Here is a 71192-nt window from a genome sequence, read left to right as displayed (position 1 = left end):
CTGCGATGGAGCGTTTGAATTGACCATAAAGAGCTGGGGAGCTGGGACAGTTTAGAGAGCAGAGGATGGCATCCACTACTTATGCATAACAGGATCGAGGTTGTGACAGGGATGTTGGTGGTTAGTTGAGTGGGGGAAAGGGGGGCAGAGAGAAGGGAGGAAAAATAAATGAAGGTGGGGTGTAGAGAAACATAGAAATAGAAGATGAGAGCGAAACGGAGGAAGGGAGGGAAACAGACCGCATTAGATGAAAAGACAGAAGGAGGGAAGATGGAGAGAGGAGGAGAAAGGGGGACAGAGGCGGAAGAAAGAGAAAGAGGAAGTATATGGAGAAAGACGTAGAGGAAGAGAGCTAGAGACAGAAGGAGATAAGAAAGAAAAAGGAGGAGAGCGCGAAAAAAAGAGACATCAAGGGACAGAGAGTCTCACTGAACGTAATTAACATGACAGTGTCAGGATGGCAACAGGGCTAACTGCTGCTCCAGTAAAGAACAAATCAAACAAAACTCAGGTCTCGCTCACACACACACTGTCTCCATCAATGATGCAATTCTGTCTCTGTCTCCCACTCTCTTTATCTATTGACACATTCATGTAAAGATTCAAATATCATTTTCAAACTCTCCTCACTTAAAATTTCTCTCCTATGTCCATAGACACATTCCCACTCACCAGAAAACCATTCACAACACGTTTCTCCCTAAGAGAAGCCACTGTTTCACTTGCAATCCACACTCAGTCACATACATGCTTTCTCTCTCTCTCTCTCACGCTCCTCCTCTGTGTCACTCCCTTGTTGCGTAGGCCTAACTGTAGCTGTACAGAAAAGAAAATCAAATTCTCATTCCCTAAACAAATATCTCGCACACGCCATAAGGCATTTATACCTCTAGTTCTATCCAAACTATGCACAAGGGCATTATAGAACCTTCCAAATCAACTTTTACAGACGTTTAACACACATCTCTCTCCCTCTCTGCTTTACTTTAATTCAATGAGTTTCATTAGTGCTGACAAACTGTTTTATTTGTTGAGAAAGCATTTAATTTACTGCATGTTAAACAGGGACAATAGCAACTGCAATTTATTCGAAAGCATCTCTCGTACGCAAACAAATTTATTTTCTCTATCTTGTTTGGTATGACGCAGACATTTCTGTTTGTAATTAACGACGGGGCAGGGGGCAGCGTCTGGAGTTTTCAAAAAAAGATTGTAGTTGCTCCTCTCATCATCTGAGCAGCTTGACTTTGACTGTAAAACTTTACTGACTGCATATTTTGACTGGTTAAATTAGCGGAAAAGAAAGTATCCTAATGTGAATATACATCAGGACGCACACTGACGGCATTTGTTCACCACACACGTTCACACACTGAGACATAAGCATGCTGACGGAAAATGCAGCCACCTTGTATGCCATACACTGATAGATATGCATTCGCCTACATCATTTTAAGAGTGAAGAGGATCTTGCTTCTGTCACCCTCTTGACGTGAGCGCTTCTCTCCCTTATGTTCTATCAACAGACAATATAATCAGTATGTATCAGTATGAGGGTTTTGACGTGTATAATCTCTATTCTGTGAATATAAGACATACCACCCTCCGGTTACAGTAGAAAGCTCAGGGTCATGAATGGTCAACAGCAACACGGAGCAAATAAGCACCATGTTATACCATATCATCGTGTTTCTCAAATTATTTGCTGGCAATTAAAATAGGTCATGCTGTCTTTTCTCTGTAGTGTGGACAATTTAAGGAAGCAGCAATATTTTGGGAAGCTTCAGTTACTCAGGGAAGGTTTTTTGCTGAGTGGGCATGTGACAATTAGTCTCCATGTGCCTCTTGTTCCCAACTGGTTAGAGGTATTATTTTTTGCACCTGAGCCCCAAAGAACAACATGTTTCAGCATGATTTAAAAAGATTAAAGGTTTATTTTCAACATCCCTGATTGCTGCCTTGTTTCATGAATTATCTCAGTGCCACATAAGAGCTGTTTTTGGTGTTCGGATGAACATCACTAAGGCTAGGAGATACAGTCTCTGACTGCTGCAGCTAATTGCATTTTTCTCCAACAGTCTATCTAGCTAAACAAGTCTCAATAAATAAATATGGTATGATAGTAAATCACCTTATCAAACCACAAAGGGCATGAAGATGTCACACGTCAGAATCTCTCTGAAATTAATATACTAGTGACAAAGCCAATACCTACAAGTATGTCACTGTATACTTGCTGTTGAGCACTGTTACCTATAAGCTACCCCCCTATGGCAAAATTACAGGCTCAATAATGCATGTACAGTCATTGTTGTCAAGGAGTACCAGCACAGTAACGTCTTTTACCTGCTGCAGCGACATCAGACAAGGTGTGACAGCGGCGCCTGCAGAACTCCACCAAAGAAGCTCTGACCTTAAATCACTTCAACCTGCAATGTTTCAACAGGGACTTGCAGCCTACACCGGTAGTCTTCTCAATCGTCGATTTCCAGCGACCTCATGGTAACCTACTTTACATTTTTTATTGTTATTTTTTATGTATTATGGTATCGTTGATGTTCAGTATAGCGTCCCTATAAAAAAAAGGAATCCACTGACGGAGATATCACGTTAATATTGTGGTATTTTGAACATTCTTTATTAATCAACGACGTACACGTACAGCGTCTGGTCAAACTGCATCTCTCCAAGGAGAAATAAAATCCAGAGACAACAACAATGACTGGCTGGCGCAGCGCTGCATCCGCCAGCCGCAATGAGAGATCAGAGTCCATCATTTGCACCGACACACACACACACACACACACACACACACACACACACACAATTTTATTACGAGGGAATGGTGCAAAACATGAGAGAGACACCGTTTGAAATGAACGTGGCTACAGCGTGCACCGATGAAAACCGGGTTTCTTATCCTTCTCTGTCTTATTGGCATGACTGGATCTCCTAGAAATCTGGGCAACTGGCTGCTTTCTTTAACCAGGTAACACCGGTACGGGATATAACCTTCTACTACAATTCAAGGATAACAGGTCCAGATGCAACTGCAAGTTAGTCCCTTTAGGAGTATCGCAAGAACAGTAGGTAGCCTAATAACAAAGTGCGACAAAATCACCCTGAACAGAATACAGAGGAGGATAGACAGGATAAGTCTCCGTAGAAATACTGAATGAATCTCGGGGATCTTTCCGCACAATCTTATCAATAAGCCTTACCTTATGGGAACCTATATGTCTGCCCGACCTCACCGGCGCGGTCCCTGCTGGATAATGAGGTTGCGAGTTACTATCACAGAGAAGAGATACCTACTGCCGATAAAGCGTAGTCCAATGTCAAACACACCGGAGCTGCCTCCGATTGCTCTGCAGCTCCCGAGCTGCCTCCGTTTTCCAGTCACGAACACCTGAGCCTCTCTCCAAACACCTCTCCTCTTCATCCCACCCCTTTTCCTCTCGTCTGCTGCCCCCCCACACACACACACACACACACACACCATCCCACACTACCTCTCTCTCTGCTACCTTTAGCCCCTCTCCCACAATTTTAATCTTTCCAAATGTATCCTCCAGCACCCTACCCTCATCCTCTAAATTCCCCCCTCTCTCCAACTGTACTCATAACACTCCACTCTTCTCCTCTCTCTTCCCCGTGTGTTTGGCTGCCGTGTTAAGCTCTGAAGAGCGGGGTCATTCACTTTGTTTTTTGGGAACATGTCTTTCACCTCATCCATCCTGCATTATCCTCCTGTCCTTCCTCCTACCGACCTGACGTGGTGAGAAGGGAGGACAAACTAGAAAAACCCTGCTCGACGAGCAGACAAGCGGCTAGTCTGTTGACCACTGACGCTAACTACGGGAAAACAAGACCGTTTCCCACAACAAGAGTGTCGCGTTGTCTACCTTAGGCCGATGCTCTTGGCTTTAGCTTAGCATTAATCTTAGCTCGATATCCTAAACCCACGGAGCAGACGAGGTTTAAAGGTGAAAGGTGGTTCAACTACGCCGCTAAGTGACGCACGGCGATAAAAGTGTGTTCCCCCACTTATTTACTTGAGAGAAACAAACCCGACTTTTCTCCGCCTTAAACCCCTGCAAGTCTTCAGCGTCCAGTCCTACAGAGCCCACCCCGCTTGAACTGTGGCACAGGGCCGCGCTGCGCCGGGGTGGGTGGGGGGGGGGGGGTACGTTCGCGTGAACACCTGTTCAGGGTTCGAGCGTGATTCGGCCAATCAGAGACGAGGACCGGTGTCTCGCTCTCGGCGTGGCCAAAGGAACAGACGTGTATAAAGCGAAAAGACACACTGCTGGTTGATGTGTGTGTGACTACTGTCTTCTTCTCCCTGTCTCTCTCACCCCCCCCCCATTTCCCCTCGCGTCCGTCCATCCATCCCTCTCTCTCTCTCTCTCTTTCTCGCTCTCCCTCGGTCGCTATTCTCTGTTGCTACCTCAGCCTAATTAAATCCTGCACTCACAGACGCCTTTGATTTCCATTTCAAATACTGGTAGATCAGTAAAAAGGGACGCAGAGCCCATAAACTGCAAACATACTGTATCAATAGTTTCCCTCCACGAGTTATAACCTAATATGTCAAGGCTGAAGGCGGTCTGAGAGTATCTCCCTCTCCTCTCTGATCAAATAGACACCAGAGGTGACACCGTGGGCTTGGATAACGATGCAGTGGAGGGGATCGATAACATTTGAAGTTTCATGGCGGTCAGAGGAGTAAAGAGCCATTAACCTATACAGCTTCGCCTGGCGTCCACCTAAGAGACCCACAGCGATCAAATCATTAAGGATGAAAAATCGATACAAATCTAATGGAAACATTCTGGTCCCGTGCGACCGTCTCCAGCCATATAACACTGAAAGTGACTGCCGGCAGCGACGGGCTGTTATAGGTTTTGCACGAAAATAACTTAAGCTTTACATTTTTTTCCCCTTTTTTCGGTTTAATCAATAATTTCAAAAGATTTTATTCAATTTTATTATGTTATTTTATCAATATAGACGACTGTTGAGATATACAGTGCAACACAATGCAAAAAATACACTTTATGGGCATATGATGTAAACTTCTCTTTCCCATTCCTGTACTTTTCTCAGCTCTGGAGAATTTGTTTGGAAATGTGACTTACTGTTTCACAACAAATGGGCTAAATAATATGTCCTTGTAAAAAATAACGAGTTCGGTGATACAGTACCGTGGTACTAACGTTGGACCCACATAAATCTCGCATGAATTGTAGGAGATTAAATATACCATGTGTGCTATCCGGTCGCTTTCAGCTCCTCGTGAGCAGCCTACCAAAAACAGTTCCTCACTGGGTTATTAGAGAATTGTTTGTAATGTGTTTATTCCTAAATGAGCCTACAACACGTCAAGCGGCGTTATCCGAGGAAGCCCTCCCTCGTTGTGGTCACTTTGAGATGCATTCCCATGCATGAACTTGACTGGTTTTGGGAAAATAAATGCATGAGAAATTCACCTTACCGGGCCATGCCACTGCATCAGTCTCCCTCCACGAATGGAAAAAAAAAAAAAAAAACAAGAGCAGTAGGAGTCACATACCTTCGCTTGCAAGACAAGTGAAGGTTCCTGGAGAAGCGCAGCATCCCTCAAGCGTCCATCAGGGCATCATGCTCGCGGTGGTTAATCTACTTTTTCACTATGGCAACAAATGACACCCCCCCCCCTCTCTCTCTCTCTCTCTCCGCCGCGCCAAGCGCTCCAATGAGGAGGCTCCGTTCGTGTCACAGGTCATCCTCTCTCTCTCTCTCTCTCTCTCTCTCTCTCTCTCTCTCTCTCTCTCTCGATATCACACCTACCTCCAAGATACCATCTGGAGATAGATACTGATAGAGAGTAGCCCTAGAGGAAGAGCGAGAGATCGAGGGAGAGACAGGGCGAGGGGACTGTGTGTGATAGAAGGGGTTTTAGAAGCTTGGCCATGACAAGGTTTGGATTAATTTGCCAGCCAAATGCATTTGGGATTAGTAGACCATTAAAAGAGCAGACACACACACACACACACACACACACACACACACACACACACACACACAACTACACAAAATCACACACTAGTCTTCCTCACGCACACACATGCAGGCTGGAAGCGGCTTTAGCTGATGCAGTGATAGCCTTACTAACCCCGACCTCTATCTCTCTAACTCTCTCCGTTTCACTCTTCTGAGCTTGTTTTGACAGGAAGAAGTGGACTAATGGGCAAACATAAGAGTGCAAATGCACACACAAACAAAGTCTTGCTCTCACACAATTTTATAAGAGTTTGTGTGTGTTTGTGTGTGTGTGTGTGTGTGTGTGTGTGTGTGTGTGTGTGTGTGTGTGTGTGTGTGTGTGTGTGTGTGTGTGTGTGTGTGTGTGTGTGTGTGTGTGTGTGTGTGTGTGCGTTGCTTGTAGAAACTAAAAGACCAAGAATCCCCAAAGATGAATTACCAACCCAGCAAAGTAGACAACTGCCCCAGGGCCCCAAAGAGCCCAGGTTGACTGTAATAATGTTTTGCCATTTATTTAACTGGTCTGTACAAACTGAAATCGATTTCCTGGATTCTTACCTAATCTTGCAGCTGATAGAGGGACTAGGTGTCCGATGATTATTATGCTTACATGTTGTATACTCTTAAATACATTGCATTGAATCAATTTTTAGCCAAACTAGTTGGAGAACATGAGGTAGTCCTTTTGGCCCACCGTTCACTTTTTGGCACAGGGTCCACCAGTGGGTTCATCTGGTCCCGAAGATGCCAAAAGAAAAAAAAAGGCCAGATGCAGCATACATATGATATATGACATATGATTTTGTTATGATGAAAGTCAAGCTGGTTTTGTTTTAGAAGAGGATGGAGCGTCAGGGGACCTGATAGCCAGACCGTAGCTGCCTTTCCTCTTCAGACTGTGTAATCTCAAAGAGACATAACCGAGCGATGCCTTCCAGCAGTTGTCTTGAGATCATAAAGTCGAATATTTAGTCAAACAACCAAAAAAGAGGGAAATATCAGTTGAATCAGGCAAGTTACACAGCCAGACCAACAAGTCAGCCTACAGTATGACCTGTAATGTTTCAGTTTTCCACATAATGGAAAACTGGTAAGCAATGTACTATTTTTGTGAAATTCATCCCACTAATATTGGTGAATGTAGCCATATAAATAAATAAAGATATCCAAAGCCTCAGGGGAAGTTTCTGTCTGCTGTCATATCACATCTTGTCCTGGATTTTCGAAATAGAGGTGTTTAGGATGGATGAAAAGCCAGAATGATCAGGGGTCACATTTCCATGGCAACCCTTCACTGTTGTAGTAAAACAGCAAATCAACAAGCAGCCAATGGATCAGCTCAATATGTCTCATTTGAATCCAGTCAAACTCTCTCTCATACACACAAACACACACAGATTCAACTCATCATTCTCTAAGACGGACACCTGAACCTTTATTGATGCAAGTTTGGATCAATGGAGGAATTATTATTGATGAAACAAAGACAAATCAATGACGTGTGACACGGGCAGAGTGTGCTGAATCACCCAGAAATGGATTGAAAGGTGTGATAGAGGAAAATCATCCAGTTCACAAACTGCATGTGCGTAATCTGACACTGACACTGCTCGGCAGAGTGTGTGGGCTACAGTGGAGTGCCCCACATAGCGACGGCGACAGGTCCCCTGGTTAGAAGAAAATAGGATTACTGTGACACAACAATCGCTACAAGGAAACCCTATGTAAAATACCCGCACTCTGTATGTGGGTGTTTGTGTGTAACTACGTGCAAGTGTGCATCACACGCATATAAACATCTATAGGGTAAAAATCTCTTTTTACCACACTCCTCCGCAAATCACAAGCACAGGAGTCAGTGTCGCAGTCGGAAAATCCATTATTCAATGGTATTTCAAAATAACAGTGGATATCCATGGTTGCCATAGACACATAGCTGATTTACAGGGTTGTCACTTGTCTGTGATATTCCCAATCTAAATAGGACAAATAGAGAAAAAAAATTACAACGACATGGTGCCGACAGAGAAACAAGGACGTCAGTTATGAAACATTCCCTCTCATGTAATGGGATTCCTGCTTCATTGACCAAGTGAAGATTCGGTTTTAATGTCGCACATTTGTTTCAAGTGAACTAAAACAACAAGATTATGATGTGTGGTAAACATTCAATCCCTGGTTTTTCTACTCCTAATAAGCTTATTGTCTTAATCTGTTGAGATGTTGGTTGACACAATGTTGCTAGCTACCACAGAAACAACATTTTTCATGTGACATTTTGACACGAAAGGCAGATCTATCCACCTACTTGAAGATTACACAACTCAACGCCGCAGAAATGTTGAAATAAGTTGAAACTCACTGTACTCAAACACCTTAAAAGTCTTACTGCATTGGCAGATTTATACCTAATAATAAAATTATTGCGCGGAAAAAATGGAATGAATCTTCCTCAAAAGAGAAGCCCACTGGAACAGGAGTGAGTTTAGTGTGTAATGTAACATAATACTGTTTTTGTGTGTCATATTTCATGCAAAATCAATGCACATAAAGTTTTTACTCAGATCCACAGGCAGGCTGTCCCAGAGTCCGGGTGCAGACAAACTGAAAGCAGCCTCAGTCTAGATGTTAACTGTCAGCACAGGCTGACAAGCTGTCACAGTGTCTGACTACCTGGGCGCCCGGATAATAGGGACAGCTCACAAACTGGGGATGCTGCAGTAGTGTGTGAATTTTACCCCGCACATATGAAATAACAAAAATTTCAAAGTCCCAGTGCAAAAATAGTTATCTATCTTAGGGCTGCGAGGTATGTACCATCACACACCTAGCTTCTGTACCTCAGCACACACACACACACACACACACACACACACAAACAGTCGTGATCATCACTTGCACCGAGTTATACCAACACATTTCTCCCTCCATCGCTCCTGTTGTGTAAGCCACCCGTTCGAGTGCGACACCTGTTTTCAGTATTGGCCTGAAAGGCAATGTTCTGATTTTCAAGCAGATTCTCAGATTTCCGAGCTAAGAGACGAATGATCTCCTGGGGCCAACAAGGTGTAAATGATGTCGCAGGGCAGCAGGGTGGGTTTTAATACGAAGAAGCCTTATGAAATGAAAAAAAAAAAGGCAAACAACCCCAAGAGACACCAGCAACTGGTCATGTCAGCCACCTTCTCCCTCCTCTCCTGTCTCACTACAACTGATGAGGCGGGAACACTCTAGCTGCGCACGATGACCCTGCTGTGAAATACCGTCGCCGTGTGCTGAGCTTCTGTTTCGGGCAATAAGCGGGTCGTGCTGCCCCCTTGTGTCTGGTTGGGACAAACGAAGAGGGGGGGTTTTACGTGAAAGCCTCAATCCTGACACCGGTCAGGTCTGTACTTGATGTCACGCGGTTGTTTAAATAGTGAACCGCTGTAAATTGAGAGCTTTGCAGAAGGTGAAATTCTCAGCGAGTGCAAAGGAGACGCTCTCTCCCTCACACACACACACACACACACACACACACACACACACAGGCTGTCCGTCTGTCTCTGTCAGAGGAGCCCTGCGGACAGGTTTATCCTGTGATGGTCATTCCTGTGCGCTCCACTGCGTTCCTGTAGCGGGATAAGCTGCATCCCGTGCCTGGCCACGGCAGCATGTGACCGGCTTGTGATCTCGGCCTGTGCGCAGATGCAGAACCTGGGGAGGCAAAGAACAGGAGAAAATCCCTCTTAGTCCCCCCCCTCTCTCTCTCTTATTCGTAGTTTCCACATATTGTACATTCTTGCAATGTGTGGATGATTGTCACGCTGTACCATGTGGTAAAGATGACAACGACACAGTCAAAGACTTATTGTAGTAGTTGTTTATTATAATGAAACGTTTCTCAAAACATTTTTTTAACGTTGTGTTACATTTGTTACATTTCATTTTCACATATTATCATTAATTGACGCATGATTTTTACTATACAAACATTATTACCACCAAAATCACCCGTGGCGGACTGTAACTGAGTGCAGTTACCCAAGCACTGTGCTCAGGTACAATTTTTAAGGTACTTGTGCTTAACTTTGGTATTTTTTCATTTTATGACCTCTGCATCTGACAGCTACTGTACAGGCTCTGTCTATTTACACTGCAGATTCAGATTTTACATGCAAAACATATGATCCCTTTATAACATATGATGCACTGTTAAAGATTTAAGTATCAAACCGTATAGAAACTGTCTTCACCTCCACCATCATGAGAACGCTACTTAGAGAGTAATGCAGCAGTGAGAACAATCTAAGAATAGAAAATATAATAATCTCTCACTTACTGGGCATTCGCCTGCATAAGGAGCACTTTTACTTTTTGTACTTTAGATAAGTTTTGCTTTCAGTACGTCTGTGCTTGTAGCACAGAGTAAAAAAAAATTTTTCATTCTCATATTGCTACTTTTACATGAGTAAAACACCTAAATGCTTCTTCCACCACTGATATTCACTATGATATTTTAACTATAATGTGTTATGCTGGTGGAAATTCTCTTCTCATTTATACAAACCACTGGAGGCTCAAACTTGAGGAGCAGCAATACAAGCAAAAACATTTCATCAAGGAAAAAAATCAGAAAAATATGCCTAGTCACAATAAGGTTTAATGGTCTTCTTTTTCCTCTTACAGAGTAAAAATTTAAAGGTTCCATTCTTATCCTAACACCTTAAAACACCAGTGACACAAAATTTTTGCTCGAGGGAGCCGTCTGTGCAAAAAGCTGTTTTGATTCTCAATAATACACATATATCTTTCTGTAATGGGATAAGAGGAAACTTTCACTGCCTATTTTCATTTATGTGGGTTGAAATTTGACTGAAACTCACATCAGCATGCGCAACAGTTAAGGTCGTAAATCGAGTCTTTAACGTGGACCTGTTCTTAACCACAGTGGTCTTGTGTGAGGACGGGAAGAGGTGCCTTCTGCTCAAGTAAAAAGCAAGTACTGCACAGACCCCTTTTTTTTTTCATCAAAGAGGATTAAACTAAAACACTGTGTAATCATTTTTCAATAGATAGATGGTTCATATGTTTTCAAAGACATTATTACTTTGAATTTTCCTGTTCAGTCACTGTAAATGCTGCTGCAACGTGAATGGCTTCTTAACTCAGTTTCCAATTCTTTATATAAAGTACCAGAGAAAGCCCATAATGGAATGAGAGATACTGTATATTGACTGTTTATTCTCAAAGTGGTCTAATGTCTGTAAATCTCAGCTGTAAACAAGTTACAATGACGTTTTATTAAAGTTTTAAATGTTAGATTCTGTCAGAGGATCTAACATTTATGTGGTCCATTTTGGGGTTTTTTTTTGGCTCTGCTTAGACTGATATTACCTCTTTATAGATGCTTTGTTTTCACAGGCAGCCCTGAGGCCATAAAATAACTTTTATTGGGATTGTTTTTCCTTTCACGCTGCAGTTCTGCCTGTCACACCCTTGTAAGAATTTCTGTAGCCACCAGAAATGACATCTTTGATCTTTTTTACCCCTATCATCGCTCTTGCCCACTGTGAACCGCAATTTAGGAAGTATAAAACTTTACTCTGTGTTTTGTGCTATTTTTTTTAACATGCTGTTCCCAGAATTGTCATGCATGAACAAAACCGACTCATTACGACATGCGTCAAAAGTGAGTCAAAAGTGAACTTAAGAGAAGCCAGATGTACTCAGACACCTACTATAAGAGGCACAGTACTGGTTTGTGCACACTAAACCGGATTATTATTCTGAATTACCAATAGCCTGGCCAAAAATGGAGGCCGGTTTTAATCATCCCTTGTGTTGCACATGGCCTAACATGGCTGAGTCCAAATGGGAATGTTGTTTTCCTTTATCTAAGAGTTAATTGAAAGTTTTTCCTAAGTGATGGCTTAAGATACAAGATGGACAGTAATTTAATGTGTTTAACATGTTGTCACAATTAATATTTCCATTTTTTTCTGATGAACCTCGATAAAACTCATCCTCAACAAATAAAATTATGTAACGTAGATTTGGATACATTCTCATCTACCATTGTTTCATCATCAGCTAAAAGGGAGTCAACACAATGCCTGCTGTCAGCACACCAGTTCAGCAGTTTTCCCTGCCCTTCCTGCAACATACAGACTAGGCCAAATGGAGCGGACCCACTGAAGACACTGATCAGCAATCCTTCAACCAGAGGAGAAAGTAACCCAGACTTTGGCCATATCGAAATTTACAGACATTTAGGTCACAGTGGCACAAGACCCGATTCGGATTAATATACTGTGTAATATTAATTTTACACTCCTCCTTATCGTCTGTTTCTTTTCCCACTCTCACTTCTTCTGTTCTGAAAGCACGTACACACTTGATCATGCATAAATTCCTGGCCAGCCTTCGCCAAGGGGAGGGGTGGTGCCCCCCATACACACACACACACACACATACGCACATGTTTAGACTTCTGTCTTTGTGAGGACTGTCATTGACATAATGCATCCCTAGCCACTTGCCTAACTCCAACCCTAACTTTATCCTAACCCTAAACTAAACCTTAACCTACTTCTAACCTGAACCCTAAAACCAAGTCTTAACCCTCAAACAGCCCTTTGAAGTTGTGAGGACCTGCCAAAATGTCCTCACTTTCCAACAATGTCCTCACTCTACTTGGTTTAAAACTCAAACTGGTCCTCACAGTGTCTAGCCATACAAGCACACACAAACACACAAAGACACACACAAACACATTTCTGCCTGAGGTATAGTGGAACAGAGGTCAGCTGGTCTGAAGACAAAATGGAAGAGGAATATTATCCTGAGCATGTGATGGAGTTGGAGTACACATGCTTGTGTGTGTGTCAGAAAGAGTGCGTGAGATCACAATGAGATCACACACTTTGTGAGAGGACTGCCCCTGAAAACGGCTCAATGAGTAGGGAAGGAATAAGAGACTGCTAGCTGGGTGTAAGAGAGAGAGGGTGGAAGGAGCTTCGGTAGAGGGTTAGATAGTAGCATAGAGGGGTAGTGAGTTAAGAGAGCTTTAGCTACAATTTTTTAAAATAAGCTAGTAACTGGTTTTAGATAAATACAGGTACCTGAACAGCGTCTACTTTTTCATTAAAAGCCATCTCTAGATCAAATTTGGTTGCATGTGCAATCCTGTATTTCTCTGCTTGCAGCCCACAAACTAGAAGTACCTTTTCAGCACTGAATCTGTTCATCTTTTCTGCTTTTGCTGAGTCTACTCTTGTCAGCTGCATAGCTGCGAGGGCATCAGGTTCTCTTGTGTGCATCTTTTCAACAGGAGTTTACATTCCCTCTGTGGTTAAGACTGGAGTTGCTCTGACTTTTCACCATGAGAAGCCTGTGTGCATCTGTACTGCTGCTGCAGCTCCTTGGGACTAGTTTATGTCAGTTCCCTCGCCCGTGTGCCAACTCAGAGGGACTACGGACCAAAGAGTGCTGCCCGGTGTGGGATGGTGATGGCTCAGCCTGTGGTGCCCTCTCAGGCCGTGGCTTCTGCACTGAGGTGTTGGTCTCAGATGAGCCCCATGGGCCCCAGTACCCACACAGCGGGATTGATGACAGAGAGCGATGGCCTTTAGCGTTTTTTAACCGGACATGTCGTTGTGCCGGAAACTATGGAGGTTTTAACTGTGGAGAATGCAGGTTTGGTTACTGGGGTGCAAACTGTGCTGAGTACAGGGAATCGGTGCGCAGAAACATCCTGACCCTGTCATCTGCCGAGCAACAGAAGTTCGTCTCTTATCTGAACCTGGCTAAAAACACCATCAGCCGTGACTATGTTATCTCCACAGCAACAAGAGCAGAAATGGGCGAAAATGGTGAGAACCCCATGTTCTCTGACATCAACACCTATGACCTGTTTGTCTGGATTCACTACTACGTGTCCCGGGACGCCTTCTTGGGAGGGCCAGGGAATGTATGGAGAGACATCGACTTTGCCCATGAGTCTGCAGCCTTTCTGCCATGGCACCGAGTCTACCTGCTTCACTGGGAGAATGAGATAAGGAAAATAACGGGAGATTTTAACTTCACCATCCCATACTGGGACTGGAGGGGTGCCCAGTCCTGTGAGGTGTGCACCGATGCTCTGATGGGTGGACGCAGCTCCCTCAATCCGAACCTCATCAGCCCTGCCTCTGTCTTCTCCTCATGGAAGGTGAGATACTTTGACTGTCTCCCTCTGGCTCTGAGTGTGTGTGTCTGTTGTCTTCAATCTGGTTTAGCCAGTTAATCCAATGAAATGAGAGATCTGGTAGGAAACACATGAATCTTTTAAGAATTCATCCTCAAGTGATCCAGCCAACAGGAGAGATAAGAGTGAAAATCCTATTTTAGAGGCTATGTCTCCATATCCCAGAAAGCCTATCTAAAACAGCAACTTTATTCTGAGTTATTTAGAAAAAACAGTCAGAAATCTTGCAGTAGTTTGATGCACTTTGTATCTTACTTCAACGTGGTATTTAAGATCATTCCATTTGTCCTCACTAATATTTATCAATTTTCACACTCCAAAAATGGGTAAGGAATAAAAATCAGTTTGGGGTATTTGCTGCAATACATCACACAAACAGCAGGATAATATGTTCTTTACATTGTTAAACTCAAGTCCCATTTTATGTGCAGTCTATTTTCCTCCTCTGTTGATTTCAGTCCCTCATTAATTAATAAAAGTAAACATTCCTGTATGAGAGCCATTTCACTGAACTCATATTGGTGGACAGAACTTTATAGAGGTCTAAAGGCTCTAACCACAGTAGCCCAATCAATGTGTTTGTGTATGTATGTGTGTGTCTGTGCTTAGGTGATCTGCACCCAGCCAGAGGAGTACAACAGCCGAGAAGCACTGTGTAATGCTACCGGGGAGGGTCCACTGTTGCGTAACCCCGGCAACCATGATCTGAACCGCGTGCCTCGACTCCCCACAGCAGCTGATGTGGACTTCACTGTGAACCTCCCAGAGTACGAGACGGGACCCATGGACCGATTTGCCAACATGAGCTTTAGAAACGTCCTAGAGGGTAGGAGTAGTAGACACACACACACACACACACACCCCTACACACACACACACACACACACACACACGCACACACATATTTATATTACTGAATTTCCGTGTATTTATATGAGCATAATCCTAGGTCTAATCTGTCTAATCTAGCGAATGAGTTGGGTTCACCCATGGGTAGAAACAGAACTGCATGAGTGTGTCCGTCTGTGTTCTCACATTCAAGCTCAAACCCAGACATATACTCGCACCTAAACCTGAAAACACTGAGACACAAACTCAAAAGTAAGCAGGGAGAAATATATACGGCAAAAAACAGATACTTAAAATATACATCCAACTAAGACATGCCAAATTAATCCTTTCATGTGGAAATGAGTCATTCAATTTTCCTGGTTTGCTGCTGCCTTGAAGTGTCTTCCATGAATATCATTCAGAGATTGTCAATTCTATTGCAAATCCTTCAGCTAGTCTTAAACTCAACACATTATAGACGTCATCCATTGTAGTTATATGAAAAGCTTCTCAATGATTCGTGAGAGAGCACTTGAACACTAGAAGTGGATTCATCCAACCTATTCAGCTGTTAAAACTTCAAATGTAGCTAACATGACTTCCCAGTGTCTCAAAAGAACCTTTACAATTCTGCTGCAGAAGCCCTTTAGTTGAACAGAGGAGCTGTAAGAAACTTTTCTACACTTATCTTCATTTCCCTCCCTAACTCATTCACAAATATCTCTCAGTTCATTGTTCTTATCTCTCTACTCAGCTCACCTTTCTCTCCACACACTCTACTCAACACTGTCCCTCGTGCAAACCTCTTCGCTGTTTTCTGCTCTCCCTCTCCAGTGTGTTATCTTCCCATCCCGCTCTCTACACCTCGGTAACTCTCATTTGTTTTTACTTTCCCTCTCTCCTGCAGGCTTTGCCAGTCCATTGACAGGTATGGCAGTGCCAGGCCAGAGCACCATGCACAACGCCTTGCATGTCTTCATGAACGGCTCCATGTCCTCGGTGCAGGGTTCGGCCAATGACCCCATATTCCTGCTGCACCACGCTTTCATTGACAGGTATGATGATACACACAAACCTGTCTACTATTGACACAGGAAAAGAACATTCATTATGGTTATAAAATGCTGACAGTCACTTAATCATGTGGTCGATTACTTCTATTCACTGCAGTAAATAAACTACAACTAAACTAAAATAAATATCCATCTGACAGAAAAATTAAAGAGGGAAAAAAAAATGAAAAAAGTAACAAAAGGAAGCAGTTACAGAGGGAGTGTAAGAATACTGAGACGGGAGGAAAAGAGGATAAATAATACAGGTGTTTACCGGTAATGGTAATCTTTGGAAGTGTCATTAAATGTCTGAAATAAGCCTTTGATCATTAAGTAATTATTAGTGACTGCTTTTAATGTGCCTTAAATGATACCAGTGTAAGAACAAAAACATATTTAAACATCATTTTAAGTCACTTTTTGAATTTACATGTGAAACTTGTGTTTCTCTTAAGGTGGAAAGCAACTGTCCCCTTTGAGGATATTTAAACATTTCCACCTCACTTAATTAATATTTCTCCCTTCCTCCATATTCTTCCAATATGTCTTTGTCCACCTCCTGTTCTACCATTATATACATTCACCATGATCTATCTCACATCCATCTTTATCCACCCTTCCCTTTTTCCTCTTATATCTTCATTCCTCTTTACCTCTCTCTGTCATTTCTTCTCAAGCATCTTTGAGCGCTGGCTCAGGACCCACCAACCTCTCCGGACCCACTACCCACGTGCCAATGCCCCCATTGGCCACAATGATGGTTACTACATGGTGCCCTTCCTGCCTCTCTACAGAAACGGAGACTATTTCCTGTCCAACAAGGCTCTAGGATACGAGTATGCCTACTTGTTGGACCCTGGTCAGTACAGAACGACAATCACGTCCAGTGAATAAGTGTTTCTACAACTTTTCTCTTATGTAACACTGTGTCATCCTGTCTGTCTCACCACAGGCCAGAGGTTTTTGCAGGAGTTCCTGACGCCCTACCTCCAGCAGGCCCAGCAGATCTGGCAGTGGCTCCTGGGAGCCGGGATCCTCGGGGCTCTGATCGCTGCAGTCACTGCTGCTCTGATTGTTGTTGTAAGGAGGAAGTGGAAGCGCAATCAAAGGAGGAAGAGGGCATCGAGCTACGGAGAGAGACAGCCACTACTGCAGAGCAGCTCAGAGGAAGGTTCAGCCTCATATCAGACCACTCTGTAACTCACACAGATACTGTACTTACAGATCTATATGAATGTAAAAACTATTAGGGACACTTAGTATCTTCATGAAGCTAAGGAATGAGATGAATCCTAGTACAAGACTTCATTTGTTACTGATTTCCAGTAATAAATCTATTTAAATTTTACAATAATAGATGAAGGCACAGATGAGTAAGGGAAGCATCTTTAAAAAGTCAGTCCACCCAAACCTCAAAAAAACATACTCTGGTATCCAACAGATAGTTGTGTGTGTTGTCTCTGCTTTTGAGATATATACTGCTGACACATTTGCACCCCAATACGACAGAGGTGAAGTGAATTATATTTGTGATGATCATAGCACTGAGGACTGTCAGCAACGTGTCTTTACAGAAGCACTGTCACAGCTTTGATTATCAAGGTTTTTCAAATGTTTTCAAAGGTTTTCTGTCGCTTTTAAGTTTATCTAGGCAAGAAAACAAAAATCCATTCACTTCCAGTGTATTTACTTAGTCACAGAAGAAACAGTCGTAGATATCTCAGCAAATGAAACATGATCTATTTGAATGGCTATTAGGGGGGATTTAGGTGAACTGACCCTTTAAGGTTTGAGACATTATGGACAAGGAGTAGGAATCCAAATCATTAAGATGTCCCTCATATTTTACACATTCAGTAGATACATGTAAGAAATATTTCTGTGATGCACAAACCCAAACAAAAACTGACACTTTCAGAGCCATTAAGTGTTCATTATTACAATGCAACACATATCAATGTTCAAATGAAAACATAACGACTGATACACTACACAGGCTATTTTCTTGTGGGTATTTGAACTGTGACTTGTGTCAGGTTTAAGAGCTCATCTTGGAGTACGTTGACCGTCTATTTACAAAGGCCCCGCAGCAATCGGTGAAAAGCGGCTGTATTTAGATCGGCAAAAATGTGATTTTATTCCTTCCTTGGCAACTTTTTCTTGACTTTCCTCAATGACCTGAAGACAGTCACATTTTATGTAATTTATTGCTCATTGGTATGGTACTGTAAGTACGTGTAATTCTGTTTTCAGGACATATACTATATGTGAATACGACAAGTTTACTGAAGTAGTCAGAGTTAAATAAAATTCAACTGAACTGACTACAGCTCAAAGAAAAGTAAGAAGGAAATAAGTATTGTAGATAATTTAAAGTCAGGCCAGGTCTGCTGTAGCTGTAGTGATTGTCACAATAACAACAACAACAACAAAAAAAACTCAGTCTCAAATGACCTCTTTCTCACCCTTAAAGAAAAATCAATTATTTCAAACCTACTAGAGGAACTAAGGACCAAACTGCTTTTAAATGTGTAATTTCAACATCAGGATTCTTCTGAAAGAGCTTCCGTGAAAAAAACTAGCAAGTAGTATATGCACCTCTCTATTGAGTTTGCATGGGTCAGAATGGCCAAGCACGACCATCCACAGATTTCCCTCATTTTAATCAGTTTTTGTCTTTTTAGGGTAAAACTCTGCTCTGTTTTACAGAAGTGAAAAAACTGACCAAATCTCCGATACACTCTCTTTTGTGTTAGCACTGGTGCTAAAGGACCACACAGTGTGCTACAATGCCCGTGATCTTTCGCAGGCAAAGAAAATGGATCATGATAACAAAGGCGAATCATGAGTTTGTACATGCTGCATTAAAATCAGACTTGATCTAAGTTTTCCTTGTGATTTTTTTTTTCCGCCTGTTGAAGATGCAGGAATGTTGACTTGGGTGTTGTTTTGGCTTATCAAACATCAAAATCATGTTTTATGGCTGGTTTGAATAACAACCAGCTTTTCTCTTTCATTTAGTTTCAAAAGTTTAGTAATAGCTTAGTTAGCAGATTACATTACTAATATACAGTATGTTGGGCTAAAGCCACTGTAAATAGGCCATTGTTTCTTCAGTATATGCTTGTGTTGTGACTAAGAATTATATATTTGTAAAAATAATAGAAACAGTGCAAAGATCAGAAGTAGTAAATCATATCTGAGCTACAGGCAAATAAACAAGATAAAATAAATAGAAAATCTTTTATTTCGGATTTTGCCTTGTTCTTAAGAAAGAGGACAATCTTTAAAATAAACATACAATTTAACATTTAAATACATTAAAATTTAAATTGCTAAATAAATGGTAGCTAATTATAGTTTGAGAGGATTTTTTTTTTCCATCACAAAATCAGAAATATCAAGAGGTTGATTCTTTGCAGAAACCTGCTGTTTCAAGTTTTGGCATTTAAAAAAAAAAAAATGATAGCTGACTCTAAAATATAACAAACAACTAAAAATGTAGTGTCAAACTTACAAACTAATTGTTAGCAATTGGAAATAGAATCCTCATTTCTTTTTAACAATACTCTCTATTCTGCGGAAAAATTGCCAAGGCCCTGCAGAGGTTTTTCAAGTGACATAAAATAACTTTTGAAAAAATATAAATAAATTTAAAAAAAAACTAACTAGAAGTACTGGTTTGAGATGTAGTGGTGTAGGTTTGCTTTTGTACAGTGTAACGGCAAAGCCTGTGAAAAAACAGGATGAAATCAAAGATTGTATCAAGTGTCCATTGTACAGAATGTCCACTTTGGTTCCACTCCTTTCCTCTGCTGAAAGCAAATCATCTCTCAGAACCTGATGAGTGACAGTCTTATACACTAATCAGATACTTAGCTCTGTCTCCCAGCTCAGAAACTACAACACCTGCTTCCATGAGTGGGACATACAGACCCAGCTCTAACCCACTTAGTGGAGCAAAAGGTAACCTTAAAGTGGGGGCTGACTTGGCTGTCTGCAACCTGTACCCTTACTGGTCAGTAGAGGTGGTTGGGTGCCAGTGTGGTGTAAGGTGGAGGTTGAATGAGGTTGATTGTAAACCAGCAACTTGGCTAACACTAAAACTGGCACTTAGTAGAGTGCCTACCATATCTGATTTGTCCACATGGTTCCACTTCTCTGGTTATTTAAGGCAACTGTTTCTTAAACGGTCGGATAAAAAGCAGTTTGTCTGGTCCCTGCGTGATGTTTAAGCCCCGGTCCAATGAAAGACGAACTCCCTCTTTTGTAATTTCATTATTGTCTTGTTGTGTTTGTGGTAATGGAATTGCAGGTTTTCTCCCATTAGACTCCACTATGACAAAACAAATTTACTCCACAGTGGGGTGCATCAGGGAAAAGATTAAATCCAAGAGCAACTTGAGAAAACAGAGTAGAATCAGTGGAGCGAGCTGCTCTCTTCAGTTTTGCTCAGAGGTCGATCGGATCAGATGCTGAGGTTGAATCTTGTGGAGCTCTCAGTCTGGGGTCAGGTTGGTCTGTAGAGAGGAGCAGGCCTTATGCTACTTAAGTTCTTGTCCTGCTGGGTCATTTTGTGACCAAGGGCAGGGATGCATATAAAATATAAATGTAGTCTGTGAATATTTGGGGGGTTTTTTGGCCAGTTTTATAGATTTTAAATGATATATGACAGTTTGCCTACAGATTCTTATTTCAAATAACCAAGATTCGCCATAGATAGTCAGAAATGTACTTAAAAAAAAGGGGCATTTAACCCAAAATGTATGAAAATCCATTCTTCCCAAAGTTGCTGTTTTTTTTTCTCTGAGGAAGTCTAGAACCATTTCCCATGTTTGATCAGCTGAAAGACTCCTTGTTGAATTCAAAGGTTGTTGAAGAGGATCGGGTTGAGTTGCACAGTCTGTGGAGAGTCTTGGAGATACCCTTAGGTCCACAGCAGAAAACCCCAACTTGCTTACTGAAACCACAGAGAAAGACAGCAATATCGTGCGATGTTCACATACATGCAGCTTTAAATAGATTGAAATAATTATCCCCTGATGTTCTCACTCCACTCACTTCTTATTGGTCTTCCCAATCTCATCAAACAGTAACTTCCACCTTGGTCGACCAACTAGCAGCCTCGAGGTGAGTGGGCGGTACTTATCCTCAGACATGCTCTGAAAAAAGAAATTTGAATGAGACAAATAGAGAAAATATCCCTTTTTTTATTAAAAAAAAAAGAAAAAAGAAAGAAACCAAACAAATCAGGTCTCAATTAACATCTGCTTTAGTTACCACTGCTAGAGGAAAAACATTCACGTAATCACACCTTCAATCAGCAGTTTAAAGGTCAGCGTTGACATTTATATATTCTCTGCACAAGATACATTTCATGTCTCCTTTGCTAAAGACATCTGACCAACGCCGCAGCAGACTGATGACACATAAACCCTCCTGCTAACCTGCATGCTCTAGCAGCATGTGCGCTCTTAGCTTACGAGCCATTAAATGTTATCTCTAGTGCAAAAAGCTGTGGGAAGTGATCAGCAAAGCAAAGTAATTTAAGGGACTGACAAGGTGAGGATTAGTAAAAATAATCAGATGAATGTGTGTCAGCCAAGTAAGCTCCCGATAGACTGAACTTTATCACAGTTTAAAAAAATCAAGCTATTTCAAATTAGAAGAATTTCAGTTTGCCTTAAAGATCCATCAGTCAGCGTCTAATTTACCCTTAATTTAGCTCCTGCATTATAATCCCACAGACAACTCATATCATTTTAAAAATAAAGACACTTCTCCTACACCTTCAAATTAATTGATTTATGGTATTTTGTTTTAAACTACTATATTTAACCAATTTTGTGCCTTATTAATTAATAATTAAGCAGAAAATGTGCTCTAAATTATTATTTTATGTATTGTGTGTGCAGGAGTATGACATTATTCACCCAAAATGTGAAGAGGAGATTTTTACAGAAACAAGTGAAGCCAGCCTGCTGTTTCCGATCGTGTTATATTAGAGACTTTAAAGACATCGCTGTATAAGTCAAGCTGGAACCCCTCCCCCAATCAGGAACATTAAACATTAACATGGAGAAAAAGAAAGGCACTGTGCAACGTTCACTGGTAGTTGTTCTGTTCGCTCAAACCGGCCTCCTATTCATTACAGGCATGTGTTGTCACAGGTTCTCATAAACTTGGTGAATCAGTGAACCAGCAGCATTTTTTTTTTTTTTTTTAAAAAGGGTCGCCTCTCCCCGTCGGGGAATCGAACCCCGGTCTCCCGCGTGACAGGCGGGGATACTCACCACTATACTAACGAGGAGCTGTTCTGGTGAAGCCACATGACAAAAAAAAAAATTACTAAGTCATCCACACAAGTCTGCCCAGAGGAACAGTAAGTCAATTATGGAAGACTATATTAACACTTTGAAAGAAATAGAAAAAGAGCAGGGTTGATCTTCTATTTGATCCATATAAGGTCTGACATTTTAAATATATGGTCAAGAGTTTGGCCTGATCTCAAGGACATGGAGTATTGTATAAACACTGAAACAAATATTAGCAGCTATTTACAGTATGATCAAAAATATGGCCAAATAGTTAATAAAATCAATGATATTGTTATCATAGGTACTGTTTAATTGCTTTTGCCTTTCTTTTACAGAAACTGAGGGAAGTAAGCATTTCTATCAACAGGAGGTAAATAATCTTCATTCTTGATTCCTCCACTGTCCTGATTTTTTGTTGTCCTCGTACGGATCAAATGTTTGTCAGACAGCAGAAATAAAAAAACTAATGTAAATGGTTACATTTATGGTCTCTACTTGCTCTCTGTCACAGCAGGAAAAGGTGAAGCTAGTTTGAGTTCTAAACAAGCGGATTATTGCAGAAATGCACAGACTGAAACAACTGGGCACAATAAATACTGTGGGATTCAGACAGAGAACAGGCCGCATACAACATTTAACTCCAGGGCAGACTTTAGACCTCAGTGTGCTGTAGTCGCCCTCTAGTGGGCAAGTTTCTTAAAGACTGGCAAACAATGGCTCCATGATGCAGAGATGAAAGTGTGAACAGACAATGAAACACAATGAAATGAAAAGATGAATATAAAACGATTGACTGCATGTGTGTGCGTGTGTGTGTGTGTTTGTGTGTGTGGGTGGGTGGGTGGCTTGGGAGGGGGGCACACCTACCTGCAGACTGTCTGTCCGACTAACGTACAGTTTCAGATTAAAGTAGTCTGGTCTGTTTTCCTGCCAAAGCTAATAACAAACACAGAAATGGAAAGTTCAGTGTTTAGTGGTGCTGATTTTGCAAAAATACGTTGAGGATAAAATGCAACATTTATTCCATTTGGTTATTTGAAATATAAGGGGGAAAATTACTAAAAGCCACAAGATGGCATTAAATACAACAAGCCTGACACTGAAAATAGCCTTTACTCCACGTCCCTGACTTCTGTTTCTCATTTTACTCAAATTACAATAAATTTATATTGTTTTAAACATACATACATACATGCTAGGGCATGTATTCCCTGCTCTGCTGACTATTTCAATATGCCTGCAAAGATGTTCTTTTTAAAAGCACACACACACAAATCATTGACCGTAAACTCAGTTGAAGTTATGCAGAGTTTTATACCATGACCTCATGAGTGCTTTTATTTGATTAATCCATATTTCTACACAAACTTTGTTTAACTGTAATGAGACTTTACAAGCACAGGTGCCACAGTAACTACTCCCCTGCTCTTTAGCAGACCAAGCCCCTTAAAACCCACAAAAGCTTTCTTTGACCTGTCTGAGGTCAAACACACACAGGAATGGAAAGTCGCTAGGCCCAGTAGCCTGTGGCAAGTGAATTATCTTTTCTGGTAAACTGGCTTAATTTACATTTTCTGAATGAACGGTAACAGCAAAGGCAGGCACAGACATTTTGAGGTGCAGTGGTTCAATTCAAAAATGCCTTTAAGTTCTTTCAGAAAGTGACTCTTCTGACTCTCAAGCAATCAAAAATTCTAAATGCTTGTTAAAAAATTTCCAAACTTTAATTATGAGTCTGAGCTACAGTATGCAGACTTTGTCCTGACCTTGTGATGAAGGGCACACAGCAGCTCAGCAAACCAGTAGAAGGACTGGAGCTCCCTGCAGACCCAAACAAAGTACAACCTCTGCAACCTGAAACCCCTCCAACCATCACTGGGTGCACAGCAAGGAGAAACGCAGGGAGAAAAAGGAGGAAACATCAAATACTTGCTCAAAGTAGTCATCATTTTTCAGTATATGACATTTTTTTTATCACTCACAGCAGAGCTTGCAGCACGCAGGCAAATGGTGTGACTCCTATTCCGCCAGCAACACACAGACTGACGTCGTAGTTAAACACTTCCTCTGATGGACCTCCAAATGGACCGTCCACGTAAAGCCTGAAAATATAATGTGGAAAAAGAAAGAATCCCAGACGCAAATTAGCACACATATATTTATACTTTCCCCACAGGGTTAAAAAGACAGATAAACATCCTGCATTTGAGATCCCACAGTCTGTTTGAGTATGTGTTGGTATGTGTGTGTGTGTGTGTGTGTGTGTGTGTGTGTGTGTGTGTGTGTGTGTGTGTGTATCTGTGTGTGTGTGTGTGTGTGTGTGTCTGTGTGTGCGTGAGCATGTGTGTGGTGTGCACACAGACTACCATCATCTCTACAACAGCTGCTCAAACACTTGTGTCACAAAACACACACACACACACACACACACACACACACACACACACACACACACACACACACACACACTGATACACTATTTCTCATACATACATACATACGCTAAACGTACAGATTCAAAATCATAAAGCATAGTCAAACCCAAACATTTGTCTGCATTAAGAAAGTATTCCCAGATATGCTCAGACTATATTACACATGAAACTCAGAAAACGGTCGGTAATACTACAGCAGCCTTTACACACCCCAACACCCAACACATGTCCAAGTGAGGCTTGGCTCAGTCTTACTGTCACATAATCACAAACTCTGTGCTCGGTAACACTTCTGAGAAAATTTTAGTCATGAACATTGTGTAAAAAAGTAAAATACTGGTTTATTGGTGACAGTTGAAAAAAATCAAACATTACATTTCTTAAATAGTAATGGTTTTTATTGATTATTCTGTAACACTTTACTTTAAGTCTTCCTATTTACCATTTATAATAAGTATACAAACGTTAAATAAATGGTTTATGACACATAATGTAATTGTGCGCAACTACCATATTTTAAGTTTTTCTTAATGTACAGCAATTCTAACTTATACTGTTTACAACTTCATTATAGTGTGTTGTAAACCATTTATTAAACCTTAATACTGTATACTGCTCATAAATGCTAACTCGGGGGACTTTAAGTGTCACCCATGATCCTGTATAAAAAAATCTTATCTCGCAACTATCCGGAAAAAAATATCAGTAGCACTGCTGTACACTTCAGCCCACTTAGCAGAGGTAGGGGGGTTGGGGATTTTGTTGGTTTGTTTAGCTCCGGTTTACTGCCATAAAAAAACAAATTCTCGTTCTCTCCATCCCCACATCTCCCTCTATTTATCTCCGCCTATCTCTCTCTCTCTCTCTCAAACACAGAGCAGGAAGAGCACAGGGTCAGAGGTCAAGAGGTCAAAACCTCTGACCCCTCTGTGATTCTGAGCTTTCATGAGAAATCACATCAGCCACATCACTTACACAGTCACACACACACACACACACACACACAGACAGAAATGTACTTGGGGTATCTCCTCTGTTTCACCATGGGAAGGATCTCCAAGTCTATCTTTGGTTGAGGAAGTAACAGCTGCGTGAACCGCTCTGAGGAGAAGAGAGGACAGGGGAGGCATTGTTATTACACAGTAAGAACAGAGAGTGTGATAAATAATGCAAGAATTATGTCTCCACAAAAAACACTACCATACATAGTTACGGGTCGTCTCTATACATAACAATTCAGTGTTTTCTAACGTTTCCTCACAAAATGTCGTCATGTTAGATTAAAGGGCCAACACAAACACACTGACTGCCCCTTCCTGTCTTCTGAAAGATTGTGTGTATTTGTGTGTGTGTGTGTGTGTGTGTGTGTGTGTGTGTGTGTGTGTTTATGGGAATATGTAAACTAGCGGGTGGAAATGAGCTGACTTGTTCTTGAGTTTGTCACAACCTCCCAAGGGGAGGCTTCTTCTAGAACTGTGTTCCTTTTGAGTTGGCTGCACACGAATGAGGTAGTCAAGTCAAAAAGCGCAAAACTTCTTTTGGCCGCAGAACGATAACTTTTCCTTTTCTCTGACATACTGTATGTGCATGTAAAGTGTTTGTGCTTGTGTCTTTATTACTGATCTACTGATTCCAATTTTCCACCTCTTTAGTTTAATTGAAATCCTACAACCTCTGTAAATGTTGATAAATGTGTGTGTGTAATCATGGCAAATATAGTTTTCCAACCAGACAATAAAACTGTGGGAACCATGCTAGCCTCAAGGTAGAGAAGTAGTCGAACACACACACACACACACACACACACACACACACACACACACACACACACACACACACACACAGATAAACACACACACGCACAAAAATGCAGCTACACAGAAATGCATCCTCCCCAGAGAGGAAACGTCATGAAGATGAGGACAAAACAAAATGACTTCCATCTGTCAACTCTGATAGGGAACAGTGACAGAGTGTGACTGTTTGTCTGTCCTTTTATCTGTGTGTTTCTGCACATCTAAGCCTATGTAAGTTCCCCTCTCTGTGTATCTGCTGTGTGTGTGTGTGTGTGTGTGTGTGTTTGTGTGTGTTTGCCTGGTGTGCGTTTGTGTCAACCCACCAGTCCAGTCTCCCACGACTCGGAGATGGATGCCAAAAGTTTCCTTGTTCTCTGTGGGACACTGCGAGGAGTTGGAGAGCAGACATTGAGTCACAGAGAAACAACACACATACACATGCAACTAATACAAGAGACAAAGACATGCACACAAACGCACAATCCAGTGCACATATACAGTACATAGCTACAACTCCTTTCATTATATTTAACAATGCGCACACTCACTCATGGACACACACACATACACACAGCCTTCCTGTTGGCAGACAGCATTACTAGCCTCAGGGGTCTGTCTGCTCTCTGTCAGTGTGATTCTCTGCCCTCCTCCTCAAAGCTCCATAACACACCAGGCGCAGGCATGCACACAATATATGCGTGTGTGTATGTGTGTGTGTGTGTGTGTGTGTGTGTGTGTCTGTGTGTGTGTGTGTGTGTGTGTGTGTGTGTGTGTGTGTGTGTGTGTGTGTGTGTGTGTGTGTGTGTGTGCGCGTGTGTGTGTGTGTGTGTGTGTGTGTGTGAATGAGTGTGAGTCCATCCCTGTAAGCAAAAGGTCATTTCTTTATTTATCTTCTGATTTTGTCTCATACAATCTGGACTTAGTCTGAAAGCATCAATAACCCATGTGAAAATGGATACTACTGGACAACTCAGCTGTCAATCAAGTGCCAGCCGACAGTAGAGGGGGGAGGATGTTAAGACAGACAAAGAACTGCATTCTCCTTGCCAAGGGGAAAAGTTTAAGAAACTGTAAAAACATATGTGTGTGTATATAAGTGTGTGTGTGTGTGTGTTTGTGTATGTGTGTGTGTGTGTGTGTGTGTGTGTGCGCGTGTGTGCGTGTGTGTGTGTGTGTGTGTGTGTCTGTGCTCTCACGTGTGTGTGCGTGTGTGTGCTTGCGTTGTGTCATGAGGGAGGAATGTGTTGCAGCAAGTTGGAGGGTTACATGAGTCTTACCATTGTTAGTGTGAAGGGATGGTTCTCAAATGAAGAGACACCTGGACAGTTAAGAAGAATATACTGAGAAAAAGAGAAGGACGGGAAGAGATAGAAAAGACAACAAGATGACAGAGAGAGTGGGGGAAAGAGAGGAGAGGATTAGAGAGTGGGGAGAGAAAAAGAGGGAGGGAAACAAAGAAACAGTTAAGTACATCATAAAATACAACTGAGATGTAACAAAATCAAAATCTTTGGCCATGAATACATGTCATGTCCTATCACCTGTCCAGGACGAGCTTTGAAGTTCTTCTTTAGCATGCGCAACTCAATAACATCACAGGGATGCCTGATGACTGTCACTATGGTAACGGGGTCACTGCTCCTGATGTAGCGGTAGAGACGCTCTGCGCAGTAGAGACAGAGAGGACCAGACACCCAAAGCCATGTCTAAGCACACAGGGAGACACAATGCAGCACAAATTACAACAAAAACACACTTGTTATCACACTTGACGCTTTCTACATCTTTGTTTGGAAGAAGTAAACACTTCATGTTTACAGTTAATCACACAAAACAGTTGCCCCCTTGGGCCTGTTTCTAGCGATGTTCAGAGATCTTAGCAATCACCTTGGTGGATATATACACTGTCATAAACAATAGGACCAATGGCCAGAGATGCAAAAATAAAGCCCAAGTGGTAACAAATCATAGTTTTCCTTTAAGGCAGGAAAACCTCTATTTATTCACACTTGGAAGCGTTCACACTTTATTCCAAGATGGTTACCCCTGTTGCTTGCCTTGTAGTCACAGCAGGGAAATGTAAATTGCTTGTAAATTCACTGTTTTTATTGTGGTACATATTGGAAAATGGATACAAACAGGCAGTGTATAGCTCCTTTTTGAGTGTCTAAACCGACTGCATTAGTGTTAAATTTGGATTCGTTTTTAGATATAACTGCCTGCAATAGTGGCTTTGCAGCCACTTTTGGACCGGTTTACGCACACTTCTGTAGTTCTCTTCGCCCAGCGAACACATCCTCGCTGTCGGAAATTCGGCCTTGAAATTACAACTGGGAGGCTGACTTAAAAGCTCTTTCCCCCACTAGACTTCTCATAATTACCATCTGTTTGATATGACAAGAACGCAGCATTAGCCCTGATACAGGAAGCTCTGGGAATCTTAGGCTCTATCAATTGCGGTCTTTCAAGGCTTTCTAATTCTCCCAGTTTGTTCCCATTACAATAACACAAGGGGGCCCTGAATCAAACCCGGGCACAGAGAGACATTAATGAGAATATGTGCTAAATCTATCCACCTCTCTACCACAGTGTGTGGTATTTCTGTTTTTTTCTGCTGGCGGTTACCTTTGGCAGACTAATTGCTCACAGCTCCACTAAAGCCTGGGGAGCACAATTGGGTATAAGGGGGATTTTATGGAACTAGCTCGTTTCTTAACAACCATGTGCAAACACATAATCACACAGGCAGGAAGAAACACACACCAACACAGGCCTTAACGTAGAAAGAGGATGTCCGCTCCTCCCTAATAGCACTACACCTCTAATAAACTCCCTCCAACACTTCTCAAATACTCAGCACATGTGTACAACACTTACATGGCCACTACAGCACAGACAACACTTCTTTCAACCCAAACACACACACACACACACACACACACACACACACACACACAAACAAATAAATTAAAATGCCAGGATACACACACAGACCTGGGGGTAATGTGGCTGAAAGTGAGCTTCCTCTCTGCATCTCCCCTCTTCATCTTCACCTCGGTCCAGCTCCTTGCCCTGCTGCTCCGTGCTGCTCTGATTGGCTCTGAGGCAGCCAGGAGGGTGGGCCTCTATGTTGGTCTGGTACTTCAGAGCTCCACTGGTGGAAAATACAAGAATCAAGGTGACTTTAGTTTGGACACTTTTTAGTATTTTCTATGATTGCAGAAGTATGGTTATTGAAAAAAGACCATAAAGACACATTCAAGTTCATATAGACATTTACATTAACCGGTAGGAGTATAGTCACCCCCTTTTTTACTACATTTGGACCTCCTAATATAAAAAATATACAGAATGAAACTCATTTGTGACAGAGCAAATGCATGCAGTTTGAAGGCTTAGTTACCTAATATGCTAGCAGTAATATGCTGGCAGTATAGTGATATTTATATTATAATACACGTTTTTAATGACACTGAGCGTTCAGCCAATTAAAATGGCCAAATGTACAAAAGAATGCAGATCACGTGTATTGGAACCTGTCCTGTAAAGAAATTGCGTTTGCATGTCGTTGTCTGTTTGGCCTGTGGCCAAAAATGTCACCTATTTAAAAAAATGCCAACAAGAAAACCATTTGACATATGTTTAAAAACATAGCTACTGGCTGTTAGTTAATATAACTTAATCACCCTAAACACAACACGGCAAAACAGTCATGTACGAGCAAACCCTGGTACTATGGTTGACTGACCGTCAGCAAAGGTGAGTAAAAAAAATTCCTGCACCCTCTTTTCACACAAAGGACTTTCACTTTGTCAGAACAAGAAATTTGTTTTGAATAAGTGACATATTTCATACTGAATACATAAAGAACATAATATATTTTAATAAAGTGAGTCAGCAGAACATTGCATGATTTCATGAAATGAATACTGTGTGTATAGGAGGATGCATAACATAGACGTGGAAAACATCATGATATGTTCAGTGAGGTTTGAATTGCTGAAAGAAAGATAGAGGTGTCTCCAGCTTTCAGTGGGTGTCTCCGATATTTGCTGACTTTCATATGTGAAGCAAATTCGTAACTCGTCCTCTCAAGGTACTGGTTACCATGGGGACAAACTGTACCAACAGTGCAGAAAAAACTAAGCGACTGCTGCAGAAATAAACCCAAATACCCCCCCCACACACACACACACACACGTAAAACACACCCGACCTACCCGACCATATGCACCATAAGGATGATGTAGAAGACAATGAAGAGGTTGTGTGTGTACCAGAAGATCTCATAGTTGGACACCCTGAAAAAAATTAAAGACAAATGATAACATACATGATTGTTTTCAAAGAAGCTCTTACTTCTAAGTCAGACCACTCGATGTTTTAAAAGATAATGACCAAAAAATAGATGTAAACGAGGAATAATAACCTGGTAAACATGACACGAGGAAACAAGAGAATGAGAGAAACAAAACGAGCAGACAACAAAAGAAGAAAGCGAGGTCGGAGTTTGCTGAGGAGCACACGCACAGACTCCCAGAGCAGAACCTGAGTAAGCAGGACTCCAGGGGTAAATATCAAAGGGGTCATTACACATAACGATCCCCCTGTAAACACTGCAAACAAGGAACAACATCAAACCCTGTATTCTTCCTCTTTGACTGCAACTTCTTTCATGTTTGTTTTCTTTAAGCATATCCTGTTTCTGTGCAGGGACACCACAAAGACTGAGGAGCATAATTCATTTTAAATCATCTAAAAGATGTGTGTTTACTCCCTGTTAGGTGGTCATTTTCTCATAATCCAGTGACATAAACCCCAAAAAATGGATAGGGATTAGAACCAGAAGTTAACTGAAAGTGAATTTAAATGTGGTGGCATCTTGGTGTATGAGTGCAATATGTTTTTATATACTGGTGTAAATCTATACTCTCAGTTTACAAAATCCATGCACACAAAATTGCAGTCCGTGCCCACAGCTTTCAGTGCAAATCCGTGGGCAGGGATTATAGACCATGCCCACAGATTGGTAAACCAAGAGTACAGGTTTACACAGGGCTCTTTTTTTTTTTCCTCAGCTGACCCCAGGGGGGCTCTGTACAAAACAAAGCAATAGATTTAGCTGGAAATCATTTTCCAGAACACAGAGTTCAATTACTAACATATATATATAGTAAAATAATAATAATAATAACATACAGTACAAGATTCTACAATTTGTGAGGGGGAAAATGTGTACAACACTGCACACTTTGTATACGTTTAGAACTAAAAATTATTGTACAACTATATTTCCAATGAAAATAAATTGCTTCTATTCTCAATAATGTGCACCAATTTTTTTTTTTTCCAGTCATATGAAAGACTTTCATTATATATTATAGATCTATGTATTGCATAAGAAATGCCGATGAAAAACAGCCAAATCAGATAAATCCTCCTCATTATTTATAAGCTTGAGGTGGTTTTTGTTTTGTCTATAAAGAATTAACACACTTAACTGAAAGTGGAAAAACCATTTTATGACTTACATTCCTCAACACTGTGTCATTGGGAGTCACAATGTTTGCATTTTTCTTACATAATTTCCCGTGTCTGAGGACCGACAGGGGAGACGAATTTGTGGGGAAGTGAAGAGTAATTAGTGCTGAATAAAGAGGCTGAGCAAATTCAAGAAACTGGCATTCTTTGGTAAAACTTGCTAAGTAGAGAACTTAGAAATAATGACAACTGGTGAAACTCACTCAATTTGAATATCAACTCACCTGTTTCTTTTGTTAACAAAATTATGCTTGAAGAGAAGCATTATGAACGTTCAGAGGTTTACTGTAAAGTTACCACAGTTGAGGAAGTTTTAGGCAGACTCTGCATTATGTAAAGCACTTTGAATTTCCTTGCGTATGAAATGTGCTATATAGATAAACTTGCCTTGCCTTAATTGTGGATTATGAAAATGTTCACTTTATTTTAAAATTGTAGAATGCTTGGCTAATTGATTAGCTTTACTGATCCTGTGCCAATGATGTGTGGTTTTTTTGTGTTTTCTGCTTATACAGACAAACTGGACTGGAGTTTACTTTTACACTGTTTGCCTTCAGGTGACCTTACTAACTGCACCTTTCCTCCTCCATGTACACAAAAATGCTGATGCAAAGTACTGTAATTCACAAAATATATTAATAAGCTTGTGCGCATTAATGTGTGTTAATATCACTGGATCATTGTGACTCATAATGTAGGTATTCCTCTGCTGTGCTGCAGCCATCATCCCTCCTCTCCAGCCACTTACCCAAACCCTTATCTAAAGCCTTAAGTGGTCTGGAAAAGCCTCTTATCCTCTGTTCAATTACCGAAGAGGGCAAGGAGAGCACATGCACACAAATGTGTTTCAAGTCGCACACACCTGCACGAGTTAACACACACACACACACACACACGCGAAGTGGGCGACCCACTGTGACCTGAGTAATGACAGAGCTGAGAGTCGACCACTTAGTGGGGATTTGCGCTGTAACAGACCGCTGTTAGAATGTCTCCTTATGGTCTCCATCTTTATCCATTTCCCTCTTCATCTCACACACAGACACACACACACACACACAAACGAGGGAGTCATGAACACAGAGGCAGAGACACATGTATTTGAGCATAAAAGACATGGCTGTATTAAGAGAACTGGATGCTCCGTGGTTTAATAACTTTCTCTGCAGTTCAACGTGTCCTAACAACAGTTTTACAGGCCTGTCTCTCATAATGGTTGTCTGTGGTTGTCTACTGATGCATGCAGCATTTGCCAAACTGTATCCATAACCCTCCCTTAACAATTCTGTGACACAACACAAAGCAAACACACACAAACTATGATGATTATGATGGAGGATGGTGGTTTAGTGGACCTACCGTACACAGTAAGAAGAGGACGTGAACATCAGGAAGAGGATGAGAACCAACAGGACGCCCGTGACTCCTGGGACTAAAGAGAATCGGGCAATTTGAGAGCAGAGAAGTCAGTTTAGACGAGTTAACATCCCAGGACACATTCATGTACAAATCTTCAATGGGAGCTTTATGGTCACAAGTCACATAATTTCATTTTAAAAATCTAAATACGCAAACAATCCTGCTTTTTTTTCCCAACAAAGACTTATTTTACCCACAAAAAAAACAATAAATAAGAAATACAGGGAAGAAGATATTTGAAGAGAGAGAAAGAGAGAAAGGACTATACAGTATTGGCCTATACGCAATACTGTATAAGAAAGAGTAGTCCTTCTTACTTGTGGTCAAAATGATCAGCTTTGGGTCCTGGGAAGGAAAAGCAACAAAAGAAAGAGTTGTTTGTGCCTGTTATTTTCTACATCTATTTTTGTGAGGACTAATTTAGTCGTCACAGGGGCAGCCAACTATGTTCTATGGAGAGAAAACAGTCCGCAGGCTTCATTCCAACACATCTCTTTAGTAGGTGACTTCATTGCTAAATTTCTCCCCCCACTCTACTTGAAAGCTAATAAGCTGGTTGAGTCTTAGATTGGACTGAAAACCCACAGTTTTGAAGGCTCTCCGTTACACATTGTTGACTACCCCTGCTTAAGAGTGAGGACATGTTTGAAAGATGTGTACGTTTTCCTCACTCGCTCAAAGGGGCCGCTAAGGGTTACGACTTGAGCTAAAGTTAGAGTTAAATTTAGTTCTGTACAAAAATGTGCGTTTGTGTCTCACCTCCCCTCTGTAGCGAGCCAAATTGAGAGCAGGAAAGTCGTCTGAGTAGCTCACGCTAAAGTTCACGACATTCACCAGGTGGGCAGACACATGCAAAACTAGGGAAGGAGAGAGAGGGTTACACAATACTGATATAAAACACAATTTTTTGTGCATAGACACCAGCAGATATGCAGAACCTCTCCTCCGCCTTGAACAGTCCCACACTTAATTATAAAGATCAAAATAAACTGCGAGTGGACACTCATACAAGCATCTCTTTGTCTATTCAGCAGAAAGTCAGCAAAACATCCTCCTGACTCACTGACACACACACATGCACACACACACACACACATAAACACACACTTCCCTGACATCACAGTCTAATCACGCAGCCGTTTGACAGCTGATGGAAATAGAGGGCGTAATCATGAGACACAAGGGTCCTTTTTTTCTTACTCACATCCTTTCTCATTCCCACTGCTTCCCAGCCCTCTCTCCCCCTCTGCCTTCTCCCAGTCTATGTCTCTCCCCCATCCCTGCAGCCTCTCCGTCTTCATTGTCATTTGTAGTCTCAGAACCTTGGCACTCTGCTATTAGGACATGAGAACGTTGCCTCGAGGGAAGAGACGCGAGTCTGTGCGTGTGCTTGGTGTTGATGAGTTGAGAAGTGAATGGTAACGATGAAAGAGGGCTTAAGCTTTACAGATGATGTAACAGTGAGGAACAGATGCCAGCTCTTGCAGTTCTTTTATTTCTATTGTTCTATTGGCTCTATGGATGGCAGTGTCAGTCGGCCCATCCAGACTGAAATATCTCAACAACTATTGGGTGGATTGCCATGATTGTATTTTTTTTTTTGTTTGTTTGTTTGTTTTTACAGACGGTCATGGTGCCCAGACAATGTACCAGCATCTACGTGAGCTTGAAACTTTTGTTTTAAAGTGAAATGTCTCTGCAACTATGAGTTACCATGAAATCTGGCACATATATCCATGCTGCTGGAGGATGAGTCCTACAAACCTTGTGTGGATTGGCATATGATTTTCTGCTCCCACCAAAATCAGGTCACAATTTCAGGCTTGTGACCAAATACCTGAAAAACTTTGTATTATGTGCTAATTAGCAAATTTTGTCATACTAACACACTAAACTAAGACGTTCAACATGGTAAACATTATAACTGCTAAACATCAGCATGTTGGCATTGTCATTGTGAGCTCACCATGCTTGTTTTTTGTTTGTTAAAGGGGCACTCCACTGACTTCACATGTCCCATTTACTAGTCAAGGCAAATACTACTGAGCCTGTCAAAACAATTGTTTAATATCTTCTGTCAACTGTAAATAAATAACATAAAGCCCGTGTTACAGACTGGGCCCATGGAGTTTAAAGACATGGGCATTTACCATGCAGACAGCATCTAACAAAAGACACTACCCAGTTGCATTTTAGGAATTGTAGGATCTAGTGTTTTTGACACTTGATCCATACTAGAGCCTAAAAGTCTGGACATCTACGCCGCTGCTACACATATTGTGACCACTCTTTTATAATTTTTCTCCAATGAATCTCCCAATATTATGGAAGTGCAGTACTAAATCACTGAAGTAGCCCCTTGAAATCAATCACCTCCACATGGTATGTGGTGAAGCAGAAATGCTTTAAGTTAATGAGCATTTTAATGAGCATGCAAAAAATGTATTATGATGGATACAAAGCAAAGTATTTGTGTACGGGCTACAATGTGTATTACATCCAAAATCCCATCAGCCACCATCACAATGTGTTAATAGTAAAAAGATCTTTAGACCGGATCAGGACATCTGTACAATGCTCGGATCACACCCGAGGAAAAGTACACAGAATGTTGTTATATGTAAGAGGTTAGTGTTGACTTCAATTGCAGGTCATCTTTTTTCGTGAGACTGTTACTATAAAAACACCGATATGAGCCAGGCTTCTCAGACACTGATGAATAAAAGGAAGAAGCTTGTAAACTGGAGACCCAGCAGAAACACAGCTGCGAGGAGCTCCCATGAGAGGAAACTCTCAAGAACAACAAGAGCAAACACTTGACACACACACACACACATTCCCACACACAGCTTGACAGCAAAAACACACATGACCAGCTGGAAGGACATCACAGTTGCTACCCCAGGAATGCTGAGCCAGCCTGGGTTCATTTATCCACACTTTACACACAATTTATACATACATACACAAACACACACACGCACACACACACACACTTTACACAAAGTGAACCATGAAGACATTTGAGCTGTGGTGATAAGTGACAGTTTTTACCAGAGAAGATGCAGATGGTGACTCCACAGGCCACATGAAAGGTCTTGCTCTTGTCCAGCAGTCTGCGTGTCTTTCTGCTTGATACCTGCACGTGTGCATGTGCATGGGGTAACACAGACAACAGAATTATTTTCAAGCCATGGATTCATGGGAACCATGACACACATAACTAATTTTCAGCCTATCCTATTCCCTCCCTACATTCAGAATTCATCTTTACCAATAATGCACCAAACTTTCAACAGTTTTCTTGCATTTATACATCAAAGTCTCACTAATTAAGCTCATGGCGGCAGTTAATTTCTAATAAACATCACAGATTTTTGAATGAATGTCATACTCCATTGTCTCTCATAAACACTGCAACTTTACATCTTTCAAAGTGACATTTTTTACCTAAAATAGAAAAACGGCCTTGTGACAAGATTTCATTTATTTTGAAGGATATAAAATTAGTGACAGCTGTAGACTTTTTTAACTTATGATCATTTTGCTGTTTCAAATAAAAATGCAAAATCAAACCCTAATTTCATTATTATATTCCTCAGTGGTTGGTCACCAGTGAAACAGACCTGTCATCAAAATTGAAGTAACACTGGCAAATTCAACCCATTGATCACTCCTTCCTTCTTCCTATCCCTCTACCCTTCTTTCCTCCCTCCTTCCCCCCCATTCCCATCAGCCCCTTTACCCCTCGGTTTCTTTTCTTACCGTGTGTGTTCCTCGGACAAAGGTGAGCAGGGAGCGACACATGGGCAATAGCACCAAGCTGCAGTTCAGGTTCAGCACAGATGCGGACGCCCTGCTGATGCACAGACCGAGCTGGGAAAGACAAACACACACACACACACACACACACACACACACACACACACACACACACGCACACACACGCACACAAACACACACGCACGCACGCACACACACACACACAAACACACACACACATATTGTTTGGCAGGTTTCTGCAATGGGGCCTGATTCAGCAGATGTAAAGTGATAAGGGTGTGGTGGATTAAGACGCACACTTTTGAGCTGTTCCTATTCAGATTCGGACTATTCAGTGTGTGCACTGAGGGCTGGAGGCATGACTTCCCTGCCACATGGGGTTTATTTAAAACCATCTTTGTACTTCTCAGTATGGAGAGCTAAGAACCATTGTCCTTTAGGTGTCTCTCTGCTGAGGCTTTGCCTTTAAATAGAACATGTTTAATTTTGTCAGGATGATGACATAGACTTCACTGGTCAATAACTGTTTACAAGAAAATTTTAAATATCCTTTAAAAAAAACCTTAAATGACTGCGGTTGAATTATTTAAAAAAAAAAATCAAATAAGAAAAAAAAAAATATTAAAAGATAAGTTAAATTATTACGGCCTCCTACGCAAGCAACTCACTAGATGCACTGTTGTGAAACTGTTTGCAAAGACAGACACATGAATGTCTTACTCCAGTTAATCAAAAGTTTTGAAAGTCTGATACAACAGTATGGGCCTCCCCTTGAACGCAATCTATAATAGTTTTGCGTCTCTATTTTCTCAGGCTTTCAACAAAGGGGCAAATACAAGGCACTATTAAAAGTATGACAATTTAGCTAGTAGCAGTTCCTTTATTCAATGTAGCCATGGATATACAGAAAACTATCACTGGATTACTTTGATATGAAAGAATACTTAAAAACATGTTGATACTCAGACAAGTTCTGGACTTTCAAGGACCTTTTACTCTATGCGGATTTTTACGGACGTTCATTCGCAAGGGACATCAAAGTTAATGGGAAGTATAAGTCATGCAGAATCCGCAAATATGTGTATTATGTCTGTGTGTTCAGATTTGACCGAGTTATGACTCACCTCACAGATTATCTTTGCCTCACGTCTGTCCCTCCGCAGCCCCTCTACAACTCCGCCTCAAACTTTGATTAAACTAACTCCTGTGGATTCTACTCTCTGACGACACATCACTGTCTGGCCAAAGCACACAATTTGTAGTCGGGCCGTTACTGTTTAGGTTAGGTGCGGGCTGTGAAAGAAAAGTGCGCTTATACATTACCACTACATCTCAGAACATCCTGTCTGACTGAAACAGCACCTAAGACCAGGATGAAAAGTGGGCATGGGAGAGATGTCAGCCGTGTAATCTGGCTTTACAAATCTCAAGCAACAGCTAAATAATCAAAGCCGTTTTCATGCGGAAACACTGGATGTACTTCGGCGTCTGCTAAACTCAGCACATTTAAACACTTTCTTGGCAGCCTCTGTGTGCACTGCTGGTGCCGTCTCTTCTGATTATCCCTAAGAAAATGAAACATGTAGTGTGAGATGACGGTGTGGGAGTGTGTAGATCAGAGGAAATAAGGGAGGCGAGACAGAAAGCTCATGTCTGAAACTGTAGTCCAATCTTCTAGGGGTACTCCACCCAAAATCAGCGGATTCAAATGGTGGTATGGTTTCATAGTGGCTGTAATAGACATAATCGGGGAAGTTAGCTAAAAAAATATGACGGATCATACGCACTGCCACCGCTGACTTTACAAACTCGCAACTGAACAAGCACCAGTTTTAAGTGATCAGACGAGCAAAATGGCAATCCAGCTCCAGTCCATAAGGACGTTAGGGAGCACAATTTATAGTACAACTAACTGGAAAAGATGGAAGTGCAGGACATGCTGCAGGGTTTCTGAAATTTAAGAATGGAGCCTGCAAACAGGTCAAAGTTAGACTCTACATATAGCAAGTCGAGGTTAACACCCGTCCACATAAAAAGTCTGATACCTTTACCCTTTAAAAACTTCCCACACACAATCACTCAACACAGCTTCTCAAAGAAAAGCAGCTGACGGCAAAACCACAAGCAGGAGATCCAGTATCCTGCTTTCTGTACATCCCCAACACCCCGAGCAACCAAAACACACGTACACACACTCACACACACTCATTCACACTGAACCATACAGGTGAATGAGATAAGATGCTTTTTGAAGTTAAATCTAAATCCCCCTCAGAAGCATTAAAGCTTTGAAATACATCTACATCTTGCATGTGCACACACACAGACACAAGTGCAGATATACACACTTATCCACACACACACACACACACACCCACATAAATTTAAGCCCTCAGGCAAGGCATTCAGTTAAAGCCAGAGGCGTGCCCACACTTGCCCCTCTCTCTGCTGTGCCTCCCAATGTACAGCCAGTGCTTGAATAGCTCACACATGCTGTTTGCTGCCACTTCTTATTTTACCACTCATTTCATATTGCACAAACATTTTCCTCTGTTCAGTTTTCATACTGTCTTCTTTATGTTTTACAGCTGTTATTTGCCAATACTCAAACTCTAAATACTGCAACCTACTCTGATGAAATGGGTGGTTTGGCCATGATTTTGATATTTTCCCCACCTTTTCCCCTTCACCTGCAGAGTGGCATCGCATTTTATATTGCACATACATTTTTTAAGGAGTTATTTTAAAGAAGATAACCACACTCACAACACAAATGCTAAGGTGCAGGAAGGCTGAAAACAACAACGTGCAACAATGCAAGTACCTAATAATGAAGCCCTCAATAGGTCTAATGATTGAAAGCATGGCTTCGATATGAAATACTTGCACTGGACCTAAGTAGTTTTCCTTTTTCCATTTTAAGCATAAAATAACTGTGATTTGGGTATTGGCAAGAACTTAAATTGCTAACACATAAGAATAAAAGTTAAGTGATGCTAACTTTGTCCTTGCTTCGACATAATTGGCGACTAATCTTGGCTCCAACAAGTTGCAACTAATACTGATGCAACGGGAGCAAACTACATGTTTGAGCAATCAGCTTTTAGCAAGCAACGCGATACAGACATTGGTCTTTGACATGACAGAGTTCCAGCTGGTGGAAAGCAAATGAAGCAAAGCTGTCTGAGCTTAGCAGGTCTCAGGTGATTGGACTGTAATGTCAGTGGTATTTCAATGATTTTCTCCAAAGACAAGAACGTTTTCTCTGGCACAAAAACACACACAGACACACCAACATGAACTTGTGACAACAATTACACCAACGCTCACGTGGGTGAGCAAGCATCAAATTCCTGATTCCGTATGTGTGTGTGTGTGTGTGTGTGTGTGTGTGTGTGTGTGTGTGTGTGTGTGTGTGTGTGTGTGCGCGTGTGTGTGCGTGTGTGTATGTGCCACGGCTCACAAATGGCTGACCCTAGAGTCAGCACCAACTGGCCAACTGGAGAACACACATACACACAAATGTTGTGACTCGGACTCATTAAACCTGCGTGTGATGATGAAAACTTACAGCCTCACTGTTGTCATCTGGGCAGCCACTAAAAAAGCCTCAAATAACCCATTGATTTCTGTACATCTGAACTGCTACTTTTTAATATTTCTGTCAGCAATTAAAGTCTAGATAAATCCATGTGGACACAATCAAAATCTACAAGCCTGGATATGCTAATGAGTCAGTGAAGATCTTAAAGGCTTTGCACACTCACAAAGGCGGTTTCAATTATTTATAATGTGTTGAATAATTTAGTTTTTGATACAGTAAAAGTTTTAGTGTTATGGCTGTGATTAAGTTTTACGAATGTGGTGCATGCGAGTGCAGGTAACAAGCAACACATGTCACAAAAAGCCTAACATGAAGTGTCCTCTGCAGCATCAGAGCTCAGATTAGCACAGCTAGACCTCCAAAGGAATGTCCACGCCTCACAACTCTGTGTCTCCGGTCTTAGCTTGATTAATTATCTAAACAAAACATATACACAGTTAGACTTAGTGCTCAGCTCTCTTTCAAGTCCAGCACCCACACACAGATATGCACTAAGTGTGTGGGCACTTTTCTTTTAGATTTATTCTGCCTCTCAGCCCAGAGTTTACAGATTTCTGCCACATATGAATACCTGTTAACCATAAGAGTAACAAAGTATTGTCTTCTTACAAAATCTCCTCTTGTGTTAAAATATACATTTATAAACATTTTATATAATATAAGATGATTATATAATCCCACAGTGTTTCATCAAGGTGTAGATCCCCTGCAACCCTCTCAAGGACTGCTGGCGTCTTTTCATGGTACTTTCATAAACTTTATTCTAAACAGTTTAAGCTCCATTAAAGAGCCTTTTTTTACTGTCACCTTTCACTGAAAGTCACCCATAAATAATAACTTCATAGATTTTTGTTCTGTATAACCTGCTCCAGACCAGGTAGTTTATGCATTCTGTATATGTATTTTTGTTTTTTTTCCCCCTGTATATAATCTATAATTGGGCTGTATATTCTTTATAATCAGTTTTCATTCATTCACTTAGCACTCATTGCTATTTGAAGCTGCAATCAGTGCTGTCTGAGCACTTCACATACATTAACAGTCCCTCCACTGTAAATAAAGTATTAAAACATTTAAGGGAAATGATAACTGTAGGATGGGCTGTGTGTTAGTGTGTCAGGTCTTACCCCGAGCATCTTGTAGAGGTAGTGATACTGCTGTCCAGTGGAATACAGGAGGAAGGTCTTTAGGAACAGCCAGGTGTTGGCTCCCAACCACAGCATCTACACACACACACACACACACACACACACACACATACACATCATCCACAAGCAGCACAGTGTGTACAGAACAGTCTAAGCAACAGCCTAGTGTTCACTATCACTATAATTTACATTTGGTCTTCAAACAAAATGTTAATCCTTGGCATATGACGGTTGTTGTAGGCTGTATGGATACAGAATATTAAGCACAATAAACCCCCTACTGAGCAGCAACAAATAGGCCAACAGTCAGTTCCTTTAGTGATTGTCCGAAGTTGTCTTGGAAACTCGTTGTAACAGCTCATTAACAGGTAAACCAGGCAAATCCTGGGACGGCATACGATTTGAGAGCAGCTGAATGGCTTGAAAGTCTCTGACAAAAAGTTCTGTTTGTTTTTTTTCCCCACCAGGACCAAATGCTTTCCTCCCTCGTTGGCGACCCAGCTCCGCAGCGACACAACCATGATGCCCTCACAGGTCCGGGCAGCTGCCCAGACTCCTCACCGAATGCCTCGGTGTGGCTGAGAGGTGAAGGCCCGTCCTCCCTGCAGCTCCGTCTCTCCCCGTCTGCCTTCCTGCCTGTGCGCAGCGTCCACAGACCGGCCGGTGTCTGCTCCGTCCTCCCTCCGTTATTACGCCGCTCCCGTCTGCTCCGAGCGCTCTTTGACTTTTCATCCCACACAAAAAAAAAAAAAAAAAAAAAAAAAACCCAAACGCGGTGTCAGCGGCGAGGAGCTCCACGCTGACACGACCGCATCTCTCCCTGTCCCCTCGCCCCCATTAGTCCGCTTCACATCGGGCCTGAACGCGCAGTGAGCAGCACCGCCGAGGCGTCCCGGCTAAAAACTTCGCTGGGCCAAATAAAGACAACCAGCGGGCAGGAGAACAATGAACATCGCTCCAGCGCCCCTCACTGCTCCTCTCGGTCACTAGAAGGAGCCACAGACCAACTCGTCCCGCCGAAGCGGGCTTATAAACCTACTGGATGTACTCTATCAGCTGGGACTGTTACAAAATGTTGAGCTGGGACTTCCTAAAACGGCGCCGGGTTACAAAGGGATTATAAATTGGTGGTTTGGTAAATAAATATACATCACTTCAACAAAGGCAACTTTTGCAACTAGATTTCATGATTAAAACTCTTTATTAATGGTTTATTAACATTTCTCACTGGATGTTTGATGCTTAAAATAAATGATTAACTACTTACACATTTTCTAACTGCAAATGTTTTACTAATACAATTCCATATTAACGACTTGTTAACATGTCAAACTGCAGACTGGATGGCGTATTAGACAGTGAGAGACCGATGAGGATTTCTTATTAAATTACCAAAATTTATAACAGCATCAACCTGGGCACTTAGTTCCACCTAAGGGAAATGTTAATGCTACAGCACTGTGTTATATTTTATGCGGTTATATAGTGAGTTTCAAATTTCATGCTTGTCCTTACATACAGCACCTGACAACAAAATCCCACTTAAAGGTCAATTTAGTAGCTGTTTTCGAGCTTTTGGTTACATCGTGTCATCTTCATCAGAAAATGAATGAATCGTTGGAAGAGCTAATAAATGGACCTTTCGGGGTGCAATTTCTTTGGCAATTACAGTGTGCTTCTAACTGTGTGGCGACAGTTGGGGAAGGCCGTTTTCCTGTTTCCATGCCATGGCCCCATGCATGATAAACTAAAGAGAAATGGTTTGAAATGGTTTGCTGAGTTGGGTGTGGAAGAACTTGGCTGGCCTGCACAGAGCCCTGAGCTCAAACCCATCCAGCACCTTCGGGATGAAGTGGAACGATGACTGTGGGCCAGGTCTCATGAAAAGTGGAAGCTGTCTTCTTCACTGGTAACACCACATCCACATCCACCAGAGACCAAATAACCTGATATGAGCTGCGGATCATTTTATTGTTTCTGACTAAGGGTTGTCTCAGCGCTGCTCTCCATGGTTTTTTGTGTTTCAGATATGTGATGCTCTATAGTACTTACCTACATATCATTAAAACAGTAAAGGTAGGTATAAATATAACACCACAAAGTACGAGCCTGTTGTTATATTTTATAATATAATCATTACAAGTCATAGTCATTTGATTGAAAAGTAGGACCTAGGTCCCCAAGTAGCACAGTTCCAATTAAATCCAAATCAACCTCCCACTACCAGTTTAAGACTGCTGGTTTAATTAAACAGCCCCCCCCCCCCTCCGAGATAAAGTGTGTTGGGGACGAGGCTGAGCTATGGTCTCTGTCCTCCCCACATTCCTGGGAGCAGAGAGTCTCCTCCCTGCTTCACGCTCCAGCCCACCGCATGAAAGAGCCATCCTCCACCCCACACAGCTGTTCACGAAAGTAGGAGGGGTCCAGCACAACTGAGGCCTGCATGTCTTGTAGTGTGGGAAAATGTCTGACTATGTTTTAGTAATATATGCCAGTGGTGTAGTGTGAATATAGGCTTGAACTAAAAGCTAAATGAACTAACTCATAGATACTAACAGGCCCTCTTCTGTATTATTCATAATTGAAACACTCTTTATTGTCTGTTTGGTTGGTTCATTAGAGGTTTAGGTGATTGACCTACTTTATGTGTCGACAACTTTTTGTAGATTGAAGCGTCAGTAAACAAGCATTGATGTATAAAGGAAGCAGATATATATGGAAGCCCAGTTCTGCCAGGAGAAGAAGAAAAAAGGAAAGTTATGCATGATGAATATAAGCAGCTTATTCACTTTTTATTCTAGCTTGTAACTGCAAAACATCATCTCCACATGAGCTGAGTAGATGTATCAGCTGATCCTGTATCACCCTCCCTTCTGCACTGAACTGTAAATCCAGCTCAAACCTGCTGTTGGTAAAACCTGTCCCATCAAGTGGATTCTTGGTCATTGACTCTCACATTTAGAAAAACTGAGTCAGCATTGGAGCGGCCGAGGGACACAATACAGTCCTTGTCCACAGTCCACTGACCAATCATAGCAGTAATGACTCGCTCCTCTTTGTAGTTCTCTGCAACTTTGCTCACTGGCTACCTTTTTCTTTGCTAGACACTCACCTACCCTCCTCCCTCTCTCTCTCTCTCTCTCTCTCTCTCTCTCCCTCTGTCTCGCTCTATCTCACTCTGCCCCCACTGTGCACTTCTTAAACAAATTGCTCTATCTCTGTCTCTGTGAGCGTGCTTCACAGAGCCAGTCGTGTCAGTGTGTGGAAGTCTCTGGGTATTACTGCTTTACAATGAGAAAGGAGAGCAGGTTCATTGGGTGGATCTGGTGGACTGTGGTTGTGGCAGCTCTGTTCTTCCTTGGCTTCGTCATAGGTAAGCCATGAGAACACGACGGAAACTTAAACTGGACAGAAATGTACGTCAACAATCCAAAAACGATATCTACCATCTGTTCTGTAAGTTTGTTTTTAATGAAAAGTCCATTATTTAACAGTATTATGACTTGGAAAATGATGGGAGAGTTCACCATGAGAAGTGTATAAAAGGAATTGAAGACAGTGTCTGAAATAACATAAATAGATTCACAACATAGTGAGATTAAATCATTGTTTTTCGAGTTAATTTGTTAAAAATTATCTCATAAACTGTCAAATCTACTTAGTGCTGTTTAAGCTGAATCTTGAAGGTGTGTTGTTGCTGTGTGTTTGAATTTTAGTTTGTCGACCACTCTGACACATTTCACTTCTTCTTCCTCACAGCAGGTTAATATTTGCTATCCATAACCACAACTCCTTTTAAAAGTTTAGTTTCTAACATGATGGGAAGCTTCTGGTAATATCTAACACAAATGTACAGTGAATGACCCAGTTTACAGTGCATTCAGAAAGTATTCAGACCCCTTCACTTTTTTCACATTTTGTTATGTTATGCTAAAATCATTTAAATTAATTTTTTCGCTCATCAATCTACACTCAATATCCCATAATTTGAAAGCGAAAACATAATTTTAGAAATATTTGCAAATTTATTGAAAAGGAAAAACTTAAATATAACACTGACATAAGTACTCGGACCCTTTGCTATGACACTTGAAATTTAGCCCAGGTGCCTCCCATTTCTCTTGATCATCTTTGAGATGTTTCTACACCTTGACTGGACTCCCCCTGTGGTTAATTCAATTGACTGGACATGATTTGGAAAGGCACAGACCTGTCTAAATAAGGTCGCATGGCTGGCAACTCATATCAGTTTTTGCTGAGCCTCGTGGCTCAGCAAAAACCAAGCCACGAGGTAGAAGGAACTGCCTGCAGAGCTCAGAGACAGGATTGTGTCGAGGCAAAGATCTGGGGAAGGCTACAAACAAATTTCTGTTTCATTGAAGGCTCCCAAAGAGCACAGTGGCCTTCATAATTCTTCAATGGAAGATGTCTGGAACAACCAGGACTCCTCCGAGAAGCTGCAGAGAGTCTGAATGGAGATGGGAGATACCTCCAGAAGGACAGCCATCACTGCAGCACTTCACCGATCTGGGCTTTATGGCAGAGCGGCCTGACGGAAGCCTCCCCTAAGTGAAAGACACATGAAAGCCACTTGGAGTTTGCAAAAAAGCACCTAAAGGACTCTTACACTGTGAGAAACAAAATCCTCTGGTCTGATGAAACCAAGATTGAACTGCATCATGCTGTTGGGGTGTTGTCCAGCAGCAGGGACTGGGAGACCGGCCAGGGTTGAGAGAATGCTGAACGGAGCCAAGTAGAGATATCCTTAATAAAAACCAGGTCCAGAGCGCGCAGGAACTCAAACTGGGCTGAAGGTTCACCCTCCAACAGGACAATGACCCTAAGCACACAGCCAAGACAATGCATGAGTGGCTTATGGACAACTCTGTGAATGTCCTTGATTGGCTCATCCAGAGAATTACTGGAACCCAATGAATCATCTCTGGAGAGACCTGATAATGGCTTTCCACGGTCCCCATTCAACCAACAGATCTTGAGAGGATCTGCAGAGAATAATAGCAGAAAATCCCCAAATCCAGGCATGCAAAGCTTGTCCCGTCATACCCAAGAAGACTGGAGGCTGCAATTGCTGCCAAAGGGGCTTCAACTAAGTAGTGTGTAAAGGGTCTGAGTACTTATCTCAATGTGATGTTTCATTTTTTCCTTTAATACTTTTTCACTTTGAAATTATGGGGTATTGAGTGTAGATTGATGAGGGAAAAGATGAATTTAAAATGATTTTAGCATGAGGCTGCAACACAACAAAATATTATAAACGTGAAGGGGTCTGAATTATTTCTGAATGCACTGTATATTCGGCATTCGACAACTGATTCTTGGAAAAAGTTTTTTTTTTTTATCACATCATAAAATTCATAGTGATGATTATTCTCTCAAGCTAACTTATACTGTTGTTGAACTGACTTGCTGTTTGTACGGTGTCTGCTCTAGGCTGGTTTGCAAAGCCCACACATCCATACACTGCAAGCAACAGTGCTTCCAGCAAGTATCTGAGGGAGTTTCTGGATGAAATGCAGCCAGATCAGATCAGAGAGCATCTAAGGTAAAAGTCACTACAGACACTCTAAACCTGCCCTGTCTATTACTACATGTAATCCAAAGCAAATGGCGCTATACTTCTTTCAAAGGGATTTCAGCGGGGAAGAAAAAACGACTTCAAATCTTATGGGGGAAGTCCTTGTATCCATATAAAAAGTTCATGGAAACAAGTTTCTTATTTTCCACCACTTTTGCGAAGACTAATGTCTTGAAACTATTAATGATGGTTGCCATGAAATTTGGTAAAGACATTCTTGCCACTGCTACGATAGATTCTAAACCAACACCAACAGGCCAAACCTTTCACTTGCACAGCAACTCAATTCTTGGAATGACATCTCTAAAACTACTGACACTAACTCCCCTCAGCCTTTGCCTCTCAGACCCCAGTGACCAGTGGAAAAGTCATTACAAAAACCCTGCTGTGCAGCCAAACATTCTTTTAATCCTGCTTGTCAGTCGCTCTGCGGTGAAAAAAGGTCTTTGAGACATGGATCATGCTGTGTTCAAGTGAAGTCGGACATCAAGAACAACAGCTTTGCGTGCATGCGATTTTATTATTATTCTTGATTGTTTGTTTATTTTGGATATACAGGTAAATGATTCGATTATTAGGAGTATTTCTAGTATTTTGAGTTTTCCAGTATTGCGTTTCCCCACCTTTCAGGCCACAAGGGCGCATGGCACACATGCTGTTAAGGAGTGGAAACTTAAAAAATATGCTTCATTATCCTCCCAAAAATATCAAGCAGCAGGCTACATTAAAGCCCGTAACTTATGAAATCAAGAAGTGTTTTTACCTAACGCGCTTGGATACATGTGTTGGTGCTACATGTAAATAACCAAAACTGTCTGAACAGTCAAGTCCGAAGGCGGCCGGAACCGGCCAACACGCAAGCGAGCGTCGAGTCGACTGTCCGACTCTGGTTCGCGAACAATTCGGCGAGCGCCGAAGCTTCCGATCAGCGTCTTTGGCATTCCTCGGTTCGCCGACTGCCGTTCGGCATTGAACGGAAAGTGTCGAGGGGGATGGTACCAGAACTGGTATCAGCGTTTGTTTGGCTGAGCGGAGTTGAGTTTGTAGGGGTTCATGGCGCTGAGTGGTGTCGGGCACAGAGCTACGATGACCACCTGCACTGCTTAAAGCGAGCTAAACCTTCGTCACACAGCACAGAGGGGACATTTTAACATTTATTTAGGGTTGAAATGCTCTCATTTGTATGGCTGACGGTTAGTTTGGTAAGACATGAGAGTGACTGGTGTAGGACACGGCTCTCTCCTGGAGGCAGTGTGCCCAAGTGTAAACTAAATTCGTATGGGGCCCCTCAAAAACACCGCTTCCTTTTGGGACCACGGTGCCCGAGGGCTCCCCGGCCGTGACGCTTTGATTCTGTGGGCGACTCTCACCTCCGTCACGGTCCGGTGACATCCTCTCCGCAGGAAATTTACACGACTCCCCCACCTGGCCGGTACGGAGCAGAACCTGCACTATGCAGAGCAGATCCAGAAGGAGTGGCTTGAGTTCGGCTTGGACTCGGTGGAGATGGTGCCCTACGACGTCCTGCTGTCCTATCCCAACAAGTCGCAGCCGAATTACATCTCCATAGTTGATCAGCTGGGCAATGAGGTACAGTGCGTGGCATGACCCAGTTTGTACAAAAAGCTCACACATAATACCGACTTTCCTATAAAACACATATCGTGCAAAAACCTCTGCACTTGTCTCTGGTGCAGAATTGTCATTATTGTCTGCTCCCATCTATTATAGCCTTAGGATGGCAGTCATACCCTGTGGAGAACCTGTTCATGTGTTGTGTCACAGTGTGAAACCAATAAGTACTGTATTCTTTAGTTTAATGATTGCCAACCTTTTTTTTTTTTTTTTTCTATATTTCCACTTCAAAGACTCTGGTGTAATGCTCCATTGGCCACACTTACCCCCTGGGGACTAAAATTTCAACAGGATTGTGATTTTCTCACACACACACATGAACAGTAACACAAATTCAGTCATAACAAAGTTGCAGAGTGCATGTGGAGATCACACAGATGCATTAAAAACACAGCCACATACAAATACTTCTCCAGGCCTCCTCTCCACCTCCCTGGTGTTCCTCTTCACCACAAAAGTGCAAGACAGCTCATTCAAGTCCATGGTCCTCTTATAGCCTTGTTGTGAGATAAATGTCTTATAAGTTGAGATAAATATATACAACACAGATGCAAACAAGGGAAAACAGATCAGGGTTTTCTACATGGCCATTTTACAGCATGCTGCCAGGATGCAATTGGGTACTTAAAGATCAGATCCTTTACTGAAGTAAAAATGCTAATACCACACTTTAAAAATACGACACGACAAACAAAAGTCCTTTTACGATGCTGATGTTCTTGGTTAAGCAATTGATTGATTTTCTGGTTTGTAAGACTTCAGAAAATAGTGAGAGAAATAGCCACTTCCATTTCCCAGATTCAACGTTGACACTCTCTCATTGCTTCCTTTTGTCCAACTATTAGACAAACTAAAAAAAGTAAAATAAAAAAACAGATTATTTTAAAAAAAATACAAGGGAAAGTAGCAAATCCTCGTACTTGAGAAGCAGGAACCATGAAATGTTTGGCACTTTTTGCATGAAAATTGTTTTCAACATCAACAAATAATTTCAGCTCTAATCGTCTATACTGTAGATTAAACTGTGTTTAATCTATGATAAAGCATCATGTTTTATAAGTCCTTCCTATGTTCTTAGATGTAAACTTTTAAGTTGTAAAGTTAGAAGTAGCCAACTGCCAAATAGATTGTAGTGGAGTAAGAAGTACAAAATTTCCATCTAAAATGTAAAGCAGCAGAAATATAAAGATGCCTGAAAAGATAACACACAAGTAAAGTACAAGTTTCAAAGCATTTACTATAGAGAATATAAGGCTTTCTCACCAAATTCCATCAAATTTTACCTCACCTCATTTCATCTTACTTTCTCAGGTTTTTAATACGTCCTTGGCGGAGCCAGTTCCCGAGGGTTATGAAGATGTTCCTAACATTGTGCCTCCATACAGTGCCTTCTCAGCCAAGGGACAACCTGAGGTACACACACACACACACACACACACACTCACACTCACAACCTTATCACGACATTGACAGGGATGTTTAAATAGTTTTTTACCGCAGCAGTAAAAATAGTTAACATGGATTTTAAATATTACCCATCCTCCCCCTCACCTATCTGATAAAACAAGCACTAAGATGTCCCTTTGTTCTGTCTCTCTCTCCAGGGCGACTTGGTTTATGTGAACTATGGTCGTACAGAAGACTTCTTCCAGTTGGAGAGGGAGATGGGCATCAATATAACTGGGAAGATTGCCATTGTCAGATATGGGAAAATATTCAGAGGCAATAAGGTAGGAAAAATCTTGGTCAGTACTCCACGTGAAATCCCAATTAATTCATTCACTGAGCTTTGCAACTAATAGGAATACACCCAGACGGTTAAAATGCTGATGAACCTCGATCTTCTCCAGCTCATTTAGGGATTTTCAGTTGTGGTCAAAGCTCTGTAGTAGTGGTGGTTGATTATTAATTCATCATGGTGGCATTACAAAATATTTTCACACACTCGCACATCTTTAAATAATGCATTTCATGAAAGTCAAATCAATCATCACTGAATTGTGTCAGTGTGTCATGACACAGCAGGTGTCCACACAGACTGCAATAAGTAAAATCTTGCACATCAGCAACATGACTCACTGCTCCGTCCCTCCACCAGGTGAAGAATGCCATGTTGGCCGGAGCAAAGGGGATCATTATGTTCTCAGACCCGGCAGATTACTGGGCTGCTGGAGTCCAGGTAAATTATACACACGACAACTGTAAATTCAAGATCCACCTTATAAACGAAGCAAATGACTGGAAACAGTAGCATTAAAATGCATTTACATGTGTTTGTGTGTGCACAGCCTTATCCTGATGGCTGGAATCTGCCTGGTGGAGGAGTACAGAGAGGAAATGTTCTCAACCTGAACGGAGCGGGAGACCCACTCACACCAGGGTACCCCGCTAAAGGTGCGTATGTCTGTGTAGATGCGCTAGAGCCTGTATGAATCTATACGTGTGTGTGTGTGTGTGTGTGTGTGGGTTTATCTAGCATAGTCCTGTCTCTCCTCCCTCACAGAATATACCTACAGATCCAGCATTGAGGATGGAGTGGGACTTCCCAAGATTCCTGTGCATCCAATTGGCTTCCATGATGCAGTTCACCTGCTCAAGTAAAAACTGTCTTTTCTTTTCCTGCACTTCATAATGTTTAGTTTCATGCAGCGCAGTGCTATTTTAACTTAACTTGAATTTGGAATTTAGGGCAAGAAACTAAAATTTTTATTGGGGTCCCTGAATGAAATAAGCAGCTGATTTGTATTATTTACCGAATATGTGAATTATTTACCATTCTACAGGAACATGGGAGGACAAATTCCACCTAATAACTGGAAAGGAGGTCTGAATGTCTCCTACAGGATTGGTCCAGGCTTTACAGATAACTTCAAGAGCCAGTAAGTGCTTTTGTAAAGCTTTCCTCCCGTCGAAATGACCACTTGCGTCTGCTTTACCCAGTGATGATGTGATTCTTCCATCCTCCATCTTTTTTCAAAATAAACCTCTTTCCTCTCCAGTCGATAGTCTATCCTCACCGCAGCTTCACTGCCGTCCACATTCTGTGTTCAGCGTGTGGATTGTCTCTCCGTTTTTGTCGCTCCTCTTCTCTTGTTCATCTTTAATGACCCAGTGGCAAGTAGCCAACTGAAGCACAATGAAGGCCCTTGTACCCTGTGTGTGTGTGTGTGTGAGGGACATACATACACATCCACACACATACACGCTGCACAAATTAGCATGTAGTTTGCACCCATATGCAACAGCATTAACGTAGCAGTTTGGGGGGTTTCAGGGGAAAACAACCCCCCTAACAACAAATAGAATCCACTGTGTTATTCTCTTAATGGGTCATTTATTTTTCTGCAGAACTGAATTTTAGGTTGGAAAACACTTCATAAAGGACTTGTATGCTGCAGCTTGAGAGCACTGGGTCTCTATTCCTTGCACCCCTCTTCTCTGTTGTTTGTTTATCTGTATCTGTATTTGTCTATCTTCCTGAGGCTGCCGGACATTGTAACAACAAATAGAAAAACACTAATCTTTAGCAAATGTTATAACCTTGCCCACTCTCTATCCCCAAGTCCTGCTCGCATCAGTCATCACTCTATTGATCTGTTTCCCCTGTCTCTTCATATGTCTTTGTATCTTTCTTTCCTCTACGTGTATCACTCATTCCTTGATAATCTGTCTTTCCCAGGAAGGTGCGTATGAACATCCACACTAACAACCAGGTAACCAGGATCTACAATGTCATTGGCAGGATTAGAGGAGCTCTGGAGCCAGGTAAAACAGTCCAACTTGTCCTAACCCTTCATTCAGGGTTTCTGCAACATCTGCAACACAACCAACACGTGCGAGTAACATTAATAATGCCAGTATGGACACAAATAACTTCAAAAACAAACAGTTTAGAATGGGAGGATAAAATCATTTAATTGCCTTCTAGCAGAAAATGTTGCTAAATTTTTTGCAAGGAACATTCAGAAAAACAATTTTAGTTGTGTCTGAAGGAAGAGCCTTTTTTTTTTTGGTCTAAAAGTTCTGTGATAGAAGCAGAATTTGGTAGCACTTGTATTTTTAAAAAAGAAGAACTGTGTGAAATTAGGAAAGAAACTCTCATAATTTTTTTTCTCTTATTCCTTTTTCAACATGTGGTGTTGGCTCTGGGTGTGTGTGTGTGTGTGTGTGTGTGTGTGTGTGTGTGTGTGTGTGTGTGTGTGTGTGTGTGTGTGTGTGTAGACAGGTACGTGATTTTGGGAGGGCACCGGGATGCCTGGGTGTTTGGAGGAATCGATCCCATGTCTGGGGCTGCAGTGGTCCATGAAATTGTCAGGAGTGCTGGCAGGCTGCTCAATAAAGGTATGTCTCTGCAGTTCAGTGAATACTGTGCTCAATAGTCAGTACTCAGTGTGTGTGTGTGTGTGTGTGTGTAGGCTGGAGGCCGAGGAGGACTATAATATTTGCCAGCTGGGATGCAGAGGAGTTTGGACTGCTGGGATCTACAGAATGGGCAGAGGTACCCCACACACCCACACACCCACACCCACACACCCACACCCACACACACACACACACACACACACACACACACACACACACACACACACACACAGACCACTCCTCACTTCATCCCTCTCAACAGGACAATGCCAAGCTGCTGCAGGAGAGAGCTGTGGCCTACATCAATGCAGACTCTGCCATAGAGGGTGAGTATGTTTTTTGTGTGCAGCTCAATATTCTCAATAAGCTGTGGCCTGTGTAGAGGCTGAATTAGTTTTGATACGACTTGTGTGTGTTTGATTTCGAAGGAATGTACACACTGAGGGTTGACTGCACTCCGTCTCTACACACTTTGGTGTATGACCTCACCAAGCAGGTGAGCCGATTTATGCACATGCAAAGTAACGATATATCTGAAATTGATATGAGTAAAAAACCTTCGTCTTTCATGCAATCTCTTTCTCTTCACTATGTCCCTGTGTCTTCCTTTCCATTTTTGCATTTAGATAGCCAGTCCGGAGGAAGGAAACGAGGGAGTTTCTCTGTACGAGAGCTGGCATAAGAGGGACAACTGGACTAACGACCGTGATGCACCCAGGTACAAAGAATCCCCATCAGTTGCTTGTTTGGGTCAGAGTCAGGGTGTACATAAACTAAATGGAAAACAAAAACAATGAAATACACAAGGTTAGAGCAACAAAAATCTTCAGCAGCCGAGAGTGCAGACCGGTGAAATCGGCACTGAGTAGAGAAGATTAAGAATAAGGGAGGAAGATAATGAAATTTAGACAAACCAGGTCACATCTGAGGAGTGCGTTGGGTTTAAAACGTGTTTCGAATGTAAAATTTGTTGGCCTGTCTTAACTAGCCAATTTAAAAAAACAAGACATTAATCCAATACACCAATTAATGAGTCTGATGTTCACTCTGTTGTACTGTAGGATCAGTAAACTTGGTTCAGGCAGTGATTTTGAGGCCTATTTTATCCGTCTGGGAATCGCTGCAGGCAGAGCCAGATACACAAAGAACAAGGTACATGATTTGTGCACAAGCATCATATGTTATCAGATTTACCATACCTGGTAGTGTGATTGTATATTTATTTAAGCTCCCTGTGAATCATAAATGTGTGTGTGTGTGTGTGTGTGCGCGCATTCAGAAAACAGAGCAATACAGCAGTTATCCAGTCTATCACAGCGTGTATGAAACCTTTGAGATTGTGGAGAAGTTTTACGACCCCTCCTTCAGAAGGCTTCGGGCCGTGGCCCAGGTGAGAGGAGGGATCATCTTCCTGTTGGCAGATTCCCAGCTGCTCCCTCTTGATGCCAACCAGTACGCCGACTCACTGAGGAAGTACGCACACAGCATCTCTAAGCTGGCGCAGAAGCACCCAGAGGAGATGGAGGTGTACGAGGTGTCGTTTGGTGAGTTGATTTTGGTCACTTTGTGCTCAGTCTATGGTAAGTTTTAAGTATAGCTCAAATGTTTAAACAAGTGATCCAACTTGCTGACCAAACATCTCTGCATTCAATTTTTTTCTCCATATATCCAGATGTACTGATTTCTGCAGTGGAAAACTTCACTGTTGCAGCCAGGGATTTCCATGAGCGCCTGCGGACGATCAACAGAGCAGAGTGTGTTTAACATTTCACACATTTTCGGTGTCGAACAAAAGCTTAAATGGGTTGGAGTTGGTGTTCTGGTGTCTGCCTGCAGTTGAATATTTGTTCAGTCTCTATACAGTTACGTGTGTGTCTAATGGCATTTGCTGTGTGTGTGTGTGTGTGTGTGTGTCCTTCAGTCCTCTGCAGGTACGTGTCGTGAACGATCAGCTCATGTATCTGGAGAGAGCCTTTCTAGACCCCCTGGGCTTACCTGGTAGACCCTTCTACAGGTAGGTCTCACACACTCTCTCACTCACACATATTTTCTCCCATTTGGTTTTAAAAGTACCAGGCAGGAGTCTCACCAACTTGTTGTATACTTCACTACTGCAACCCCTGGCCGGCAGTGTCGACTGTAGTTGACATGTAATGGTCAGTAAGATTAAACTCAGCATTTTTAATACACCCCTGTGCTTTTCTTACTGTAAAGCCTGATGTCAGACAGTGTTTATTTATCAAATGCTCATTATCTCTCTCTCCAACTTTGCACTTAAGAACGGGCTTGTTTACCATATGACAGCTGAAGATAAAAAACATTTTTCTCCAGCAAAACACTAACCTAAGAGGGAAGAGCATCATCTTTAAAACTGTACGCATATATGTGAATTCTTCCCCACTCAAGAGAGATGATTTCACTCTTCTCAAATCTCACCAAATTCCTTCTGTCATCTTCACCAGATGCACTTGAGGCAGCATTTGCAAACCATTGCTGGATATTTTTATGTTTTGTGATCTACGGATTCTTCTTACCCTGTCTCTTTATAAATATTTAGAATTATGTCTTAAATAGTGATTACTACCAGACTGCTGCAGTTTCTTTAATACCTCCTGTACATTCTTTAACACAACACCCTCTTCGCTCTTTGCAGGCATGTGATTTTTGCTCCCAGCAGCCATAATAAATATGCAGGGGAGTCTTTCCCTGGGATCTATGATGCATTGTTTGACATTGAAAACTCAGCTGACCCAGAGAAGGCCTGGGAGGAAGTCAAGCGTCAAATCAGCATTGCAGCATTCATTGTTCATGCTGCCGCTATGACCCTAACACCACCTGCATGAAGCAGGCACAAACAGTTTAAAGCCAAGTGAATGAACTATCAATTGACTACTACTTTATTGCACCAACATGTGACGAGAGAGAATACACTACCTGCGAACACACACAACAATGGGAAATCCCTGTCATGTTCCAGAAACGACCAGAGCTCTGTAATACAGTGACGCTCTGAGCACCACTCCCAGAATACAACTTACAAAACTGTATTTCAACTCTTGGTTTCCGATTTCTTAAGTGGCTACGGAGAGTAATCATTTATTCTTTTTCGTTTGTTTGTTTTGTTTTGTTTTGTAATAACTGTCTCTGGCTATGAGGGAGCCAAATAAAATCAACCTATCCTTGACATGTTGGCAGAGAACAACTGATATCTTGTCCCTGTATTGGTCTGAGAAAAAAAATGTGAGAGGTGACAGAAATGGCTGAGTTTTATTTATATCCATGACGATATCTTTACTAGTTTCCTTCATTTCTTTAAAGGCACACGGTACTTTTGCACACACCAAAATATAGAAGAAAATTTAACGATAAACCTGCATGAAACCAGATTTCTGTTGAAGGAAATGCATTTTACCATTTGGATAGGTGGTTAAAGTCCTGACACACCAGGACTGTCATAATGAAGCAAGAAAGCTAAACATAGACAACGAAAATGAGAATAATGTAAGATGAGGGATAAGAGAAAATATATGGCAACGTTATTTCAAAATAAGTGAAAAATATGTCCTGTATGATATTTCAGTGCCACAGTTGGACAGTAAATCAAGTGACAGAGCAGACGATCAGATGCTGATCCACTCCGGCTCACAGGATGGAAAAACTACTGTGTAAAAAATATAATTCTGTTAGCAAAAGTCTATATCTTCTAAAAATGAACACGTTAAGATGGTCTTCTGGTAACAACGCTACTGTGCCTGTAGGTTTGATTAGTTATAAATATCTATGATAAAGGTTTTTGAAATTTTTTGTGACTCCAAGGTCATGCTGAATAAAAAAAACAATTACTAATTTGGAGGTCCAACTGAATGCAAGCTTAAATATACAGTACATATCTTTCAGAGACACATATTTCACTGTTGAACAACAGTAACCAACTTAGGAGATGCAAAAATACACCAGCCAACATGCCCAAATTATGTAAACCTCATTAAAGCAACAGTAAGTTGCTAATATTACCATCTGTAACATAGTCACAAGTTGTCAAGTTGTAAGAGGCTCTCGTGTCCACTGAGTAGAAAGGACTGGGGATACACAGGTGATGCCGGAGGAGACAATGCTCAAATGACGAGAGGTGTGATTGGCTCAGGTGACACTTCTGACACAGGTAGGAAGTGAGGTTTGAGGCAGCTATGTCTGTTTGGTTTCCTCCTGCTCAGTCTTCTTCAGAGACACCTCCATCTTTGCAGCCATCAGAGCTCACCACGCTGCTCTTCACCTCCACAGCCTGATGGGAAGAAGATAAGAAGATCTCTCTGTCTAAAACACTTCTTTACTGTTGAACACACATTTAGGGTTAAGGTTTCTTTTGGAAGATGTTTGCTCTCTCGTGCTTCCACGCTTTTGTTTGTTTGTTTGCTTTCTTCATACTTTGTTTTTCAAAGACTTCAAGATTAAAACTTTGACTTTATTAACCCGTATATGAGGAGAGGCGGGGAAAGACCAGGAATGAGAGACTGGGGTATGACATGCACAAAGCTCACCAGTCATCCTTGTCTTTTCTGATAGTACCACAGGGGGTGCCAAAGTCATAACTTTTTTCTTTAAACCATATTTTTACCTTTTCCATTTCCTTTTTGTCATTGTTTTGGTTTTGTTATTTGTTGCCTTGAGCGAGCTCTACAAATGAGGTTCATATCATTACATGAATGGACTAAAACTGCAATCAGCCTTCTTTGACTATGGTCAAATCAATTCTATTATACAGCCCAACACCACAAAAAAGGGGCTTTACAATCTGTACAGCATATAACACCCTCTATCCTTAGACCCTCGATGAGCTACTGCATATACTGCAAGGTGTCAGGTGTTCACTTACCCCCCATAAACTGATTTTCTGCTCAAACTCTTTATCTCCCACAAACACCGCACACATGTTCACCTGGAACAATCAGAGACATAGGGCAGAGTTATGCTGACATATGAGGGAGTTAACGTGAGATCGGGAGGACATATGAGAGGGGCAGTGTGTGCTCATAATAACAACCATGTGCTGATATGTCTGCATGCCTTTGTGTGTTTTTACCGCGGTGCTGTTGGCCTCCACGTAGCTCAGCTCTGGTAGGGCGTTCTTGGCATAGACGGAGATGATTACCTGACTGCCTGGTGCCAGTCAAACCTACACGGCATCACCTTCATCCCCTAGAGACAGAGAGAGACAGAGAAGCTTGAGAAAGGAGAAGAAAAGACTTTTTATTTTCATCAAGTGCGTATTGCTTGAGCCTGATAAAAACATTTATGAAAATCGGATTTGAGAGAGGCATGCGAATAAGCCTCATACCCCCGGTTCAATGGGCAATAGTCTTGTGTTGAAAAAATAACACCATTTAAAAAAATAATAATGAGAAAATATAAGTGTATTTAATTCATGTCTTTCCTGTGGGAAAATTCAAAGAGCGAGCAAGCCACAAGACAATTCACAGACACTACTCTGCACATACAGTGAGCTGGAGTGAGCTTCTCTTGAAGGTTTCCTGGTGTGTGTGTGTGTGTGTGTGTGTGTGTGTGTGTGTGTGTGTGTGTGTGTGTGTGTGTGTGTGTGTGTGTGTGTAACCCATAACAATAATATCTCCTCTACATTCTTGGTATTTCCTTTCTGACCTGGTTATTTTTTCTCCAGAGGTGACTTCCTGTAGTGCAGCCTGCTGGGACAAAAAGGAGATGAAGTCTTATGTTTTCTTCCTGCAGCAGCTCCAGTACTTCATACTGCAGACAAACACACACACACACTTCATAAAGCATGTTGAACAAAAGCTCGACAACAGGTTAGACTAGTTTTAGAACAACTACACACTAAAGACTGATCAATAAACACTTGGACAGAGGGTCACGGGTGTTCGTGTGTGTGTGTGTGTGTGTGTTTTCGCCTCTCAAGGACAACAGGAACTCCAGGGTGGTGTTTGCGCACTTCCCCGTCACTTGTTGGTCCAGACTAACACTACTGAAGCACAAAGAGAATCAAAGACACAGTTTTTGTAACTACCCATTACACACACTGAACTTCCTTCTACCTGTTATCTGTGCATCAAAAACGGAAGAAAAAAAAATTGTCTAAATGAAGAGTTAACTCAGGAAGATTATTCTATCATCATCAAAACTATCATCTAAATGATGAAATTTCTGTCAGAGTCAGTATCATACCTTAGAACATCCTACATTCTTACAGGAAGTACCAAGCTTCACCTCATCCAGCTCTTCATCTGTGCAGAAACAGAACCACAGTTTACTCCTCGCATCGCCTCCACATGGGTCTGAATTTGTATCTGTGTTCATGTTCTCTGTAGTCCCGCCGAAATCCACGTGTTTACCTGTGTTGTCCATGTGTTTAATGCCATTTTGGTCAAAACTGTCAACCTCAGCCCATGAACCTGCTCCGGGGGTTTGGGAGCTTGAATAATGTAAGGATTTCCTCTGGGTTTCAGCTCCTGAAGTCTTCACCTCGGGACGCACCGCCTTCTGCTGGCTTCCCACTGTTGAGGGGACCCCTGCTACAGCCCTTTAATACCCATATAAACACCGACACAGGTGTAAAAAGCCCATTTGAATAATGCTACCTTTGAGCCAGCATGGAAAAGCAGAACTGGTTCAAATAAAACCCCTAAACCCCCCCACAACTACCAACTATCTGAAGGTAAAGTCTGAGAAGTCTGTAGTGCGTCTTTCGCAGCAGGACCAAGCCTACAGTGGGAAGACAGATGAAGTATTCAAAACCTGTCCCACTGGCCACTTTATTCAAGTAATACCGGAGAAGTGAACATGACTAAAATGTGAGATACTATACGGATGTAGACTATACGCTTGGTGACACATAAAACTAAGATGACCTCTCCATGTGCGCATCCAAATGACTTATCTGACTTGAACGTGTATTAACCATTTATTGGCAAGGGATGACCTAACTTGCCTCGAGCGCATCGTGAAACACAGGCACCCCGGGGTGGAAGGTGCAGGCATCTGTGTGTGGAGAAACGCACATCGTGAATATCACGTCCATACAGTTGGCTGCTTGTTCTCGCACAGTTTATACAACAGCTGCAAAGGTGTTTCAAATGCGGGCAAAGCGCTGAACATGTATGTTTCTAAATGCCCTTTAATGACTCTTCAAATTATTTTTCAAAACACTGAGCAGGAGGGGTCCCCGGTGTTACAGTGAAATCTGTGACCCGTCAGATTCTGTTGCATTGCTTAGAAAAATTTATTAATTACTAATCATTTATTAAGTATTACAAATCACATCCACTTAACATTACAGTTAACTATTTTGCAAACCGTGCTGTTGTCGTTTGGAATTTTTAATGTACTTTTACTACACCAAGACAGGAAGCCATTGGTTTCCATTCATTTATCTTACAAGATGAAAATCTATTAGCAGACCAGTCATAGGACATTAAACACTGATAAATGCCCATTATAATTTTCCAGAGTCCAAGGTGAGGTCTTAAAAACGTCTTATGTTTTTTACAACCAACAGTCCAAAATCCAAAGATAGTCAGTTTACCATCATGTGTCAAAGAAAAGCATCAAATCCTCAAATCTGAGAAGCAAGAAACAGCAAATATTTGACATTGTTGCTTTAAAAATGACTATTCGATTAGCAGAATAGTTACTGAGTCAAAAATGATGAGAAACAAACTTTTGTCATATACTATGTGAAAATTAAGCATTATTATGAATTAAAAGAATACTAAGTCAAAACATCTTAAGTCACTGTCTCATAATTTTGACTTACAATGAGATGTTTTAGTTTCATTATGCATTACTTGAGTATGTTCTTGTCATGCCACTTCATATTTTTACCCCTTCACATTCCACTGTACTTTTTACTCCTCTACAATCAATTTGGCAGCTATAGTACTTTATGAATTTAGATTTTCAATACAAAAAAATGTGATCATCAGTTGATTAATCAGTTTTACAAAACAAGACATTTGAAGGTTTCACTGTGGCTCTGGATCATTGTGAAGGACATTTCTCACTATTTTGTGAAGTTTTACAAACTAAACAATCAATTGATTAATCACGCAAATGATCAGGAGATTAATTCATAATGGAAATAATCAGCCTTATATTAAATTGCCCACGTTAAAAACTAGTTGTACCTCAACCAGTTGCAACAGCAAAATGCTGTTTACAAATTAGTTGCATGAGTTATAATAATCTAATGATATGATATATACTAGTATATCAATCACAGGGGACATTTTTCTGCTTTGAGTAATTTTACTTTTAATACTTTAAGTGCATTTCCCGAATATACTTACATAGTTTAACTTAAATGGGTTTTCAGTGTAGAAGTTTTACTTGTACTAAACATGTTACATACATATTTATTCTTCATGTATACAACCAAACACACACACACACACACACAGGATGGATAAACAAAAACTTATCAGAAATAATCAGTATAACTCTAAAATGCCCTCAAGGATGTAACCACAAAACACTTAATCTGAATGTGAAGGTAGAAAAAGGTGAGCACTTCAATCCTTATGACCAGCTCTGTTATCTCCACAATCAAATTACAACATAATTTAAGTTGAGAAGAAGACGAGTGCCGCTGTTTTCAGCTTCACATGATTAAAAAAAAATGTAACTTCCAAGTACCTTGTCTTTGTTAAATTAAGCTTAAGGGAGAGGAACAGGGTTAGTTTTGTTGTATTTACTGAAGCAATCATTTCACATTGCAAAAACTCTTTGTCTCCAGTGTGCCATCCATATGTCAGTGCATTTTCAGAACGTCTGTTGCGTAAACTCACTTAAATCCCGGCACAAAACCCAGCAAGGTGTGTGAACTTCCTACTGATATTACAGTTATGGGCACTCGTAACATACAGCGTTTGCAAGAGACGTAGATATGGAAGGTACACCTAAAGGAAAAGAACGAATGCCATTCTAACTATACTTTTCTGCATTCTTTTATTTTTTTTCATTTATCAGGTTGTAGGCCTATACAGTTATACTTGTATCTCTCTGGTGTTGACTTTTCACAAGGTCACCACCAGGAAAAATGTGCGAGTACTAAAACCAACTGCAGGGAACTCTGTACTGAAGATCAAAGCTGCCAATACTTCACATTTAATACAAAGTAAATATCTGTTGTGTGGACTAACTGTCATAGAAGACATATCGGGACAGCCTGTTTGCGGGAGCTAATTTAAGTTTACCCAAAATACACTATATGGAGCAATACATCACTGTCGCTACATCTTATTCCATAAAGATTTGGCTCAGCTGTACATTTTTACCCAACAGCAATAAAAAATGTTTCCCGATATCATCAAGAGACAAGCTGTTGATAAGCCTGATACTGCCACTATCTTAGGTTACCCTCTTAGGAAATACTGCGGTAACATAAATGGCAAGTGGTTTCGATTGATGTTTAAAATACAATATAATTCTTTTGCAGTACTTTTATTTACCCTATAATTATGCCCTCAAAACCACAAATAAATGGAAAACCCATATTATTTGAGCTGTGACAGAGAAAGAGGGAAAAGAAAAAATGAAACCTTACTCTTAAACCAGAGCTCGAGTAATTATCTATCTGAATAACCCAGGCTTTGGCCAAAAGTAGACACAACTTTCATCAAGCAAATACATTCTAAAAATTGTGAGTACTGGTTCATAATATTGATCTGATTGTTGTAGATCAATACATAATGTTACACAATGGCCTGACAGTCAAATGCATGCACTTCTAAATGTTTGAGGTAAACTGCAGCAATGCATGCGTGTGTGTGTGTGTGTGTGTGTTGTGAAATGCACAAACTTTCAGTGTCACCTTTTTTTTTTTTTTTTTTTTTGGCATGACAACACAGGTCTCCAGCTCTACCAAGAGGCCAAAAGCTGGATTGATGCCCTGGAGCACTGCCGCAGAGAGGCTTCCTCCTTGGTTCAAATCACCAATCAGACTGTGCCGAACGCAGCGAACAAGCGGGAGCGGTCCAATCTTTGGCTTCCACGTCCCCTGGCGGTGGACTTCAGGGAAATACGTGTATTACGTGCGATGGAACAACAGCTCTCGTGTCACCCGCTTAAACAACCACTGTGGAAAGATCACCTGTGATAGCAAGTTACAAGTACTCAAGTGGCTGGACGCCAGCTGCCAAAGTAAGCTGTTGTTTATTTTAAGGCCCCACCTGGCATGAGATTGTTATCAAATTTCTATTTTTCTATTTTGAAATACCTTGCCATAAATGTCACTACTGGAAACTAAGGTATATCAATCTGAATATAGTTTTTGCTTTCCAGGTGGACAGCAGAAATGTAATTTTCACTGTATGTTCTGTCTCTTTGATCTCGGCAGGTCCTTTATAAAGATGGTACCAATTTCTGGAAACTACATGAGTCATTCCACTATTCCTCAGTAGCCCAAAACATCGTTATTCATTTCCATTGAATATTGATGTTTTGGGCTACTGAATTTTGCACTTATTTGTTCTAATTACTGTATGATTTGTTTTCCATCCCTATAAAACCAATGTCTAAGTATTATAAGTAACATGATGCAGATGCTTGTCTATTATATTTCAACCAATAAAAACAATGTGGTTTGATCATGTTTGATAATAATGGTGTGTGAGAGACCTAATCCTCCAATAAAAGTCCAGGGTCGAGGATGACACGACTCGAAAAAACAAGAAATTACAAACACTGATGTTTGCAAGAGTGAAAAAGTTCAATCTAAAATAAACAAGTAATACGCTGAGAAAATTCAAGAACAAGTCCATTAGCAGGTGACGTTAAGTACTCAGACAAACTTCAACATATATCATCAATTTCAGACTCAGTAATGGTCGGTTTTTACCTGAAATTGTTGTGATATCATTTTTTACGATATAATAAAATAACTTCCTCATGCACACAGAGTATGATTTAAAGCCATTCATTCAACTATTCTATTAATCTTCATTTCCATTTTAAACTTTGAATACACATAAAAACACACCTGCCTATAAAAGCCACTGGTTGACACAATAATTATAGTGTGAGAGCTCCTCCTTGTGGCCTTGCCACTTGTTTCCTCTGAGAAGCAAAGTAGTAGAGCGTTGTGTTGGTACCATCAATGGCTTTTATGGTTTCACCTGCATGTATACACTTGGGCACATCTGTTTCAAACTGCAATATAACATGAGGTTTTCTATCAATCAACAAAGCCAGTTTCCTGTAAACCTTATCCCATCTTGTGATTCTTGCTTTTCAGTTTACACGTCACAAATCACGTCGCTATCAGTTTCCTTTTTTTGTCACTTCAGTGTATTTAGTTGAGGAGAAAAGGCCACACATATATGTAAAATAACAATACGATAAAAAGTCTAATAAAAAAGACAACTGGGCGACGTAAAATACATTGTGACAATTTGTTTTCATTAGTGCACATGACAAATAAATGATGTGTCATGTGACACATTAATGACTCATAAAACTCCACTGCATTGGGACACATTGCGTAACATTTTATTTAATCTGGTGCAGCAGCAACATTATTGACACAGACTCTTTGACGTCATAATGAGAACAAACAAGATCTAATGTTTGAAACTTAATGTTATCAAAGCCATATTGACAGACTTCAACAAGTCACTTTGAGTTCACTTTGAAGACCACTATACCAGAGCAGGCGGTGCTTCTCTTTTATCCATCATATCCATATACGGTGAGACTGATTTTCATGACGCAGTCTTACCTCAACTCACTCATCTTCCTGGGTCATCTCTCTAAGGCACTCCTTCAAGTTTTCCAACCTATCCTCTGGAGCAGTTAGTATCATCTCCTCCAGCAGCCGCTTCGTCTCACCCAGTCCACACACCTTGGGAGTGTTGTGGGGGTACAGGTACCCGCTCAGCTGATTGTCGTGGCAGTCCAGGGAAAGCAAGCCACACAGAAAGCGCAGGAACATGTCGTAGTCGCCCAGCAGGGAGCTGAAGGTTCGCACCAAGGCACACTGGACCAGGCCTGCTGCTGATTTGGTCTGATACTTGGATTTGAAGATCTTGGGCATGTGCACCAAGCCTGAGTCCAGAACGTTCTTAGACTCTGTGCGGAGCATTGTGAAGACGTACAAAGCAGCCATAAACTCCTTAAAGAAAGAAGAAATATAGTGCTTTTTAAGATGATTTCTATGGGATATCCTGGTTCGTGGTTTCTCAACTAAACGCACTGTAAATGGTATTCAACATATTATAAGTACAGTAAACAGCAGTTTAAAAAAAGTTTCATGGAATACTGAGGTGTAAGCACTGTGCGCTGGAGGGATTTTTACCTGAAAGGTGAAGTGTATAAAGCAGAACGTCCTCCTCCCACCTGGGGCTGCAGCGGGAAGCTCAGTGCACAGGCCAGACAACACCGTCACCTCCGTCAACTTCAGGTTATACTCCTTCACGTCCTCTTCAGAGAACACACTGGTATTCCTCTCCAGCATCTTAAAGGCCATCTTCCCCATGTTTTTCAGCAGGCGCTTTTCATCACTGGACCATTTCTGAGTGAAAACGGGACATCAAAATCACCAATTCTGACACTGAAGTGCAGCTATTCATTAGCTCGTCTTGACAAAGGCCTCTTTTACATGCAACTGTCCTTTTAAAATAAAAGAATTAAGTCCCATTATGGTTTTGTTGACACTGTTAGACAGATGTTGATTTAACTCAGCAGTTCAGCAGTTTGTATAATTGTTGCATTGGAATTCATAATATTGCAGTGTGAACACAAACACTATTACATACTACAGTCTCAACAAAAAGTGGAAATTATTATACATTTCATGAAGATATTAGTTCAAGTTCAGTTGTATTAGACTGCATGAGTTGGTACAGGTGTCCATGATGCTGTCCCCCCAAAATTAAAATTTAAACTAGGGATGAGTAAATATCTGCTCGTAAAAAGTAAATGACTAAATGTGAATTGATTTCTAGTACCAATAAAATAGTGACTAATGGATAATGAAAGGCTAAGACAGAAAAACTGTGGTTCCATTGCATTCACTTTAGAGTTTTATTTTAGTTATTGTGAAAAAATAAGCGAATGGCCACAGTGAATTAAGTCACTAGGTATTATAAAACACAAAAGCACAGACTGATGGACATTACCAGGTCATTTTCAGCCTTTCCACAGTAGAACTGCAGCTTGCGATTGGTCTGGACAATCAAAATGTTGACATAGAACGGTGTGAGCCTGGGGGGGTGAACCCCATAGCCCTGATAATGGAAGCAGCGCTCGAACACTGTGGCGACCATCCAGCACACAAAGGGCTGGCGAGCGAGCATGCTGAGTGTCGGTAGGCGCTTATAATGTGCCACAATATTCGCTGCTAGCTCTGCATTGCTGAAGCGTCTGGTGAGATAGTCATCTTTCATCTGGTCACTGGAGAAAAGAGGGGGGAAAAGGTCAAACTGGACTGAAATAGACTGGTTAAATTGATTTATGACAATATTATTATAAATATTAAGAATATATTTAGAGGATGTCATATACACTAAGTATACACACAAAGCTAAAAACAAAGACAACAGTTAGATATGCAAAAAGTAAAAGTAAGACTAGCACAAAGACCTAATCAGACAAAACAGACACACAGTACATCTACACACACACACACACTCACCTAAAGCCCTGTATTTCTGTGACTACGTCTATGAATTGAGATGGGATTTGTGAGACAGCCGCCCGTCTCCCCAGGATCCAGATGTAGGCACCACGAAGCACAGTGCCTCGGATGATATTTACAATCAGGGTGTCGAGATGCGCTTGGGTGTAATTGTCATTTATTACTGGAGAATTCTGGAGAGAGAAAGCAAAAAAAAAAAAAAAAGACAAATATAAGTTTCTGGTCATCATATGTTTGTTTACAAAGCAGTAAGTAGCTTAAAACATGCTCGGATTGCTCCCTTGACCATTTTGAATCTCCAGAAACTGGCAATTTATATTTTGCACCCTGAAGAGCTTCTGTTGAGTTGCTGGTTTCCCTACATATTAACTAATATGAAAAATACCAGCATTATCCTCTTTACTGGTAATGGAAAGTGGATAATGATATGTCCAATTTTACTGGGAGAGACATAGAACTCTCTCTCTCGCTCATGAGTTACTTTTTTATTATTTCATCACAAAAATTGACTTATGTTCAGTGTTTAACTAAATATGCCTTCAGTTTTTGATATTATAATATATAAACAGTAACTATTATCATTACTATTACTGCTATAGTTGGAGCAGTCAGAGTATAATAATTAAGAAATATGTTAAAATGTATAGTCTAAATTATCTGTAAAATCTATATTCTAGATATTTTTTGGGTCTCAGGTGTACACGTGCACTGATGGATACCTCCCAGTCCAGAGGAGCTTGGTAACAATCGAAGGAGTCCATTATGATGAGATATTTACAGTCCTCTTCCTCCAGGTATTTCATGTCCTTGCACTCAGGATAATAATATTTTATCACGTCCATGATGGACATCTGCTGAGAAGGAGGACAGCTTTTGTTTCGCAGTAGCCAGAGAGCGCGGAAGGAAAGTTTGATGACAAACTGCAGATCCTGAACAAAAATGGACGGGAATATGGTATCAGACATAGAAAATTAAAATGACTAAAATTCCAGTTGTGAGCATTACACTGTATATGTGAGAGAACAAACTCACACATTTGATCTAGGGTGCGCTACACATCAAATGTTCTCTTTTTTGGGAATAAAAAATGACTCACAGGTAATATAGTAAAATGCTGTCACCAAAGTAATTTTGAAAAACATTGATATGTTACCCAATGTTATCCAATGTATTAAGCATGTTGTTAAGCAAGGTTTCATACTAATCTTAGTCGGATCGATGAGGTTTTTCTGAGGGTCAGTAATGATAAACAGATCCAAAGTGAAGTGATTTAATACACCATTACTTCCTTCGCTACAGCTCTATATTTCAGAACTAAAGCAGCATGAAGTCACTTTTTGACCACTTGGAGGCAGAAGTCCACAACAACGTGAAGAACACACACATTTGACATATTACAGCTTTATAAGGATATTATGACTAGAGTGTTATCAGACACTGAGCAACATCATTATTCACTTCGAGTGGTGTTTCTGGTTATCAGATGAATGTAAGACCAATATTCATCCCCTATTTAGGCCTCTTTTGGAGCCAACAGACTCCTGAGAAATACACAGAATCTGGTAATGATGGAATCTGGTTCGTCAGCCGGTTGCTAACTTTATCTGTCTGCCGTTTGGTGTCAAGCAAGTGGCACACAGTGGATTAATGACAGCTTTTTCGCCTCAAATCTCACCTTATTTTTGCGCATTTCTGCCCAGTCCAGGGAGAATTTACCTACAGAGACAGACATGCCAATTCCTGGAATCCCAGTGGTCAGTACCGTCCTCACTGGCTTGCCGTCATCCCTCTTTAGTCGGAACAAATTGTTCACATCAACGAAGGTGTCAGCACTGGGGACCTGGAGAGGTGACAGATGGCGTGACCGGAACTCGTGAGAGGGGTCGACTCCTCCATAACCACAGGTGGAAATCTGGGGCATGACGTAGACAGCCTCTAGAAGATTCTGCTTTCCGGCTCGAACAACCCCTTCACGGATGACTTGGTGTTTTCTGATCAAATATTGCTTCAGATGAAAACGGACCAATGCTGGTCGTGGAGGAAGACCAAAAGGTAAATAATAAAACTACATGTATAATTTAAACATATTGCGCAGGCCGGAAACCTGTCTACATGGGGTTTTGCATCTGGGTCCCACATTGCAAGAATTTTTCTACTACACTACCTCTCTGCCTGTATACGGGAGTTTCATGTTGCGGCACACATTCTCACCAGAAAAGAACTGCCACAATCAACCCAAAGTTCTGTAGCTGCATGTTGACTAATGCAGGGAGTCTTTTATATCATCCATGTTAAAATAAGAATATCACCGGTATCTGATCCAGAATATAATATCCATCAGGGGTGCAACATCCAACTATCATACCTTTCCCATGATGACAGGTTCTTACTGTTTTTAGGACATTAAGTGATGCTGAACTTGCTGAAAGGCTAGAGAGGTAAAAACCCCCCACTTTTTCTCTGGACCTGGATCCTATTCCTGCTTCTTTCTTTAGTGTAAGGTAAGTAAGATTCTAAATTGACTGATTGACCTTTTAATTTGTTCCCCTCAAACAGGTATCCGGACTGCATTAGTAAAATCTTTCCTTAGAACAAAAATTTCATCTGTCTTGAATACTTTAGCCTACCCACCATAAATTCATAAAGAAAGTAGTCATGCTCTGTTAAATAACTTTTTGTGAAAATAATACGTATGGAAAATATCAGTGTTTTGAAGGTCATAGTACAGAAACTGCTGTACTATGACCTTTCTTGAAACATGAACACACGCTAGTAAAGGGTTTCAAACAAGCTGTGAACAAGCAAGAGATATTTTTTGTAAAATAACACAGCCACAACATTCAGATTTCATTGAACTATCTCAGAACAAATGATTTTCACCAGTATTAGCCCGTGTGTTGTGATAAAACCAGTCAAATGTTCACTTACCTCTCTTGCACTGATTCCGTAGTTCATCAGCCACTGGTTTCTTGTTGACACTTTCTAGAGTATTTATTGTGTGGATCAGGGAACGATCCTGGCCTGCAGAACAGAGTTATAATAAAAAATTAATGTAAGCGATCAGTCCCTGTCCACTCCAAAAGGCTCAATCCTTTTTTTCATTGACAAAAAGTTTAGTTATAATGAAAAAAAAAAGCAAAATTAACTAGATTTCAAATTTATAACTGTCTCTAAGCTAGATTCTATATTTTTTTAACAATTAAGTTCACAAAGTGTTCACTTCACATCCACCATCTCAAAAGTCAAAATCCACTTCTCGAAATTCTCTCGAGATCTGTTTGTACCGTTCACACTGTATATACTATAGCTGTGTTTTCTTACCAAGGATCTCCAGGATCCTGTCCACAAAATCAAGAATGTCTCCATCCATCACTTGTTGATAGGTTATGCCTGTTTCCCATTGTGAAAAACATATCTTAAATTTGAACAGCTCTTCCCTGGTGAGGCCTGTCAGACTACTCTGGATACTCTACAGACAGAGAAAAAATTATGAAAACACAAGTTAGACATCAATTGGCAAATGTGCTATTATTGGGATATATCATAATTACTGTTATTTATGAAGTTAAAATGTTTCATCAGTATCAAACAGGTCAAAAGAAAAGATTGTTTTGCAGATTGTGATGCACCAACCTTAAATATATGGGGCAGGTCTTGCTCTGGGTGCAGTGTGCCTAGCTGGATGTTCTCCTCGGTCCGAATTGTGACATCTGGTTCTACAGGTTCAGGTGGTTCCGGGGAATTAACTGCCATAGCTTCATC

The 71192-nt window shown here is 41.2% G+C and overlaps 5 protein-coding genes and 1 non-coding gene across 12 annotated transcripts in view; 2 read left to right on the top strand and 4 right to left on the bottom strand.

The window, feature by feature from the left end:
* The first annotated feature begins 13387 nt into the window (after positions 1-13387).
* tyr (tyrosinase) lies at positions 13388-17334 on the top strand. The gene is made up of 5 exons (XM_040131080.1): positions 13388-14215; positions 14861-15077; positions 15990-16137; positions 16812-16993; positions 17087-17334. Exons 1-5 carry the CDS (start codon positions 13388-13390, stop codon positions 17332-17334), a joined length of 1623 nt encoding a protein of 540 aa, XP_039987014.1.
* Positions 17335-20780: 3446 nt separating this feature from the next.
* Positions 20781-49186, bottom strand: LOC120792125 (NADPH oxidase 4). 3 transcript variants are annotated; one of them, XM_040131183.1, is made up of 19 exons: positions 49144-49186; positions 44819-44906; positions 42157-42252; positions 37408-37518; positions 36697-36781; positions 34402-34499; positions 33960-33987; positions 33583-33655; positions 30903-30983; positions 29677-29836; positions 28224-28388; positions 27960-28022; positions 27006-27066; positions 25906-25987; positions 24434-24553; positions 24218-24326; positions 23319-23387; positions 21196-21296; positions 20781-21094 (listed from the first exon to the last, which is right to left on the bottom strand). In XM_040131183.1, the coding sequence occupies exons 3-19, from the start codon at positions 42250-42252 to the stop codon at positions 20974-20976; spliced, it is 1623 nt and encodes a 540-aa protein (XP_039987117.1). In that variant the 5' UTR covers positions 44819-44906; positions 49144-49186; the 3' UTR covers positions 20781-20973. The 3 variants fall into 3 exon arrangements, with proteins under 3 accessions (XP_039987117.1, XP_039987116.1, XP_039987118.1); XM_040131182.1 differs by lacking the exons at positions 44819-44906; positions 49144-49186 and adding an exon at positions 42642-42849; XM_040131184.1 differs by lacking the exons at positions 44819-44906; positions 49144-49186 and adding an exon at positions 42739-42849.
* On the bottom strand, positions 22373-22444 carry trnad-guc. Its single transcript has one exon. It is a non-coding gene; the product is annotated as a tRNA-Asp (tRNA).
* naalad2 (N-acetylated alpha-linked acidic dipeptidase 2) lies at positions 45349-56992 on the top strand. 3 transcript variants are annotated; one of them, XM_040131178.1, is made up of 20 exons: positions 45349-45550; positions 47629-47740; positions 49177-49363; positions 50720-50821; positions 51013-51138; positions 51507-51587; positions 51697-51802; positions 51912-52005; positions 52192-52287; positions 53088-53173; positions 53630-53749; positions 53824-53906; positions 54033-54096; positions 54199-54266; positions 54397-54488; positions 54832-54922; positions 55050-55314; positions 55443-55524; positions 55692-55784; positions 56424-56992. In XM_040131178.1, the coding sequence occupies exons 1-20, from the start codon at positions 45469-45471 to the stop codon at positions 56611-56613; spliced, it is 2220 nt and encodes a 739-aa protein (XP_039987112.1). In that variant the 5' UTR covers positions 45349-45468; the 3' UTR covers positions 56614-56992. The 3 variants fall into 3 exon arrangements, with proteins under 3 accessions (XP_039987112.1, XP_039987114.1, XP_039987113.1); XM_040131180.1 differs by lacking the exon at positions 56424-56992 and adding an exon at positions 55841-56417 and having other exon boundaries at positions 55692-55701; XM_040131179.1 differs by having other exon boundaries at positions 45540-45633.
* Positions 56993-57955: 963 nt separating this feature from the next.
* Positions 57956-60800, bottom strand: chordc1a (cysteine and histidine-rich domain (CHORD) containing 1a). The gene is given in 15 exon segments (XM_040131243.1): positions 57956-58021; positions 58023-58052; positions 58644-58706; positions 58851-58930; positions 58933-58966; positions 59426-59469; positions 59472-59530; positions 59692-59762; positions 59966-60024; positions 60133-60186; positions 60189-60253; positions 60255-60277; positions 60279-60320; positions 60437-60502; positions 60729-60800. Coding segments are annotated over 15 exon segments (828 nt in total).
* Positions 60801-64917: 4117 nt separating this feature from the next.
* Positions 64918-71192, bottom strand: part of nlrc3l (NLR family, CARD domain containing 3-like) — a 10260-nt gene continuing 3985 nt past the window's right edge. For all 3 annotated transcript variants that reach the window (XM_040131749.1, XM_040131751.1, XM_040131752.1), the window contains 9 exons: positions 71064-71192; positions 70752-70899; positions 70359-70451; positions 69106-69458; positions 68150-68359; positions 67428-67603; positions 66913-67186; positions 66090-66305; positions 64918-65906 (listed from right to left, as the gene is read on the bottom strand). The exon at positions 71064-71192 is cut by the window's right edge and continues 46 nt beyond it. In XM_040131749.1, coding sequence (XP_039987683.1) covers positions 65520-65906; positions 66090-66305; positions 66913-67186; positions 67428-67603; positions 68150-68359; positions 69106-69458; positions 70359-70451; positions 70752-70899; positions 71064-71192 — 1986 coding nt within the window. In that variant the 3' untranslated portion in view covers positions 64918-65519. The remainder of the gene's footprint in view (positions 65907-66089; positions 66306-66912; positions 67187-67427; positions 67604-68149; positions 68360-69105; positions 69459-70358; positions 70452-70751; positions 70900-71063) is intronic.

The sequence above is a fragment of the Xiphias gladius genome, chromosome 7 (assembly GCF_016859285.1).
Source record: "Xiphias gladius isolate SHS-SW01 ecotype Sanya breed wild chromosome 7, ASM1685928v1, whole genome shotgun sequence".
Classification (NCBI taxonomy): domain Eukaryota; kingdom Metazoa; phylum Chordata; class Actinopteri; order Istiophoriformes; family Xiphiidae; genus Xiphias; species Xiphias gladius.
Note: the sequence above shows the minus strand (reverse complement) of the source record. Positions and strands in the feature narration are given on the sequence as shown.

Excerpts from the sequence above, each read along its gene's own strand:
- tyr (XM_040131080.1), top strand. The coding sequence starts at position 13,388 with ATGAGAAGCCTGTGTGCATCTGTACTGCTGCTGCAGCTCCTTGGGACT. Across the intron at positions 14,216-14,860 it reads CTGTCTTCTCCTCATGGAAG|GTGATCTGCACCCAGCCAGA; the intron begins GTGAGATACTTT and ends GTCTGTGCTTAG. Across the intron at positions 15,078-15,989 it reads CTTTAGAAACGTCCTAGAGG|GCTTTGCCAGTCCATTGACA; the intron begins GTAGGAGTAGTA and ends TCTCTCCTGCAG.
- LOC120792125 (XM_040131182.1), bottom strand. The coding sequence starts at position 42,698 with ATGGTTGTGTCGCTGCGGAGCTGGGTCGCCAACGAGGGAGGAAAGCAT. Across the intron at positions 27,067-27,959 it reads ATCCCTTCACACTAACAATG|TGTCCCACAGAGAACAAGGA; the intron begins GTAAGACTCATG and ends AACTCCTCGCAG. Across the intron at positions 25,988-27,005 it reads AGTCGTGGGAGACTGGACTG|AGCGGTTCACGCAGCTGTTA; the intron begins GTGGGTTGACAC and ends TCTTCTCCTCAG.
- naalad2 (XM_040131178.1), top strand. The coding sequence starts at position 45,469 with ATGAGAAAGGAGAGCAGGTTCATTGGGTGGATCTGGTGGACTGTGGTT. Across the intron at positions 45,551-47,628 it reads CTTCCTTGGCTTCGTCATAG|GCTGGTTTGCAAAGCCCACA; the intron begins GTAAGCCATGAG and ends TGTCTGCTCTAG. Across the intron at positions 54,923-55,049 it reads CCAGATACACAAAGAACAAG|AAAACAGAGCAATACAGCAG; the intron begins GTACATGATTTG and ends GCGCGCATTCAG.